This window comes from Pinus tabuliformis, chromosome 5_1 (genome assembly GCF_031772625.1).
Source record: "Pinus tabuliformis cultivar Carrire ecotype Pingquan chromosome 5_1, CPIR1, whole genome shotgun sequence".
NCBI classification, from domain to species: Eukaryota; Viridiplantae; Streptophyta; class Pinopsida; order Pinales; family Pinaceae; genus Pinus; species Pinus tabuliformis.
In genome coordinates this window covers 224572963-224645051 of record NC_142305.1, presented here as the reverse complement: position 1 = coordinate 224645051, position 72089 = coordinate 224572963, and positions in this window count along the sequence as shown.

The window sequence follows — 72089 nt, the reverse complement described above, 5'->3', positions numbered from 1 at the left end:
AAGATCTGCAAAAGATGTTCTTCAAGAAGAACAAAGACTTATACATCATAGAAGACCTTCCTATCACCAAAAGACTCAACATACATTCATCACCCAACCTAGTGGGGATATACCAATATTGACTCATCCACCTAACCATGTGAAGATACATGATAATACATGAACATTTCATCATTCATCCCAGGCATAGTGGGGAAACCAACATAGGCCGTTACATGACCTTGACATCATAAAAGAGATACATGACATAGTGATGAAATATCTAGACCAAGACTTTATCAACAACTTCTAACCATAATGCCAACAATGCATTATTTGAAGAATATTCTCCCCCTGAGTGTGAGCCAACCATGTCTGAACCATTTCCTGAGTCTGTTCTGCTCCCCCTGAGCCTGAGCCAACCATGACTGAACCTGGGTCTGTTCTGCTGCCCTTTCTCCATATACGCGACTTTGCAGCCTGTAACTCGCGTATATACGCGACTTGGCTTCATTATATCAGCGTATGCAGGATGGAATACTGAATTTCATCACTTTCAGATTCCCCTGTGTCTGTTATGTCAGTTGACTGAGTTATCCCACACCTTTCTGTCTCTGTCTTCTTCAATTCCTGCAACTGTGATGATGTATGGTCCCCTTGTCTTGGATTTTGAAATCTGCTCCTGCATTCCCTTGCTTTATGCCCATAGTTGTTGCATGTATAACACCTTATATTTTTCATGTTCCTTCTATCACAATCAATTGCTTTGTGTCCATATGCATTGCAAGCAAAGCAATACCCTCTGAAATACCTGGGATGCGATGATCTTTCTTGAACCATTCTACTTCTGCATCTGGCTGCAACATGTCCAAGATTATGACATACATAACATTCAACATTATTTAGTGGAGGAAATAATCGTCTATCACGTCCATAGTTAGGAGTAAAGGATCTTCCTTGAGAAATTTCTTTCCTTGGTTGTTCCTTGAGTATTTCAGATTTCTCATTAGAGTTTCTTGCTTCACCTTGTGAACTAGATTCACCTTCAACATATTCATGAAAACCGAGACCAGTTTTGATAGCAGGAGATCTTTGACTATTAAGAATATCATCCAAGACTTTAGAACTATCTTGAAATCGTAAGAGCTTATCCTTTTCTTCTAGTTTACCTTTCAAGATATTTACCTCAACCTGATGTTGTTCTTCCTTTTTCAGATACTGCTTCCTTAGGTCTTCTTCAACTTTTCTCCCTTCTTCCACTTGTCGCTTTAGTTTGATCACTTCATGTTCTTGATCTTCAAGATCTTCTTTTAGAGAGAGGATCTTTGATTCAAGTCTCTGAATAGTTGTGCTCTGATCTTTTGCTATATCCTGCAATCTCTCCCTTACCCTGGTTTCTGTTTCCAATAGTTCTTTTAATTTGGCAGCTTCTTCAGTTTCTGCATTCTTCTCTTCATGTGCCATGAGACTTTTAATATCCTCGCTATTATTGGATGAAGCATTCTTCTTCTTGTGCGCCATGAGACTTCTAATATCTTCACTATCATTTAATGAACTTTTAATATGGGAATAATAGCTTCTACCATCTTCTTCATATATCCTTTCTTTGTTATGAGGACATCTAGCAGCATAGTGACCAACTCTACCACATAGAAAACATTTGAAAGGTAGCTTATCTTTGAACCGTCCAGTTCCCCGTTCAAGATTCTTGACAAAATTTACCTCATCTTCTTCCTCTGACACTTCGAATGCGGCCTCTGGTGGTACCTCTTGTCGCATTTCAAAAGCAGTTAAGATCCCGTGAAGCTGTGACATGGTAATTTTCCGCACATTCTCCTTTTCTTCTATGGCAGATACTTTAGAATCAAATTTAGTAGACAGAGATCTCAAAACCTTTTGAACTAAGACAACTTCCTCAAATTCTTCACCCAGATCCCTCATACAATTCACAATCTCATCCATACGCAGGAAATAATTAGCTACGCTTTCATTACTTCGCATCTTAAGAGTTTCATACTGGATTCTGAGAGTTTGAAGCTTCGCTATTTTTACCTGATCATCTCCTTCGTAGCTTATAACGATTTTGTCCCATATTTCCTTAGCTGATTTGAGATGCATGATCTTCATAAATTCTGATTGAGTCAAAGTACTCAATAGGACATTAACTACTTTGGCATTGAGCTCATATTGCTTTTTCTCTGCTGGATCTGTAGGAGTTGCTGATGGGAATTTGTATCCTCCTTCTACGATTCCCCAAACTTCTGCTCCAAGAGACTGTAGATATGCAGTGGTTCTTATCTTCCAGTGAGTAAAATTGTTCCCGTCAAAGACTGGTGGCCTGATGTGTGCCTCTCTTTCTTGATTAGCCATTTTGATGGATCTTTTCCTTCAAGCGATCAAGCTTCCTCTGAAGGACCTGCTCTGATACCAATTGTTGAGAATAATACTGAGAGGGGGGGTGAATCAGTATTATCAGATCAATCAAACTTTTTCAATTTCATACTCAGAAACATATACGCTACTTCAATTAAGTGAACCCGCGTGTACACGCGACTGTGTCTAAAGCAACTAGCGTATATGCAGATATCTTATGATTCAGTTAATCTTATCTTCAGTAAATGCATCAGAACATTATTAAGCAATTTAACAGGTGCAGTATAACAGAACAGAACATCACACAAGAGCCACACACATGAACACCATGATATAAGGTGGAAACCCAATGTGGGTGAAAACCACCTGCTGCAATTCGTCTCTTTCTTCTTTAATGAGAAACTTCTTTTACAATATACTGGTGCAGTCCTTTACCAGTATGCAGGCTACAACCTGCAGAGGGCTACAACCCTCTCTTTCGTTTTCCAACTACTTCTGGAAGGGAGCTACAACCCCCTCAGCTCTTGTACTAGCTGATCCATTTACTAGTACGTAGGTGCTGACCCTACAACCTTCAGGGACCACGTTTCATCAATTTTCAGACTGGATCCAAGAGTACAAAGCAAACATTACCGCAATACAATCATCAACTTATACTTGCATCATAATTCATTAAACAACCCAATACCGAATCACTGAAACCCTGTCATTAAGAACACAGAACCCAAACCAGAATCTAGAACTCTGCAACAACCACCAGAATCAGCAACAACCTGAAATATCAACCCTTATCATGCATACGCTACTTCACTGTACCAAAACCGCGTGTATACGCTCTTTCTCCAAAGGCAACCCGCGTGCAGATCTAGAAATGATTACTTCTGCCTTTGCTGTCAGATCCGACCCTTGCCAAGCGTCCCGAACAGATAACCAGCAATCCCAGATCCTCTTACTGCGTCAGACACCCACAATCCATACCCCTTTGCCTAGTGATCTTCTCCTTATATAGCCTTAGGCCTTGTTCAATACCAAGAGCCAAAACCATAGAAACACAATACCATCAACCTCGAAACTAGGGATCAACACGTCCGTCGAGACATAATGGTCCGAAACCATAGGCACAACTTCCAAGGACTAACCGCCATGGACCAAAGGTACTTTTCCACATACACGTGCTTTTTCTGAAGCCAACCTGCGTGTACACGCGACTTGGTCTTAACAAACCTGCGTGTATGAACTTCCTTGGCAAGCTGTACTAGGATCTGTCTTCTGATTAAGTTGCCATCTCCTGTACCAACTTCTGAGCATCTGTACCAACCTCTGAGTGAGTTGCCATCAAGGACAACACTTGAATCATAATGCCAACAGATCACAGCAGGAGTTACCATAGCAGGGATGATCACAGCAGGAGTGACCACTGCAGAAGTGATCACAGCAAGAGTGATCAAAGTCTATTTTTAGACTGGTTGTCCAAAATAGAAAAGTCAAATATTATTGTCTCATAATAATATTTGGACTATAAACTTGATCTTATTCTCTTGGAGCACTTCAGTTTGAGCTACAGATGTGGCCCATGCAGCTATCAGAAAGAAGTATGCTTTTCTTATGAGTCAGTTGTGTTATTACATGCATGACTTCAGTTAGAACTCAATCAGTTGAGTTTGGTGGAGTTGATTGTGGAGTTGATGGAGTTGTGTTCAGTTTGACTTGGTTAAACTAGTTGTAATTAGTATAACTACAAATTGACTAATGATGAGTCGTTAAACTAATTATTAACTCATAATTCAACTATAGAATACATCAGTTAACTCAGTTGCATGTTAGTGCATGTTCAGTTCAACAGGGACAGGTGTTAGAGGATCAGATTGCTATCAGTTGTGACTATAGTTGTGCATGAGGATTTGCACAATCAAGGGATTAAGTATGCTAATGAGTTTGCCCAAGTATTTGCCCAATATTATAGCCTATTCTCACGTCTTTCACAGTGTGAGTGATTCTTTGGAGGTAAATACGAGTTTGGTTAATCCATTCTCATTCATTCTTGAGCAGGTATTGAGCAGTGGAGGCAGGCAAGCAGTGGAATAGATTTGGAGATCAGATCTTAGTTGTATTGTGTGTAACAGGTGGAGTTGGTACTGGATTTCTTGTGATAAGCATTGTACTTTGTAATGTTACATGGTCTCAATCATTAATATACAGATATTTGGGGTTTTTAGCGAGATGCTTTCCCCGGGTTACATACTGTGTTAATGTGTGAATACTCTTGATGTTTTATTGTTATTGATGTTGCTAAATTGATGATCAACATAGAGGAGCTTATGTATTGTGTATGTATTCCACAATAGTACATGATCAGGATAATATCCATTGAATATGTGTTAAATTATTCAAAATTTCTACAGTTAGCTCGCGGATCTTTTCAGGATTTTAACTCATTGGCTATGGAATTTTTAACTCATTTTCAGTTGCCGATTCGATATGAAACGGGCACACACCTCTTGACATCCTTGAAACAAACAACGGCTACACATATCTCTGATCATATTCATGAATGGAGATGGAGTCACCGTCTGATTAAGTTTTGAATTCCCGATCAGCTCCTGACCAACTGGTTCACGACCTCATTTGTCGGTCCGATAGCACGGGACATTGCTATGGGGGCATGTGTAACTGAGGAGCAGGCTATTGCACATGCTCAGTACCTTGACTTGGTTTACTCCCAGTCCGGTATGCTATATGATTATTTTCCTGATGCCCCAAGACTCGGAACTTCCAAAGCCCCGCCAACGCCATCTATTGATGGTGTCATTGGTTCTGTTAATCCACCTTCCAAGAAATCTTCCGCGAACCCTGGGAAGACAAATTCGAATGCTCCGAATGAAAATACTTCTCAGCCTCTATCCAATTCTGGTAATACTTCCGAGGTTAACGTCGTCCAGTCCACCATGGCAGACAAAGCCTCGAAAGGAAAGAAGAATGGAAAAGGAAAGAATAAAGCTGATCAACCTAAGCAAGATTCCCCTAAACCTCGACCCGCAGAAGGTGCCAAACGCAAGCCCAAGTATCCTTGCCTTATCTGCAATGAGGATCACTATACCAAAGACTACCCGAGGCAGTTTGAAGTTAGTCGTTTGTTGAAAGGTGCTCCCAGGACTCCTGTTGTGCTCAAAGAGCCTTTTCCCTCACAACAAACGCAAATGGTGGTTGATCCATCTCAATCCTCTTCTCCCTTCAGTTCTCAAGTGTTTATGGCTGGGATGATTCCCATCCACAATAGTACTCAGGCAAAATAGTATCCGTCGCCTACCGGGAAAGAGCCTAAGGTTACCTCTAGTGCTCCTCCGTCTAGTTCTAGTCCACTCCATATCGAGAGACCTAGTACTAAGACGCCCATCCGACCCCCTCCTAAAGGTGTAATCTGGAAATCTTCTTACAACCCTATTGCTCATACTGCTCAGCATTATAGCATCATTGAGGACTTAGCCCAGGCTCCGTCAGCTATGTTCACTCTAGAAGTTCTCTAGAGCTGCCCCTCTCAGAGGACGTCCTTGCTATCGGCCATCGGTGGCATCGACCCGGCCGACTCGAATTTGATCACCTTTGACCTAGAGTGCCATATACCGAGACTGCCTCAACAAATTGCTTTCCTTATCCAGGTCATCATCAATTCTAAAATGATTCATCGTACCATCATTGATGAAGGCGATTCAACTTGCATAATGTCTGTTGCTTGTTGGAACGCTATTGGTTCTCCGACTCTGAGCCAGTCTCCTACAACCTTGGAAGCCTTTGATGGGAGAGAGTCTCGCCCTTATGTTATACTCCAATGTTTGCCTATTACTTTGGAAGGGAAGACATTCAAAGTGGAGGTTGAAGTCATTGATGCTAATCTAACTTACAACCTCCTTTTGGGACAAAGCTGGACATATGCCATGTGAGCCGTGGCTTCATCTCTATTTCGTGTCATTCGTTTCCCTCATCAGGGGAAGATCGTCACAGTAGACCAACTGTCTTTCTTTGCCTCCTCTTTTGAAGGCAACATGCCTTTTGTGGAGCATACCTCCATCCCATGTGAGAGTGTGGGAGCTAGACTTTTTAAAGATCCCGCCCTTATGGGTGTTTTTTCACTCCCACCTCCTAACGTCGCTTCTATTAATATAATTTCTGTTCACTCTGATCCTTGGGTTCTTCCCCCCACCGATTAGACAGACTCATGGGGTGATGAGATGTCATTGAATCCTGCCAAGCTCAACTACGTCGAAATCGTTACTGCATCGGCTCCATCCTCTGAATCTGCTCCTTTGAGCAGAGCTGTCGACTCGTACGCTCATTCCCCTTGGCTTGGAGACGACGCTTCTTTAGACCCTTTAAAGGAAATATTTCCTTCTGATGAAGCCATTATCGAGACCATGTCTCTCGGGGGACCCCCTTGGTCCAATCATCACCATCGTTCCTCATTTCTCCCTGCCCACCGGGAAATGCTTACCTGTCTCGAGTGGTTTGCTCCTTGTCTCCCATCCCAACCCCTTCAGACACTCATTCAAGTCTATCAAGTGTCTTCTGAAGGGAACATGGGAAACATCATGCAAACCTAGCCAATCAACATCTCTGTTAAACCAAGGATTGTCGAGCATATCCATGTCAGAGTAACTTGTACTCTGGAGGAGATTCAACTCTATACTAATCTTTTTCATGAATTCCGTGATGTGTTTGCCTAGTCTTACGAAGAGATGCCCGGCATCGATCCTAGTATCGTGGTGCATGAGATACCTACGTGTCCAGGTGCTAAGCCTATCCGGCAGCGTCTATGCCTCGTGCACCCCCGAAAGGTTGCAGCTATTAAAGCGGAAGTTGAAAAGCTTCTTAAGGCTGGTTTTATTTACCCCATCCCACTCACAGATTGGGTCTCCAATATCATCCCTGTGACTAAAAAATAGGGCACTATCAGAGTCTGTGCTGATTACCATGATATTAACTGGGCCTGTCCCAAAGATAACTTCCCCACACCCTTCATTGACCAGCTCATTGACGAGTGTGCTGGGAGTGAAATGTATTCATTCATGGACGGTTTTTCTGGTTATAACCAGATTAATATTGTGCCCGTTGATCAGCACAAGACCACCTTTATCTGTCCGTGGGGCACTTTCGCCTACAAAAGCCTCCCTTTTGGTTTGAAAAACGTCGGTGCTACCTTCCAACGCGCGATGTCTTATGCATTCCATGATATTCGACACATTGTGCAACTGTACCTGGATGATCTACCAGCTCATTCAATTAAACGCCAAGACCATCCCGTTGATCTTCGCGAAATCTTTCTCCGCTATTGACACTACCGCATCAAGCTCAATCCTCATAAGTGTGTCTTCTGCGTTGAGTCTGGCAGACTTCTTGGGTTTATCGTCTCCCGAGAGGGCATCCATTTGGATTCCCTTAAATTCGAGGCCATTCTAAATCTTCCTCCCCTTGCTTCTTTGTAGCAATTGCAGAGTTTGCAGGGCAAAGCGAATTTTTTACGACAATTCATTCCGAACTATGCCAAAGTGGCCGAAGGTTTTACACGGCTATTGAAGCGGGATACACCTTTTCTTTGGGATGCCACTGCTTTAGAGTCCTTCGAGCGTCTCAAGGTTCTCCTTGTTTCTGCTCCATTGTTGCGTCCTCCGAATTATCATCGTGACTACACTCTGTATTTGGCCGATGTCAATACCACTATTGGCATGGTTCTATTTCAAGATGATGATGATGACACTGAGCATGTCATTTATTATCTCAGCTGCAATCTACTAGATACAGAAATTCGATACGCTTATGTCGAGAAGTTGGCATTGGCCATTGTCTGTTCCTTCCAATGTTTCTGCCATTATATCTTATTGCGTACTACGACAGTGGTTTCTGATTGCAACCCGATGACGTACATCTTGTCACGTCAGTTGCTGGGGGGCAAGTACTCGAAGTGGATTGTTATCCTCCAAGAGTTCGACTTGGAATTCACCACTGCCAAGTCTAAGAAATCCCTTGTCTTTGCTGAATTGCTTTACTCTCTGCCATCTCTTACCGCGCCCTCTCGGTTAGAGGACCATATTCCGGACAAAACTCTATTCTTAATTAGCACCCTCGATCCCTGGTATGGAGATATCATTGTCTACCTGCAGACGTCCTCTTTTCGTCCCGATGTATCTAAGGATGCTCACCAATGGATTTGTCATTAGTATCAGCCCTATCGTATTATTGGGGACACCCTGTACCGTCTCAGCACTGAATTTGTTCTTCGTCGATGCTTAACATTCGAGGAAGCTGAGCGAGTTTTAAATGACTGCCACTCTAGTGCCTATGGTGGTCACATGTTCGGATATGCTACTGCTCAAAAGATCCTCTGTGCCGATTACTTTTGGCCCTCCATCTTTAAGGATTGCATTCTTGCCATCCACTCCTGTCACGAGTGCCAAATCTACCAGCGGAAGATGCACCCCCCCCCCGCTCCATTGCACCCTATTGTTACCGTCGGCCCTTTTGCAAAATGGGGCATTGATTATATGACTTGTAACCCTTGCTCGGCCAGGGGGCATGGGTATATCATCGTTGCCATTGATTACTTCACAAAATGGGCTGAGGTGATGCCCACACTATCTGAAGACGGTCACACAGGGGTGGAATTTTTGTTTAATCATGTTATTTCACGGTTTGGAGTCCCTCAAGATATCGTCACTGATCATAGTAAGCATTTCCGTAATCATATGATGACTGAGCTAACAACCCAGCTAGGCTTGCAGCATGATAGCTCGACTCCATACTATCCTCAGGCCAATGGCCAAATAGAAGCCATCAACAAGGTTCTAGTTATGATGCTTCAACGTACCATTGGCATGCACAAGTCTAACTGGCACTTGATGTTGTTCTCTACCTTATGGGCCTACCTAACTTCTGTGAAGGATGCCACCAGTTTCACTCCGTTCCAATTAGTTTACGGACTGGAGGCTGCTCTTCCCATCAAGTGCGAGATCCCTTCTTTGAAATTAGCCGTTGAATTACTCCCCAACATTACTCTGATAGAAGAATGCCTTCTCTACCTAAGCGGCTGGATGAGACCCGTCGACTAACCTCTCTCACTATTGAAGCACAGAAGAAGAGAGTGAAAACTCACTTCGATCATACTGTCCATCCTCATTCTTTTGTTGAAGGAGATTTAGTCCTACTCTACGATCAAGCTAATGATAAGCTAGGGGCAGGAAAATTCAAGCCCATGTGGCACCGACCTTATATTGTAAAGTGATTTTTGCAAAAAGGGGCCTACGAGCTGATTGATTATGAAGGGAGTCCTCTAGATAATCCCCGAAATGGGCTTTACTTGAAAAAGTATTATGCGTGTGTTACACTAAAATTTGTCACCATGACTATTTGCAGTTAGTATGGCTCCATCAACTGTCATACTATCCTCCTTGGCAAGTCTCATACCTCTGCTCTCCATGTCAAACTCCAAGAAAGAGAGAAAGTCATTAAAAATCTATATATCTCTGGGTACGTAGTTTCTCTTAACCTTACCTGCGTGTACGCACCCCAAGTTCACAATACCTGCGTAGTTGTACGCTTTTTCTGTAAAGGGGAGGGTGCGTACTCCTGTAAAGGTCAAAAGGCGCAAGTTTCACTCCAAAAAAGTTACTTGTGGTCATTTCTAGAGCATTCTAGAAGCTTGTTTGACGTGTATGGAGCGCCTCCAGATGGTTCATGTATCCCTATCAAAGAGGAACTTATCCCAAAAAGAGGGGAGCTATCCCATCCAAAGAGGGGCTTATCCCATTGATGGTGGACCTGAATAACTTCCTCTAGAGCACTATAAATACAGGCATTGGGCCAGAGGGAGGGGAGGTTGAAAGCTGAACATTCCTAAGGGTAGATGCTGCTGGAATTAGGACTCCCTTGTAAAGCTTGAGAGGAGAGATTCCCATCCTTTCCTAGCCTTATTTGAGAGTGGGTGAGCTGATCAAAGTAAAGGAAAACTCTTGCTGGACCCTAGGAGGGACCTGCACAACACCAAGGCTCAGGTTGTAATGGTTTCTTTTGTTTCCACTTAATACAAATGAACTCATTTTTCTCAACAGATTGTTATTCATGATTTGTTTCATATACTCCTTGGTCTGTATGATGGATATGTATTGTTTTATGAGTTTATCAGGTGCTATTTAATCTTTTGGCTTGTTAGTGAATGCAGGTTTCGAAGAGAACGAGGAGCTCATCCGGATCGGCGAGGCTGGACTACTACAAAGCGTTGGACTAAAGGTATGTTAAAATCACCTGATTACTTGTATTCTCAATGCATGTTTAGAGAAAGGTAGTGTTTATTTGTCTTGTTTGTCACTAGAAAGCCTTTGCTTCTAGGGAGGTCAGTTTTGTCCGCATTATCGACTCTTTCCGCATGACAAAATGGCGACTCCGCTGGGGACTCCATTGATGTGAATGTTTTTTTCCTTTGTATGAAATTTTGATCTGAGAAAAGTCGTTTGTTTTCTGGTTTTTGGCTGTCTGACTGTGTTTTTGGGTGGGCTAGCTTAGGGTTAAATTAGATTTTAGTTTTTCTTTGTTTTGCTAGAAGTACGCATCCTCTGCGTTGAGCACAGGGCGTACCTGTACGCACTGCAGCTTTGTGCACAGAGCGTACCCGCACCTGTGCAAACAGGTCACCTGCGTACCCTGTCAAAATTAAGAAAATTTCAATTTTCTTCTTTTTGCCTTTTAGATTTTGTTTTTAATTTCTTTTTTCTGCCCAGATCCACTGGTTATCTGCCATCAATCTTCACCTAAGCTTGTTTCGTCAGTGTCAAGAGTTTTAGTGAAATTCATAGAGATTTTGCCCTAGGGTTTGATTTTTGCACTAGTCCTGTAGTGACTTTGGCATTAGAGGTTGTCAAACTTTGGATCTCCCTGGTTTTGTTCAGTCCTCTTAGGAGTCAGACCTTTCATAGAATCCACCCTTGTGAGAAACCTACCTTTGTGTTCTCTCTTTGCCAAATCTCGAAAAAGTTTATTGATTGAACTTTGAATTTTATTCTTGAGAAAAAGAACAAAAGATTTTGATTTTTGTTTTTGACTGGTTTTTGGTTCTGCATCAACTAGTCCTTAGTTACATTTTGACTGAGTAAAACATCCAGGAATCATCTTTAGTAGGCTTTTGCCTCGTTAGATTTACTTTTAGGTGCTTTTCTCTTAGATTTGCTTTTGAGTAAAATTGAATTGATTTGATTGCCATAGATTTTTTTAACTTTGATTTTTGTTAAAGTAAGTTTTACATGCTTTATTAATTAGGAAAAATACAAAAAATATCTTTTGAAGGAAAGTTTGCTTTGGTAGCATTTGAGTCTTTGAAAGGAAAAGGAATTTTCGTGAAGTGATTAGTGGTCATGTGTTGTATGTTTTGTTAGGGTCCCACCCTAACCCCCTTATTTATGTCATGGGATCACGTCATAGTCAAGAGTCAATAAAGCCCATATTAATAATTGTAAGTGGTTAACCCGCAATTAATGACAGGACCACAGTTAGTTGCAAATGGGCGGTAGTATTAGTTAGATGGTAAATGGGCGGTAGTATTAGATAGATGGTATTAATAAAATCCACGATATTGGCTCGTGGTATTGCATGTATGAGTCATATATAAAGGATAGAGACTCCCTGCGAGGAGTATTGTGTCTTGTTTTGTAATCGAGCTCTGCTCTGTTGGAGGTTTCCCCCTCGAAGAGGCCTGTGAACATTTCTCTCTGGATAATAAAATCATTGCTATTCTGTGCTCTGGGTATATTTTCTTCGCATATTTTGTGTTCTCGGTATCTTTTCTTTGCAAATTCTATGTTTGGGTATCGCTTTGCAGGTTAAGAGCATAACAAGTGGTATCAGAGCACTTTCCAGGGCTCGGTGGGATCTCCAAATTTTAGCAAAATTTTTTTTAGGCTAGAGACGTGTTCCGGCGTCTTTAAACCATGGGATCTGTCGTTAAGCGCATAAACCTGCGGATTTGGGGAGGCATGCACGTAGGAAATACAAGAGGTGGTCACGTCTGTTGGACTCCCTTGTAACCCCTGTGGGTACCCCTTCGAGTAGTAGCGCATTAGACAGAACCGCGCACGGACTATCTTCCACGTACCCTCTGGGTATATAGGAAGCCCCCTAGCTCCCTTGAAACCTCGCCATAGATAAAACTTCGGTCGTCTTGTGGCTACAGTACACCGAGAACAGCACTCGGAGAGATTACTCGCCCGTACGATAGGGTAGTCGGGTTGTACGGCTAAGGGTACGGTCGATCCTCCTTAGTTAGAGCCCTGAAACATTGGGCCGAGTACTACTATCAGACCCTTATGTATATTGCGATCTGTAGCACCTGACACTCCCCAAGACCATAGTTCCCTTTCTCTCGAGGGATCACATTTTTTCGGCGGTCCCAAATTTTCGTCAGACGGGTGTATGGTAGAAACTCGCGCTCAAGCAATGGCTAATGAAAGGATAGAAAAAATAGAAGAAGATGTGCACTCCCTCCACTCTGCGGTGGAAAGGATCGAAAATCATCTTAAAGGATTAGATTGCCTACTACAGGACAAGGGCAAGGAGCCAGCCCACGAGGAGGCGTATAAGGGTCATGAATACCATGAGGGGGAGTCTAGCCACTCTCCTCACGTCTGGCACACCCATCCACCACCCAATCAGAGACCTCCCAAGTTGGATATGCATAAATTTGACGGTTCTCACACGTCCGCATGGCTAGCCCAAATGGAGCAGTATTTTCAATTGAATCATATCATAGATGAGGGGACTAAGCTTATGGTGGGCACCATGTACTTGGACAGTGAACGATGGCAATGGAAGGAATGGTATCAGCGTTGCAATGGACAATTTCAGAATTGGGGCCAATTTACCAAAGCTCTTCGAAATCGCTTTGAACAGGAAGACTCTTTTTTGGGGCGTCTCACTAAGCTCCGACAGACGGGTACAGTGGATGAATATATTACCGCTTTTGAAGCCTTAGCCTTCCGCACTAAGGGTCTCACAGATGAATTCTACATGGAATGCTTTATCAGCGGTCTTAAAGAAGCCATCAAAGCTCAGGTTCTACTCCACCACCCCCCCACATGGAACGAGGCTTGCCAGGTAGCCCGTAAGGTGGAACGGGCATTAACAGCTCAATCCAACCGCCCCAACTTTCCCGCTAAAGGTCGTCCCTCACAGGCTCCCAATATGACCCAAACACTTAAGATTCAAAAGGTGTCACCTGCAGAAATGGCCGGAAGAAGGAAGCAAGGACTATGTTACTACTGTGATGAAAAATATTCCCCTGGTCATAAATGCAAAGAGCAAAAGTTTTTTCAAATAGATGCCACTGACTACAGCTCCACCGAGGAAGATCCACCACTTGAGGAATCAGAGGCGACCGAAGAAGATAACCAACAGGAGATGGTATCTGATGAACCAATGATTTCGCTACATGCATTGGCAGGAATTTCTTCACCTCAAACTCTCAAAATCAGGGGTTTTCTTAAACATCGGCCAGTAATAGTTTTGATTGATAGTGGAAGTACCCATAATTTCATCCACCAAAAGATCGCTGAAGCAGCACATTGTTATGTCCGAGCAGTTTCTAACTTCCAAGTCCAGATTGCAGATGGAGGCACAATGAAATGTGAAGGTCGCTGTGAAAATGTCAAAATTCAAATGGGGGATTATCAATTGAAAACCCACATGTTTGCAATACACATGGGGGGTTGCGACATTGTCTTAGGTGCGGAATGGCTCCGCACTCTTCGACCAATCACAATGGATTTCCAGGAGTTATATATGAGTTTTAAGCAGAACGACTACACACATACCCTCCGTGGTCTACAAGCGGGAGCCCCTTCTATCATAAGCTCGCATCGTATGGAAAAATTGTTAAAAAAGGGCCATCATGGAGTAGTAGCTCAATTTAATGCCATCCAGGTAGTAGATACCATGTCTTCGCCAATTCATCCTGAGATGCAACAGATTTTGAATAAACATCGGACGGTCTTTGACAAACCTCATGAACTTCCACCTTCGCGAGGGGAACATGATCATAGCATCACATTGGTCCCAGGGGCCCAACCCCCAAATGTGCGGCCATACAGACATCCGTTCACCCAAAAGAATGAAATAGAAAAAATCCTCAAGGAATTGTTGGAAGCAGGTGTCATTCGTCCTAGTATTAGTCCTTACTCATCTCCAGTCGTCATGGTCCTCAAGAAATATGGAGAGTGGCGGATGTGTCCAGACTTCAGGGCCCTCAATAAGTTAACAGTCAAAGATAAATTTCCCATCCCAGTGGTTGACGATTTGCTGGACGAACTCAATGGGGCTCAATTCTTCACTAAATTGGATCTTCGCTCAGGCTACCACCAAATTCGCATGAAGGAAGTTGACATTCCCAAGACAGCTTTCAGAACTCATGAAGGCCATTATGAGTTCTTGGTCATGCCATTTGGTCTCTGTAATGCCCCCTCTACTTTTCAGAGCCTTATGAATCACCTCCTCAGACCATATCTCAGAAAATTTGTCCTGGTCTTCTTCGATGACATCCTCATCTATAGTGGCACTTGGGCGGCACATCTTAAGCATGTAGATATCCTCTTGCAACTGCTCCGCAAGCATAAACTATTTGTCAAAATGTCTAAGTGTGCGTTTGGCATGGAAGAAGTTGAGTATTTAGGCCACATTGTGGGCCGTGAAGGTTTCAAGGTTGATCCCAAAAAGATCCAGGCAGTGCAAGAATGGCCTCAACCTAAGACCTTGAAAAGCTTGAGAGGATTTTTGGGTCTCACAGGCTATTATCGTAAATTTGTCCGCAACTATGGCCGCATAGCGAAGCCCCTGACGCAACTTCTCAAGAAAAATTCCTTCTTCTGGAACGAAGAAGCACAACAGGCATTTACCGCTCTCAAAACCGCCATGTGTTCCACTCCGGTATTAGCACTACCGGACTTCACCAAAACATTTGTCATTGAATCTGATGCTTCAGGAACAGGTATTGGAGCAGTCTTAATGCAGGAAGGGCGACCATTGGCCTTCACCAGCCAACAACTAAGTGGGAAGAACTTGGGCCAATCTACCTATGAGAAGGAAATGATGGCCATCTTACATGCAGTTGAGACCTGGCGACCTTACTTGCTGGGGCGACGTTTCCAAATCCGCACAGATCATCACAGTCTTAAATATTTTTTGGAGCAACGCCTATCTTCCCCCCAACAAAATAAATGGTTAGCCAAAATGCTGGGTTATGATTATGAGATCATTTACAAGAAAGGGAAATACAACAGGGTAGCAGATGCATTGTCACGCCAATTTGAGGAGGAAATTACTCTGCTCGCAATATCCCTCCCCATTCCAGACTGGATTGAAGAGGCTCGCGGGGAATGGTTTTCACATCCTGAGCTCTCCCAACTCATTTCTCAATTACAGGCAAATCCTAATTCCAGCAAGGGCTACTCGTGGCAGAATGATATTCTTCGCTACAAGGACAGAGTCGTCATATCACCAACATCCACCCTCAAAAGTCGCATTTTGGCAGAATTGCACTCCTCTCCCATTGCAGGACATTTGGGCTTTCAGAAGACATACGCTCGCACCAGAAGATCATTTTTTTGGACCGGCATGAAACAGGACATCCTTACTTTTGTAGCAGAATGTGACGTCTGTCAACGCCACAAGGGGGAAACCGTCAACACACCAGGCACATTACAACCATTGCCCATTCCAGCGTCAATTTGGATGGAGGTCTCCATGGATTTCATTACAGGTCTTCCAAAGTCTGGGAACAAATCAGTCATCATGGTGGTTGTGGACTGACTATCGAAGTATGCTCATTTCTGCACTCTACCCCAACCATTCACACCTACTTTGGTTGCTCAAACTTTCATGGATCAAATCTTCAAATTGCATGGCATGCCCACTTCGATTGTGTCCGACCGCGACCCAATCTTCACCAGTAATTTTTGGCAGGAGCTCTTCAGAATACAAGGCACTCAACTCAAACTCAGTACTTCATATCATCCGCAAACAGATGGTCAAACCGAAGCCGTCAACAAATGTCTAGAAACCTACCTTAGGTGTTTCACTTCAGAAAAACAACACCTTTGGGCACAGTGGTTACCTCTGGCAGAATGGTGGTATAACACCAACTATCATGCCACCACCAAAATGACTCCCTATGAAGCAGTCTATGGACAACTTCCGCCGTCCCCTACTTCTTATCTCATGGGGTGCTCCAAAGTCCAAGCAGTGGATCAACTCTTACAACACCGTGCAACCATGCTGGCCCACTTGCGCGAGAATCTTCATCAAGCTCAGAACCATATGAAGCAACAGGCTGACCAACATCGCTCAGAGCGCCAATTTCAAGAAGGGGGTTAGGTCTTTTTGAAGCTGCAACCATATAAGCAAACATAACTCAAAGACAAGGGCTGTCAAAAGCTCTCTCCAAAATTCTACGGACCATATCAAGTACTTCAGCGCATTGGAGAAGTGGCTTACAAGCTGGCTTTGCCACCTACAGCAAAAATCCACCCAGTCTTCCATGTATCATGCCTCAAGAAAGTGATTGGGAACAATTGCCGAGTTCAAACCAGTCTACCTGAATTGGATGAAGAAGGATCAATCTGGCTTCAACCTGAACAGGTTCTAGACACACGAGACAAGTACCTGCGTGGCCGCGTGATTAAGGAGGTCCTAGTCAAGTGGAAAGACACCTCGCCAGAAGATGCAACTTGGGAACCAGCCGCTATTCTTCAGCAGTTTCCGCAGCTTCAGCCTTGAGGACAAGGATAGTCTTAAGGGGGAGGGCATGTTAGGGTCCCACCCTAACCCCCTTATTTATGTCATGGGATCACGTCATAGTCAAGAGTCAATAAAGCCCATATTAATAATTGTAAGTGGTTAACCCGCAATTAATGACGGGACCACAGTTAGTTGCAAATGGGCGGTAGTATTAGTTAGATGGTAAATGGGCGGTAGTATTAGATAGATGGTATTAATAAAATCCACGATATTGGCTCGTGGTATTGCATGTATGAGTCATATATAAAGGATAGAGACTCCCTGCGAGGAGTATTGTGTCTTGTTTTGTAATCGAGCTCTGCTCTGTTGGAGGTTGCCCCCTCGAAGAGGCCTGTGAACATTTCTCTCTGGATAATAAAATCATTGCTATTCTGTGCTCTGGGTATATTTTCTTCGCATATTTTGTGTTCTCGGTATCTTTTCTTCACAAATTCTATGTTTGGGTATCGCTTTGCAGGTTAAGAGCATAACATGTTTTGAAAAGATAAAGAGTTTGTTTCTTTGATTTTCATTGCCAAGAAAGTTGTTTTATATCAATTTTGCATTTTCTAACTCTCTTAGCTAGGGAATTCATTGAAAAAGAAAAAATTAGTTTAAATCATCCTAAGTGCATCTTTTTAGTGGATTTCGGTCGAGTCTACACACCATCAGTTTCATCTCCACTACCTTTTGTCTTAAAGAAAAGCCATAAAATTAACGCTTAAAGTAAAATCAACTTAGTAACTTTTTATTTACTAGGGCTCTGAAACACCAATATAGATCAGGCTAGTGTCTTGGAGTAGGAGAGTAATTAACTCTCCAAGACAGTAAAACCAAACAAGTAGCTCATCTTGTGGTAGGATAAATCCAATTGTTTCATTTGTACTCTGGGAAAGCTCCTCTTAAAGGAGAAGCACGAGACCGTGTCCGAACCAGTGAGGGGATCAATCCTCCTTCATTGGGAAAGACGCCAGATACGCACGTACTACAAACGGTAAACCTCGGATTATTGTCGAGGAGCCTGGGGTCACTTTTCGGTAAACCTTGGATTATTGTCAAGGAGCCGGCAAGGGGATTGAGCTTGTTACTCTGCCCTTGCGTGCTATCGGGTCGTAGACTGTTCCCCCAGGTATATTTGTTGCTGTTGGTAACCTTAGTGACCATTATCTTTAGGATTCTACCGAGGTGACGGTGGAGGGAAGATCCCACTGTACCTGGAGCAGACGTCGGCTAGACTCACTTGGATTTTCCGGGGGTTCACTTCACTCGAGACGGTTAAAGTGGAGGAACTTGTGCCGGTCTATTTATTAAGCAGGTTGCCGGGGTAACTGTTCCGCCCACCACTTCTGTACTGAATTCGGCGATGTTGGGTTTCATCTCCAACTAGCGTTTTCGGTCCGGAAGGCTACTGTTTGTGTATGGTTTGACGCCCTAGATTCTTTAGGCGTGTGATTCAAATTTGTTTGGTTCTTTAGAGACTTTAGGTGGTTTGCTTTGAGATTTTACTTTGTTTGCGTGTGTAGTAGTTAAAAGTTTTTAGCTGTGGCTGAATTACCGAGACAGTCCTGTAGACTTCGGGGCAAGTCTCCTGAGATTGTTACCGTGGCCGATTTGTTGAGGAAGTCTCGTAGACTTCGGGGAGAACCTCCTGAAGAGGTTCCGGGTCATTACGAAGGTTTGAAAGTCCTTGTAACTCCTAGTGGCAGTAAAGTAGGTTCACCTGAAGAAGGAGAATCGTCGTTGGTAGTCCATCCAGATTACCAAGGTCTAGAAACAGGTTATAATCCCGAAGTTGTTGCAGTTTCCGAGCTTGCTGGTAGTTTTTCGTCTACTAGTGATATAGGCAAAGAACCTGAAATATCTAAACCTGTTACTCCAACTTCTAGTGCACCTGATTCACCTAGGGTAGAAAGAGTTATCACTGAAAATCTTCCTGCTGGTTTGATAGCTATTGAAGAACTTGCTCCAGAGGAAGAATTTGGCGTTTCTATCCTTGAAGATCAACCTACCATTGATCTAAGGGAGCGTGAATCCATCTTTTACAGTCCTCCTAGAAGTACTACTTGGTACCTTTCGTTAACCAATTATTTAGACAACTCAGGGATAAGTTTTTCTCCACCTCGTACTCCTTTTCCACTTGGAGGTATTTATACTCCTGTAAATATGTCTGGTCAGTCGTCCGTGTTCACTCAGTCTCCTGAATCTTTTTTGTACGGTGGTCCTTCTGTTCCCTCTGGGTATCAGTCACTTTCTGGTACTTTTGCGGGAGCATCTCCTCAACCCATTGAACATGGTGTTACACAGTAATTTGTCACTATCTCCCTGTCAGTCACCCTACTGTGTCAGGAATTCACAATAATCAAGTTCATGCCTTCTGAACTGGTCAAAAAACCCACTTTTCCAAAGTTTTCCTCATCAGCGCGTCTGTTTCTAAAATATCCGCGATGACTGGCGCTTTATAATAGACCGCATGCGCTGCCAGCGCAGAAGCACACGCCTTTCCCGCACTGATCGAAATTTCATGACCAGCGCAGCCCTTCTGTGTACCTACCCGCGCCGATATGACCCTTTCCATTATGTCTCTGCGACGTCAGCGCGACAGACCAGTTATGCACCCGCGCTGATCCAGTTTTGGCGAATTTGTTCCAACAGCCAGCCTTCCAGATAACTCCAGACTTGGTTGTTGGCCTTGTGAGTATCGACTCCCTTCTATGGCATGTCTGTTCGACCCTTTGCAACTACTTCCCTTAAGGATAAGCTCATCCTTCCACCCTTTTAGGAGGCTCCTTCTCCTATATAAACTTCCACCATTACCATGAGCAGCTAGTTTTGGAATAGCTTGGATTGTGTAGAGCTTATAGTGCTCAGATTGCTGCTACTATAGGTATTTGGTGTGCTAGGTGTGGAAGTGCATGATAGCTTAGGGAAGGTTTTGTTTTGTTGCTTGTGTGAGAGAGAGAGCTTCTTGTCTTGGTAGAATCATTTCCAAAGGTGAATGCTTGAGACACTTGCTGACTGGCCCCTCCTGAGAAGGTTACCGACGTCAGAACATTTGGTTTTACTCTTCTCTGTTTGGTTAATAATAGATGACTGCTATTATTGTTCCATTCTCATTTGTCTATGCAATGGTTTATGTGAATTACATCTTTTCTGACTGATGTATGGTTGCTTTTATTAGATTTCACGCTTGTGTTTGTTTCTTCTTCGAGTGTGCAGGTGTCTGTTCGCGGGGATCGCGGAGGATCGTGACCAGCCAAAGCGAAGGAGTGAAGGTGGCATCTCTTCATCAAACGACAGCGCTGGAATCCAAGTAGGTGTTCTCTACCTCTTGTTTAATTGCAATTAGGAACATGCATAGTAGCATTGACTGATTGTTGCTAGACCCTTGCTGGGCTAGTAGGGATCGCCTCTATCCGTAGAGGGGATTTACCTCTCCAACACATGGGTTATTAGCTGGAAACAATGGTAATAAACCATTGGGTGTAGGGGACATTTACATGATGTCAGGTTCAGTTCCCGGTTCTCAACCTCAAGGTGGCCAATTACTGCCTGGGGGGCAGCCTCAATTAACGCCTGGGGGGCAACCTCAAGGTACACAAATTGCGTCTGGGGGGCAACCTCAAGGACAGTATGTACCCATTATACAATACATTCCTCAAGGCCAACCCCAGCCTCAATATGTACCCCAAGGTCAACCTCAGTATCAATTCATAGCTCAAGGTCAACCCCAGTATCAGTATTTACCTCAAGGGTATCAACCTCAAGGTCAATACTCGAGTCAAGGTTATCAACCACCTCAAGGTCAATCATATGTTCAAGGTACGGGAACTGTGCCTTTCAGCTATCAATCCTACCCTCAATCCGGTTATGGATCTCAATATCCTCAACCTGTCATGGGTCAATACCCCGGAATGAACATAGTGTGGGATCCATCACAAGTTCAACAGGTATTGCAGCCAAGCGTACAGTTGTCGTCTCAATCTGGACAACCCTTAGTTGCTGGTTCATCCCAGCAACCAGTCCAGTCTAATGTTCAAACTTCTGTACCTTCAGTAGTTACTCAGTCGCCAATTGCACCTAGTACTCCATCTCAAACGACTGCTGCAACTACCACAACATCTATTCCTTCCACCACACTTGCTTCTGGAGTATCGACAGCTCCGGTTTCTACTGTCTCTACAACTACTCCTCAGACATCTTTACCATTGTCTGGATCTACGATTCAAACTATGGTTCAGATGCCTATAGGAAAACCTGGTTTAAGTACGGTTGTCACTAGTCAACCACAATTCACTTATCAACCGTACCAGGGACAGTACCAATACGGGCCTGCTGTCCAATAGTCGGTTTACCAGTATCAACCGTATCCTGGGTACACTTATCAACAACCTCAACAACCCCAATACGGTCCGGTTAATCCTGGTTTTCCAGGAGGATATAATATCCCGAATGCGATTCCTATTCCAAGTTATCCTGGATATCCTCCTCCTGGGACTAGTCTTGTGACCCAGAGTTTTAGGGATCCTAATCGGCAGTTACCGTTTATCGCAACTTTGGATTTACCGGACTTGCCGCACCTAACGAACGATCCAATAAATTATCTTCCGTTCTGGCCGCCAATGCCAAATAAGTTGCCCAGTGACATACCCAAGTTCGAAGGTAAGTCTGGAGAGGATCCATCAAATCATGTGATGACTTACCACCTCTAGTGTGCTTCAAATTTCATCTCGGATGATTCAATCCGCTTACGTCTTTTCCAGCGTACGCTCATTGGTCTCGCGGCCAAGTGGTACATTGAGTTACCACGGGCCTCTTTTTACAATTTTAGTCAGTTAGCTACCTCGTTCCTAACTCATTTTCAGTTGCTGGTCAGATATGATAATGGCACGGAGCTACTAACTTCACTAAAACAGTCGACGTCCACTTATATTTCTGATCATATACATGAATGGAGACGTCGATGGCGATTAGTGAAAGTTTTTATCGCGGACCAAATCTTAGCTGAATGGTTTGTTAAATCATTATTACTGAAGATTACTAAAGACGTAGCTAAGGCCGGAGTAGTTACTGAGGAGCAAGTAATTGCTCAAGCGCAGTACCTTGACTTAGTTTACACTCAGTCAGGTACGTTACACGAAAAGATCCCAGATCTTCCAAAGTCAAATCAAATCGCTGCTGCTCCTTCGGGATCTCATGCTGCTGATGGCATGATTGGTACGGTAAATACTAAAAGCAAGAAGAAGTCTTCAAAGAATTCTTTGCCCATTATAACCTTACCAGATTCCCCGACAGGAGAGTCTTCTCCTGAAATTTCCGCTGATATTCATGCTGTAGAGTCATCTACGGCTAAATCAAAAAACGGTGGAAAGAAGAAAGGTAAGAAGAAGAGTAAAGCAGACAAGACTCCAAAGGAGAAAACAAAAAAGTCGGAAACCAATGACGAAAAGCGCAAACCTCGATATCCTTGTCTTATTTTTGAAAAGGATCATTTTACAAGAGATTGCCCTCATCGGGCCGAGGTTGTGAAAAACGTCAAAGGTTCCTCAACTCCTGCTGTTTTGAAAGATCCATTTCCAAAGCAGGAGAGTAAGATGATAGGTTCTTCCTCGGGTGCCACTGAAGAACCCATATTGATGATGTCTCATGTAAGGATTGCGACTCGATCACAAGATTATGGTAGTAAAAGTCCTGTTGATGGATCGAAAGAAGCAGAATCTTCTCATTCAAATCCATCAACCTCAGCTCCCGGTTCCGATCCACTACAGATCGAGAAACCTAACCCTGACTTAGTAATAAAACCACCTGCCAAGGGTGTACTTCGAAGGTCTGCTTTCAATCCACATGCGAGAGCGGCCCAGAATTACAACATTGTTGAGGATTTAGCTATTTCACCCTCAGCAATGTCAGCTTTACAAGTGCTGCAATCATGCCCAGCACAGCGAAAATTACTTTTGTCGACTATAGGAGCTGTTGATGTTCAGGACCCGAACCTAATAATCTTTGATCTAGAAAATAGTACACCATGTTTGCCTCATCAGATGGCTTTCCAAATCCCAGTGATAGTCAAAAACAGGCCTATTCATCGAACTGTAATTGATGAGGGAGCTTCCACGTGTATTATGTCGATACAGTGTTGGAGATCGCTTGGTTCTCCTTCACTAAACCAATCCCCGACAATTCTTAAGGCCTTTGATGGCCGTGGGTTCCATCCGTTTGGCATTATACAGGATTTTCCTATAGGGGTTGAAGGAAAAACCGTTAGTCTAGATGTGGAGGTGGTTGATGCCCCTCTAGACTACAACCTTCTTTTGGGTCGAAGTTGGTCTTACGCTATGACAGCGGTCGTTTCATCGGTCTTCAGAGTAATAAAGTTTCCACAGAATGGCAAGATCGTAACCATAGACCAGCTGGCTTAATTTTCATCTGACCCAACCTCTTCAGAGAGTATCCAGCATGTCGGTAAAACGACTATCCCTTACAAGGATGTTGGCGTAGGATTAGTTAAAGATGCTGGTTTACTGGGAACTTTTCCTTTTCCTCCAATCAACGCCGTGTCTTCGTTTGCATCTATTCATATGATTACTTCAGACACTATTATTTATGACGATCCTTGGATCGTTCCTTCTGAATCTGAGATAGACTCATTTGGTGATGCAATGCCTTTGAGTCCATATGAAATAGCCTATGAAGCCGTGCAGTCTTTTACCGACCCAAGTTCAACCAAAATCGACCAAATGAATGTGGTCCGTGAGGAATCCCTTTTCGCGTCAACCTCGGAGTTAATAACATTTCCCGAAGTTGTGTCATCTGACGAACAACTTTGTGAAGTCCTGTGTGTAGAAGATTTACCATGGGAAGATCTCCATCATAGATCTTCGATTTTACCTGAGGATGATCGTTTTGAAAACGATTTCTCATCAATATTTACAGCTGAATATGTCAAAGACGCTCAGATTCCAATGAAACATCCTGATTCACAGCTGAATTTGGGAAACATTTCTCGCACTATTCCCATTGACATTTCAATGAAGCCCGGAATTGTTGAACACATTCATATAGGTGCCTCGTGTTTAGATGACGAAATTCAAACATACAAGGCCCTATTTCAAGAATTCCGCGACGTGTTTGCCTGGTCTTACGAGGAAATGCCAGGAATTGATCCCGCCATTGTTGTCCATGAAATCAAGACTTACCCGGACACTAAACCCATCCAGCAAGGTTTGCGTCAGATTCACCCACGAAAAGCGGCTGCAATTAAAGCAGAAGTTGAGAAGCTGTTGAAAGCAGGTTTCATTTATCTGATCCCGTTAACGGATTGGGTATTGAATATTGTTCCCGTTAACAAAAAACAGGGAACAATAAGAATATGTATTGACTATAGGGATATCAATCATGCTTGTCCCAAGGACAACTATCCAACACCCTATATCGATCAAATAATTGATGATTGTGCCGGCAGTGAAATATTTTCCTTTATGGACGGTTTTTCCGGTTACAACCAAATCAATATTCTACCTGCCGATCAACCAAAAACAGCTTTCATTTGTCCATGGGGGACATTTGCTTATTGCAAATTACCTTTTGGGCTTAAGAATGCCGGAGCCACTTTTCAAAGGGCGATGTCTTACGCATTTCATGACATCAAGCACATTGTGCAACCATATCTCGATGATTTACCCGCTCACTCCTTACATCGAGCTGATCACCTTGTCCATTTATGAGCAATTTTTATGAGGTGTAGGCATTATCGTATACGGTTGAACCCACACAAATTTGTCTTCTGCATAGAAGTGGGACGATTGCTGGGATTTGTAGTTTCAAAAGCCGGCATTCGCGTCGATCCCTCGAAGGTAGAAGCTATCATCAAATTGCCTCCTCCTTCGAGTCTGCGCCAACTCCAAAGTTTGCAGGGGAAAGCAAACTTTTTATTCCAATTCATTCCTAACTACACCGAGATTACCAAGGGTTTTACCCGGTTGTTGAAACAAAATGCTCAATTCTCTTGGGATGAGATCGCTCAGAAATCTTTTGATGCACTAAAGCACGCGTTGACCCATGCACCGTTGCTGCATCCTCCCAACTACAACCAAGATTACTTTTTGTACCTCGCCGCCGCTCATTCCACCATTGGAATGGTCTTAGTCCAGGAAGACGAATTCGGAACGGAACATGTGATCTATTATCTTAGTCGGACGTTAAATCCCACTAAGCTCAAATATTCACATGTGGAGAAATTGGCCTTGGCAGCCGTTCAAGCTGTCCAACGTTTTCGTCACTACATTCTTCTCCGTAAAACTACAGTCATTTCGGATTGCAACCCTATGATCTATATTTTGACTAAACAATTGCTAGGGGGCAAGTACTCTAAATGGATCGTTATCCTGCAGGAGTTCGACTTGGAATTTGAAAAGTCTAAGTCTAAGAAATCTTTAGTTTTTGCGGAATTGATGTGTGATTTCCCGCGTGCTGACACGGAAACTGTGGCAGAGGAACCCCTTGCGGATGAATCTTTGTTTCTCATCAGCACTTTAGATCTGTGGTATGGGGATATAATTGTCTATCTCCAAACCCAATCCTTTTGGCCCGAACTTTCAAAGTCGGAACGTCGGAAAATTCGATTCCAGTCCCAAAAGTACAAAAATATTGGAGATACTCTTTATCGCCGTGGGGCAGACTTGGTTTTTCGTCATTGCTTAACTCATGAGGAAGCTGAAAGGGTTTTGAATGACTGTCACTCTGGAGCGTGTGGCGGTCATATGTCTGGGTATGCCACAACCCAAAAGATATTGCGCGCTGGCTACTTCTGGCCGTCTTTATTTAAAGACTGTATTATTGCGATCCAGAAATGCCACAACTGTCAAGTGTTTGATCGCAAGATGCGCACACCACCTGCTCCTCTCCACCCTATAATTGCCGTTGGTCCTTTTGATAAATGGGGTATCGATTTTATTACATGTAACCCTCACTCGGCCGGGGGGCATGCGTATATCACCCTTGCGGTTGATTATTTTACTAAGTGGGCCGAGGCGATGCCTACATCTGAGGCAGACGGCAAGATAGCTGCGATTTTCATATTCAATCATATTATTGCTAGGTTTGGTGTCCCACAAGCGATAATCACTGACCATGGGCGCCATTTTCGAAACGTTATGATGACAGAACTTACAGGCCAGCTTGGTTTGCATCACGATAGCTCAACTCCTTATTATCCACAAGCCAATGGCCTGGTTGAGTCTATCAACAAAGTTTTAGTTATCATGATCTGACGAATCATTGGTATTCATCGGTCGAATTGGCACAACATGTTATTTTCCGTGCTTTGGGCGTACCGAACCTCAGTGAAAACATCAATAGGGTTCACTCCTTTCCAACTAGTTTATGGTTTGGAAGCAGTGCTGCCCATTGAATGCGAAATCCCGTCACTTCAAATGGCTGTCGAATTACTTCCAGCTACTTCCGAAGAGGAGAAGTGTCTATTATACTTAGCTCAATTAGATGAGACTCAACGTGACGCTGCATTGGCAATCGAGACTCACGCAAAACGGATGAAAGCTCAGTATGATCACAACGTGACCCCTAGTAATTTTTCGGAAGGAGACCTAGTGCTATTATATGATCAAGCTAACGATAAATTAGGTGTTGGAAAATTCGTTCCTATGTGGCATGGGCCCTACATTGTCAAGCGAAAGCTAGCAAAAGGGGCCTATGAGCTGGCAGATTTTGATGGGGACTCTTTGGGTAAGCCCAGAAATGGAATTTACTTAAAGAGGTATTATGCTTAAATGATGGGTATGGAGATTTAGTTAGGTTATTTTTTCTTTCTAGCAGGTGTGTTTGTTAGTATAGACAGTGTTCTTAGCTTAGAGAGTGTGTTTTTCGTCGTTATTCTGGCTTATCTTGGTTTTACTTTTGATATTGCAGATGTCGACGCCTCTCCAAACGTACATTGGATTCGCTGATGGTGCTTGTCGTAGTACACGGAATATCTCTTCTGCAGCTTGGGTTATCTATTCGCCCTCTGACGAGTTAGTTTCTATGCATGGGGTGAGCCTCGGTCAAACAACAAACAACATTGCAGAATACAGTGCAGTGATTGAGTTATTGTCTAAATCTATTTCATTTGGGATTCGGAGTTTGATAGTGAGGTTAGATTCTGAATTCGTTGTATTACAGCTTAATAGAGTTTATGCCATTAGAAATCCAGTGTTATTAAGGTTATTTTTGAGAGTGCGCCTCTTGGAACGTGAATTTGATTACATTGAATATCAGCATATTCCAAGGTCGTTAAATACATTAGCAGATGCAATTGCTTCTCAAATGTTAGACAGACATTTGCGATAATCATACATGTAAATTTAAAAACATTTCATCACACATGTTTAACAAGATAAGCCGGTAATAATGATATATATAGATAGGAGTGTGTCAAAATATACATCATCTTCGATCATAGGTTGAAAAACACCTTATGATCGGCAAAAATGATAAGTACAAAAAATCAAAATGTCACATGTGTCTACAAAAAGTGACTAGCCAATCACTGGTGGTGCTCTCTATACGACACCACTGCACGCGCTACCCTACACAAGAACCTCCTAAAAGGTCCTGGGACTGTGACCACATAGCGCTGAAGTTGGATAGGAATATCGTCTATAGTCGTCTCTGGTATGTCCGTCGTAAGACGCTCTAGGTCCTGTTCCAGCTCGGCTAAGGTCTCTGCGGCCGCGTCCTGCGGGACCGGTACCTGTGCAACTGGTTGTCTCCTCTCGAAAGGCCGGAGATTGGCCAGATGCTGTGGACCTACATCTGCATTTTGAAAATTGTCACTATCATTTTTGAGACGATATAAAAACAAAAAAATATAGATAATTTAAAAACTTGTGAAAAATGAAGTACCTCTATCGTCCCATTGTTCTCCCTGTGGAAGAACCATGTCCGGATCACCGTGAAAATCCACTCCGGCATAAGGAAAATCCTGGATCGCAAAGACCTGGTCCTCCAACCAGTGAAAGTAACCCGCAGGAAATCGGACAACTCCCGCTCCCTCATCAGGATGCCGGGCCATCACCGCAACCCATCGCATCAACTTTGGCTCCCGAGGAGGCCCAACCTCAACAGTGAGATGCTGCGGGATCAGCATCAGAACTCTCTCTAAGGCAAAGCTCACAACTAAAGGCCCATACCCAAAGGTCTTTAATTGCCCGTTCTTTGCCCTAGTCAGTTGGCCCTTCATATTGGCCAACACAGCGTCGCACCAGTTGAAAATGGTGCCTCGGAATCAATCAATCGCCATCCGCATTTGGGACCCGGTGGCAATGTGCAAAGCGGCTGTGCCGCAGAGTCTGGTAACTGTAAAGGCAATTACCATAAGTTCAGGTAGGGATATGTATTTGATTTCTATCCCCTTCTCCTGGTGCTGATTATTGCACCACTCTAGCCGGAGACTAGCAAGGGATTGGCCACCCGACCTAGTCCCGAACAGAGACAGTTGCTCGCCCATATTAGGCAAACCAGTGAGAAAATATATGTCTGAGGGCTCTATCTCGAGCTGGTGCCCTCCGATGTAAAAACATTGATCATGAACATTCCACCTTTCAACCAGCCACTCTAAGAATCGCACCTGGGCCCTCATGCCAGGTATGGCCCAGTATTTGTAGAGACCGCATGCCTTCAAAGCATCAATGGAAGGTTGATGATCTATTGCGGCCAAATCGACATCTTCATGTTCTCTTTCGTGCCAATCAAGCATGGTGGGCAATCTACACACCAGAAAACATCCATTAGAATTCACTAAATCAAAAATTAATGGTTCAAATTTGAGATTTGAGGGTTAAAAAATGCTTTGCGCGGAGTACGCACCCCGCATTCAGAAACAGAGCATGGGTACGCAACTGCTCTGAAGGTAGGTTGCGTACACCTGCCATTTTCCCAATGGAGAAAATGTTGGGGTACGCAGGTCACCCCTGGGGCACCTGCGTACCCCGAAAAGCGGATCTTGAAACCCTAAAGCCCCCAAAAAATCAAACTAGGGCCTAAAATGAAATTCTAAATGGATGAAAACAAAGAGGAGGATGTTGTTAAATACCTGAAAGAGACGGCGCTCGATTCTGACGGTCGGATTCTCCGCAAAGTCCACGGGAAGTTTCTTGCCAAAAGCCCTTTTCTCTCCCTCAACAGTAACATGGTAAAAGGTCTTTTTATAGGTTTTTTGGATAAATGAATGCCAAGTTTGTTTATTTTTCACCATGAAAGGATATTTTTCAATGTATTTTTGCCTATCTTAAACAGGTATGAGTAATGTGTCGTTTTTGTGCAGGACAAAAGGACTTTCAGGGAAAATTATCATTTTTCACGAACCAAAATATCAGAGTCATCTTTTAAGCCCTTTTCTGACTCCTAAAACATGAAAAGATTTCCGAGCGTTTCTTTTACACTCATTAAAACGGAATTAAAAGACGGTCCCCTTATAGCCCTTTTCTGACCGTAAAAACAGGAAAAGATTGCCGGATTTTTGTCGTTTCAAATTCGATACTGGAAATAAAACGACGTGTCCTTGATCGCTTTTTACTTTTCAGGTCAAAGACACTAATCATGAAAGTACTCCTTGGTTGCAAGATCAAGCGGTTCTCTCAAGTATTATTTTATACTTTTTCGGGCTTGGGAGACACAACTTTACGAAAAAGTTCAACCTAGAGTCTTCTTAAGTTTTTTCAGACTCTCTAAAATTGAAAAACGCCGAGTTTCTCCTATACTGGACTCGTTAAAATTTCACAGTAAAGGACCTGTTCGATTACAAACAGGAACGGACCACTCCTTCTTAGGGTTCGAATCAAAACTAAGTTGGACTCATCCGAAGGATGAGCTTATAATCAAGCATATGTTATCCTCCTCAAGCTTGTAAAAAATAAAGAGGTACTTGCCAGAAATATGGGGGAAAAGAGGGAAAAATGAGCCTATTTTTTATCCTTTGTCTCAGAAGAAGCCTTATTACCACTCTTGAACACGACACTTTGCATTCACCTGGGTTGGGAAATCCTTTGCCTCACAGTTGATCAAACCACATTGAAAGTCTTCAGCCGGGTATTAACTTTGGGTCAAATGTCACCAAACCGTCTGTTATGTCGTTATGTGTTCAAGAGGTCTCTGCAAATAAACCATTCATCTGCAAAATACCCGTCATCCATCTTGACCATCCCTGAGTCGGTCCTTACAGCTACATTTCTTCAACTTGATCTATGATTTCGTGTTGTGGGCTTGCCTGCAACGGGTCACTTTCTATCGACATCAGCACATTATCTAGAAAGATGACCTAGAAATCGTCAGTACCTTGAAGTCTGCATGCATCAATGGCAGGTTTCTCGCCTTTGACGACGGTTTACATCATTGACTTTCGATCGAAGGATTCCGTGAAATGTTCGACGTCAACTCATTCATTCACATCTTATGGATTGTACTGGGTACTTTGAGAACCATTGACATCACTGGTGGTCTCTCTCACGCTTGTTAACAGTTTATATCATTGACTGGTAATCAAGTGGTTTCTACCATGTTCGACATCAACTCATTTATTCGCATGGATAGAATCGTACCTTTTTGGGAAGTAGAAATGAAGACCCTGGATCTAGTTTCCACCATCCAGGCTGCGAGGAGTTTTGTATTCATTATACAGTAGACTAATAATAAACAGATGGCTACGTCCATACTGTGTCTACAAAAGTCTATGATTATGATGTACTGCAAAATCATTCTTGTATCAGAGCAGTGTTGGCATTATGATTCAAGTGTTGTCCTTGATGGCAACTCACTCAGAGGTTGGTACAGATGCTCAGAAGTTGGTACAGGAGATGGCAACTTAATCAGAAGACAGATCCTAGTACAGCTTGCCAAGGAAGTTCATACACGCAGGTTTGTTAAGCCCAAGTCACGTGTACACGCAGGTTGGCTTCAGAAAAAGCGCGTGTATGTGGAAAAGTACCTTTGGTCCATGGCGGTTAGTCCTTGGAAGTTGTGCCTATGGTTTCGGACCATTGTGTCTCGACGGGCGTGTCGATCCCTAGTTTTGAAGTTGATGGTATTGTGTTTCTATGGTTTTGGCTCTTGGTATTGAACAAGGCCTAAGGCTATATAAGGAGAAGATCACTAGGCAAAGAGAGTGTGTGTGGGTGTCTGACGCAGTGAGAGGATCTGGTATTGCTGGTTATCTGTTCGGGACGCTTGGCAAGGGTCGGATCTGACAGCAAAGGCAGAAGTAATCATTTCTAGATCTGCACACGGGTTGCCTTTGGAGAAAGCGCGTATACACACGGTTTTGGTACAGTGAAGTAGCGTATGCATGATAAGGGTTGATATTTCAGGTTGTTGCTGATTCTGGTGGTTGTTGCAGAGTTCTAGATTCTGGTTTGGGTTCTGTGTTCTTGATGACAGGGTTTCAGTGATTCGGTATTGGGTTGTTTAATGAATTATAATGCAAGTATAAGTTGATGATTGTATTGCGGTAATGTTTGCTTTGTACTCTTGGATCCAGTCTGAAAATTGATGAAACGTGGTCCCTGAAGGTTGTAGGGTCAGCACCTACGTACTAGTAAATGGATCAGCTAGTACAAGAGCTGAGGGGGTTGTAGCTCCCTTCCAGAAGTGGTTGGAAAACGAAAGAGAGGGTTGTAGCCCTCTGCAGGTTGTAGCCTGCATACTGGTAAAGGACTGCACCAGTATATTGTAAAAGAAGTTTCTCATTAAAGAAGAAAGAGACGAATTGCAGCAGGTGGTTTTCACCCACATTGGGTTTCCACCTTATATCATGGTGTTCATGTGTATGGCTCTTGTGTGATGTTCTGTTCTGTTATACTGCACCTGTTTACTGTTAAATTGCTTAATAATGTTCTGATGCATTTACTGAAGATAAGATTAACTGAATCATAAGATATCTGCATATACGCTAGTTTCTTTAGACACAGTCGCGTGTACACGCGGATTCACTTAACTGAAGTCGCGTATATGTTTCTGAGTATGAAATTGAAAAGGTTTTATTGATCTGATAATACTGATTCACCCCCCCTCTCAGTATTATTTCCAACAATTGGTATCGGAGCAGGTCCTTCAGAGGAAGCTTGATCGCTTGAAGGAAAAGATCCATCAAAATGGCTAATCCAGAAAGAGAGGCACACATCAGGCCACCAGTCTTTGACGGGAACAATTTTACTCACTGGAAGATAAGAACCACTGCATATCTACAGTCTCTTGGAGCAGAAGTTTGGGGACTCATAGAAGGAGGATACAAATTCCCATCAGCAACTCCTACAGATCCAGCAGAGAAAAAGCAATATGAGCTCAATGCCAAAGTAGTTAATGTCCTATTGAGTACTTTGACTCAATCAGAATTTATGAAGATCATGCATCTCAAATCAGCTAAGGAAATATGGGACAAAATCGTTACAAGCTACGAAGGAGATGATCAGGTAAAAATAGCGAAGCTTCAAACTCTCAGAATCCGGTATGAAACTCTTAAGATGCGAAGTAATGAAAGCGTAGCTAATTATTTCCTGCGTATGGATGAGATTGTGAATTGTATGAGGGATCTGGGTGAAGAATTTGAGGAAGTTGTCTTAGTTCAAAAGGTTTTGAGATCTCTGTCTACTAAATTTGATTCTAAAGTATCTGCCATAGAAGAAAAGGAGAATGTGCGGAAAATTACCATGTCACAGCTTCACGGGATCTTAACTGCTTTTGAAATGCGACAAGAGGTACCACCAGAGGCCGCATTCGAAGTGTCGGAGGAAGAAGATGAGGTAAATTTTGTCAAGAATCTTGAACGGGGAACTGGACGGTTCAAAGATAAGCTACCTTTCAAATGTTTTCTATGTGGTAGAGTTGGTCACTATGCTGCTAGATGTCCTCATAACAAAGAAAGGATATATGAAGAAGATGGTAGAAGCTATTATTCCCATATTAAAAGTTCATTAAATGATAGTGAAGATATTAGAAGTCTCATGGCGCACAAGAAGAAGAATGCTTCATCCAATAATAGCGAGGATATTAAAAGTCTCATGGCACATGAAGAGAAGAATGCAGAAACTGAAGAAGCTGCCAAATTAAAAGAACTATTGGAAACAGAAACCAGAGTAAGGGAGAGATTGCAGGATATAGCAAAAGATCAGAGCACAACTATTTAGAGACTTGAATCAAAGATCCTCTCTCTAAAAGAAGATCTTGAAGATCAAGAACATGAAGTGATCAAACTAAAGCGACAAGTGGAAGAAGGGAGAAAAGTAAAGAAGACCTAAGGAAGCAGTATCTGAAAAAGGAAGAACAACATCAGGTTGAGGTAAATATCTTGAAAGGTAAACTAGAAGAAAAGGATAAGCTCTTACGATTTCAAGATAGTTCTAAAGTCTTGGATGATATTCTTAATAGTCAAAGATCTCCTGCTATCAAGACTGGTCTTGGTTTTCATGAATATGTTGAAGGTGAATCTAGTTCACAAGGTGAGACAAGAAACTCTAATGAGAAATCTGAAATGCTCAAGGAACAACCAAGGAAAGAAATTCCTCAAGGAAGATCCTTTACTCCTAACTATGGACGTGATAGACGATTATTTCCTCCACTGAATAATGTTGAATGTTATGTATGTCATAATCTTGGACATGTTGCAGCCAGATGCAGAAGTAGAATGGTTCAAGAAAGATCATCGCATCCCAGGTACTTCAGAGGGTATTGCTTTGCCTGCAATGCATATGGACACAAAGCAATTGATTGTGATAGAAGGAACATGAAAAATATAAGGTGCTATACATGCAACAACTATGGGCATAAAGCAAGGGAATGCAGGAGCAGATTTCAAAATTCAAGACAAAAGGACCATACATCATCACAGTTGCAGGAATTGAAGAAGACAGAGACAGAAAGGTGTGGGATAGCTCAGTCAGCTGACATAACAGACACAGGGGAATCTGAAAGTGAAATTCAGTATTCCATCCTGCATACGCTTATATAATGAAGACAAGTCGCGTATATACGCGAGTTACAGGCTGCAAAGTCGCGTATATGGAGAAAGGGCAGCAGAACAGAGGGTAGTCATGGTTGGCTCAGGCTCAGGGGGAGCAGAACAGACTCAGGAAATGGTTCAGACATGGTTGGCTTACACTCAGGGGGAGAATATTCTTCAAATAATGCATTGTTGGCATTATGGTTAGAAGGTGTTGATAAAGTCTATGAAGCTAAATGATACATCTTACTGTTTAGGAATGGTATTGCAGGCTGATGCTTATGGTACAGATCATGATGCTGTTGGTGGCGTTCATAAGTCTTGGTCTAGATATTTCATCACTATGTCATGTATCTCTTTTATGATGTCAAGGTCATGTAACGGCCTATGTTGGTTTCCCCACTATGCCTGGGATGAATGATGAAATGTTCATGTATTATCATCTTCACATGGTTAGGTAGATGAGTCAATATTGGTATATCCCCACTAGGGTGGGTGATGAATGTATGTTGAGTCTTTTGGTGATAGGAAGGTCTTCTATGATGTATAAGACTTTGTTCTTCTTGAAGAACATCTTTTGCAGATCTTGCCTACAGTCAAGGGGAGCATGAACAGCACAATTCAGCAAGAGCAGATTGGTACACCTTGGCATACACAAAGGGGGAGCACATTTGGAGATTTCAGCATGTACTCAGGGGAGTATGGACAGCAGTATGGACAGGAGAGGGTATACCAAAGAAGAGAATATCTTGGTCCACCCTTTGCCCTTGATGTCAAAGGGGGAGAGTGACTTGGTGTGGTGGTTGCCATCAAGTCCAAAGGGGGAGATTGTTGGCATTATGATTCAAGTGTTGTCCTTGATGGCAACTCACTCAGAGGTTGGTACAGATGCTCAGAAGTTGGTACAGGAGATGGCAACTTAATCAGAAGACAGATCCTAGTACAGCTTGCCAAGGAAGTTCATACACGCAGGTTTGTTAAGCCCAAGTCGCGTGTACACGCAGGTTGGCTTCAGAAAAAGCGCGTGTATGTGGAAAAGTACCTTTGGTCCATGGCGGTTAGTCCTTGGAAGTTGTGCCTATGGTTTCGGACCATTGTGTCTCGACGGGCGTGTCGATCCCTAGTTTTGAAGTTGATGGTATTGTGTTTCTATGGTTTTGGCTCTTGGTATTGAACAAGGCCTAAGGCTATATAAGGAGAAGATCACTAGGCAAAGAGAGTGTGTGTGGGTGTCTGACGCAGTGAGAGGATCTGGTATTGCTGGTTATCTGTTCGGGACGCTTGGCAAGGGTCGGATCTGACAGCAAAGGCAGAAGTAATCATTTCTAGATCTGCACGCGGGTTGCCTTTGGAGAAAGCGCGTATACACGCGGTTTTGGTACAGTGAAGTAGCGTATGCATGATAAGGGTTGATATTTCAGGTTGTTGCTGATTCTGGTGGTTGTTGCAGAGTTCTAGATTCTGGTTTGGGTTCTGTGTTCTTGATGACAGGGTTTCAGTGATTCGGTATTGGGTTGTTTAATGAATTATAATGCAAGTATAAGTTGATGATTGTATTGCGGTAATGTTTTCTTTGTACTCTTGGATCCAGTCTGAAAATTGATGAAACGTGGTCCCTGAAGGTTGTAGGGTCAGCACCTACGTACTAGTAAATGGATCAGCTAGTACAAGAGCTGAGGGGGTTGTAGCTCCCTTCCAGAAGTGGTTGGAAAACGAAAGAGAGGGTTGTAGCCCTCTGCAGGTTGTAGCCTGCATACTGGTAAAGGACTGCACCAGTATATTGTAAAAGAAGTTTCTCATTAAAGAAGAAAGAGACGAACTGCAGCAGGTGGTTTTCACCCACATTGGGTTTCCACCTTATATCATGGTGTTCATGTGTATGGCTCTTGTGTGATGTTCTGTTCTGTTATACTGCACCTGTTTACTGTTAAATTGCTTAATAATGTTCTGATGCATTTACTGAAGATAAGATTAACTGAATCATAAGATATCTGCATATACGCTAGTTTCTTTAGACACAGTCGCGTGTACACGCGGATTCACTTAACTGAAGTCGCGTATATGTTTCTGAGTATGAAATTGAAAAGGTTTTATTGATCTGATAATACTGATTCACCCCCCCTCTCAGTATTATTTCCAACAAGCAGTAGATAGTTAATTAGTTAAAGTTTTCAATCTGAGTATGGGAATGCCTACCTCAATGATGATATGATCTTATATATGTATTTTGTGTTGAATACTTGTAGGTTCCAACTGGGATCTCCACAAGATAATCCTTGAAATGATAAAGTACTTCACCCTTCCTAGATGATATGAAACCCTTATCTACTACAGGCTTCGCACTTTAGGGGGCAATCTGTTACACTAAAATTTTTCACCATGACTATTTGCAGTTAGTATGGCTCCATCAACTGTCACACTATCCTCCTTGGCAAGTCTCATACCTCTGCTCTCCATGTCAAACTCCAAGAAAGAGAGAAAGTCATTAAAAATCTATATATCTATGGGTACGCAGTTTCTCTTAGCCTTACCTGCGTGTACGCACCCCAAGTTCACAATACCTGCGTACTTGTACGCTCTGTCTGTAAAGGGGAGGGTGCGTACTACTGTAAAGGTCAAAAGGTGCAAGTTTCACTCCAAAAAAATTACTTGTGGTCATTTCTAGAGCATTCTAGAAGCTTGTTTGATGTGTATGGAGCGCCTCCAGATGGTTCATGTATCCCTATCAAAGAGGAACTTATCCCACCAAGAGGGGAGCTATCCCATCCAAAGAGGGGCTTATCCCATTGATGGTGGACCTGAATAACTTCCTCTAGAGCACTATAAATACAGGCATTGGGCCAGAGGGAGGGGAGGTTGAAAGCTGAACATTCCTAAGGGTAGATGCTGCTGGAATTAGGACTCCCTTGTAAAGCTTGAGAGGAGAGATTCCCATCCTTTCCTAGCCTTATTTGAGAGTGGGTGAGATGATCAAAGTAAAGGAAAACTCTTGCTGGACCCTAGGAGGGACCTGCACAACACCAAGGCTCAGGTTGTAATGGTTTCTTTTGTTTCCACTTAATACAAATGAACTCATTTTTCTCAACAAATTGTTATTCATGATTTGTTTCATATACTCCTTGGTCTGTATGATGGATATGTATTGTTTTATGAGTTTATCAGGTGCTATTTAATCTTTTGGATTGTTAGTGAATGCAGGTTTCGAAGAGAAGGAGGAGCTCATCCGGATCGGCGAGGCTGGACTACTACAAAGCGTTGGACTAAAGGTATGTTAAAATCACCTGATTACTTGTATTCTCAATGCATGTTTAGAGAAAGGTAGTGTTTATTTGTCTTGTTTGTCACTAGAAAGCCTTTGCTTCTAGGGAGGTCGGTTTTGTCCGCATTATCGACTCTTTCCGCATGACAGCGTGAATTTCATGCACTTTGATTTGTACATACGTGTGGTTTTAGCAGGTGTGTCATGTGTGTGTGTTCATGTTTTGGCTTGGTGTGTAAGCATGATTGCCTCTTATTGTGTCTTTTGCTTCTTGTGCAGATTTCTAGTGCACCTTACGTTGGTTTCGTGGATAGTGCCTGCCGCAGTACTCACAACCTGTCTTCTGCGGCATGGGTGATCTACGATCCTCATGGTGAGTTGATAGACCTCCAAGGTGTTTTTCTAGGTTGTACCATGAACAATGTCACTGAATATAGTGTTGTTATTGAGTTACTGGCTGAGGCAATCAATCTCGGTATCTGTACATTGGTTGTGAATCTGGACTCTCAGCTTGTCGTCCACCAGCTCAATGGGCAATATTCCGTCAAAGACCATCAGATTTTAAGGTTGTATTTACGTGTTAAATTGTTAGAAAGGAATTCTGATTTCATCACATATCAGCATATTCCACGAAGATTAAACACGTTAACTGATGCATTGGCTAATCATGTATTAGACAGACATTTGCGTAACATGTAATGAAAACAACGTACAAGAAGCATGTAAAACACAATAATGAACCATAGGAATATATATATATATATATATATATATATATATATACCTCGTGTAGCGCACCGAGGCACTCAAAAAATAAGTGTACATGTCCAAATAGAGTTTGTGCTCTCCATACATCCGAGACACATGTCTCTCAAAAAATCACCAGCAGGAAATAAAACCTAGGTGTATACTATGGCGGGTTATGCTCCCTATAGCATACCACCGCTCGTACCACTCGCCTCAATAGGCAGTGTACCCTGGGTTCCACTCCTACTGTGTGGATCTAGAACGCTATGGGGACCTCCTCGATCCTCATGTAATATGGAATCCTTACTGTTAGGCCCTCAAGGTTCCGAGCCACTGTCTCCACAGTATCATCAGCTGGGGGAGCCAAGGCTAGTGCTGCAATACCCTACACATCCCTCTACACCTCTGGAGCTAGCCCGACGGGTCTCACTGGTCCTACATCTGCATACCATAGCGTTCGTTATTAGGACATATACATGCAAAATCAAAAAACATCGTAAAAAATAAAGTAAAAAATGTGATCAAGTGTCTTATCACCATCATCCCACTACTCTCCAGCGGGCAGCTGCATGTCAGGATCTCCGTGGAAATCCATGCCAACATATGGCCAATCCTCAATGAAGATTTTCTGGTGCTCCAGCCACTCTCGAAACAGTGTCCCCCATGACACTGGTCGTCCGCCACCTCCTCGTGGCATGACATGTGCCCACTATGTGGCCCTAGGCTCACGTGGTTTGGGCAAATCCAAATCCATGTCCTGTAACTGCAATGTCGGCACCCGCTCCAGCATGAGTGGGACTAAGATGGATGCATAACCAAACTGCTTTGTCTCTCCTCGACGGCAGTTGGTAAATTGCCTCTTCATGTTCGTTGTCACTATTTCTGTTGGCATTATGAGACAAGTGTTGTCCTTGATGGCAAATCACACTGACAACAAATCATAGTGCAGAAGGATAGCAGCAAGGAATTGATGATCAGTCTACAAGTATGAAGAAAAATATATACACGTCGGTTCACTATATACCAAGTCGCGTATACAAGCAGGTTCACTATATACCAAGTCACGTATACGCAGGTTCGCTATATACCAAGTCGCGTGTACACGCTGGTTGGCTTCAGTAAAAGCGCGTGTATGTGGAAAACTTATCTTTGGTCCACGACGGTTATTCCTTGGAAGTTGTGCCTATGGTTCTGGACCTTGGTGTCTCGACGGACGTGTTGATCCCTAGTTTTGAAGATGATGGTATTGGATTTCTATGGTTTTGGCTCTTGGTATTGAACAAGGCCTAAGGCTATATAAGGAGAAGGAAATCATTAGGCAAGTGTGTCCAAAAAAAAAAAAGTCTTGAATATCTGATGAAGTATTAGATCCAGTATGCAGGTTATTGGTTGATGATGTATTGCTTTATCTGAGCTAAGGAGAGATCTCATCGGTTGATGGAGAACAAGATCTAAGGAGAGATCGGGATCAAATGGTTTGAAATGAACTATCTTTATATGGTTGATTATGCGTATTTCTAGATCTACATACTGACGCAATGTTATGTTCTGGGTATAACTGAAATCTGGTACAACTGCAAGTTATGAAAAATTATTTTTAGATCTATACGCAGGTTGTCTTCGGTAAAACCGCGTGTATACGCAGGTTGCCTTCATTGTAGTAGCGTATATCTTTTGGAGCTTGATTTTTGGGTTGCAGCTGGATCTAACTGTTATTGCAGAGTTCTGTAGTCTGCTCTGTGTTCTGGTGTCTGGGTTCGACAGGGTTTCAGTGGTTCAGTGATTCAAAGATTGATGATGCTAGTATTGGTTGTTTTATGCTTCAATGATTTGTGAATGAATCATGGTCTTCAGATTGTAATGTTGTGCTTCAGGAGTATCCAGACTGAAAATTGATGAAAAGTGGTACCTGAAGGAAAAGAAGATTGTAGGCCAGCACCTACGTACTAGTATCTTAGCTAGTACAAGAGCAAAGGGGGTTGGAGCTCCCTTCCAAGGAAGTTTGGAGAACGAGAGAAGGTTAAAGCCTTCTGCAGGTTGTAGCCTGCGTACTGGTATAAGGCTGCACCAGTACAAAAGATTGTAAACTGAAGTTCTTATTAAAGAAAGATAGAGACGACTTGCAGCAGGTGGTTTTCACCCACATTGGGTTTCCACCTTATATCATGGTGTTCATGTGTGTGGCTTTTGTGTGATGATCTGTTCTGCTATACTGCATCTGTTTACTCTTATTATGATGAATAATGTCCTGATGCATTTAACTGAAGATAGATAAACTAACTGAATTATAAGATTTATGGTTATACGCTGGTTTCTTTAGACACAGTAGCATGTACATGCTGGTTCACTTAACTGAAGTAGCGTATATGTTTCTGAGCATTGAAAAGTTTTATTGATCTGATAATACTGATTCACCCCCCCTCTTAGTATTATTTCCAACAATTGGTATCAGAGCCAAGTTCTTCAAAGAAGCTTGATCGCTTGAAGGTAGATCATTCATCATGAGCAACTACGAGAGAGAAGCATCAATCAGACCACCGGTTTTTGATGGGACAAACTTCAATTATTGGAAGGTAAGAGTTACTACCTATCTTCAATCTCTTGGTACAGAAGTTTGGGACATCATAGAAACAGGCTACGCTTTTCCTTCAGCTACTCCTACAGATGCAGCTGAGAAAAAGAAGTATGAAACAAATGCGAAAGCAGACAGTACCCTATTAGGATGTATATCCCAAACGGAATTCATGAAGGTAATGCACTACAAATCCGCAAAAGAGATATGGGACAAAATTGTCACGAGCTATGAAGGAGATGAACAGGTAAAGCGTGCTAAACTTCAAACTCTCAGGATTCAGTATGAGACTCTCAAGATGTATAATGATGAAAGTGTGGCTAACTACTTTCTTCGGGTAGATGAGATTGTTAATTGTATGAAAAATTTGGGTGAAGAAATAAAAGAGGCTATAGTGGTTGAAAAGGTTCTAAGATCATTGTCCCCCAAGTTTGAATCTAAAGTATCAGCAATAGAAGAAAAGGAAAATCTACGAATTCTTACTATGTCTCAGCTACATGGAATTCTAACTGCTTATGAAATGAGAAAGGGAGGTCCATCAGACAGAAGAGAAGCTGCTTTCAAGGCATCAGGCAAAGAAGATTATTATGAAGCAAGCCACGTCCCAGAAGAAGAGGAAGAAGAATCAAATTTTGTCAGAAATCTTCAAAGGGGTTCTGGAAGGTTCAGAGGTAAGTTACCTTTTAAATGCTTTGCTTGTGGAAGAGTAGGTCATTATGCTGCAAAATGTCCTTATAAGGATAAAGGAAAGGAACTTGCTAGATGGAACAAGAAACAAAGTGCAAATAAGAAAAGCTACTACACTCATGAAGATAGTGATGGTCTATCGAATAGTGATGAAGATGAACGAGGTAATGAATATAAGTTGTTAATGGCATTTGAAGATGATGATTATATGGATGCTATAGATGTGGATAATCTTTATGATGAAATTACTAGACTCAAGAGATGTATAGAAGAAAAGAATATGATCATTGATACTCTACAATTTCAAATTGATGAAAAGGAAAAACATATTGAAAAACTAGAAGGTGAAATTGTTGGTCTTAGAAAAGAGATTGAGAAAACAAAAGCTATTAATCTTAAATTTTTTAAAGGATCTGAAACCTTGGATGAGATTATCAATGTGCAGCGATCTCCTCTGATCAAGACAGGTCTTGGATATCATGGAGAAACATCTCAAGCCTCTACCTCTAAAAGTTATCTTGATGCAGCAAGGAAAAGCGAGCAAAGGCCAAATAAAAGTAATCAGGTGAATCAGGGACAATTTACCTCAAGAACAAATAAAGACCATCAAGAAATTTGGGGACAAACTGCCTTAAGGACAAACAGAAGCTACAATCAGCCACAGGTAAAATCTTCCCAATTTGCTCCAAGAATAAATAGAAGCTACAATCGGTTGGATGATAGATCTGATTATCGCAGAATTTTCTTTAATGGCCAATGCTTTTCTTGCCATAACTTCGGTCACAAAGCAGCTCAATGTGTTGCATACAAGACAATCATGACTAGAGAAGCTCAAAAGCAAGGGAGAATGACTGAAACCATGAAAAGGACTTATAACAACTTCTCGGTTCTTGAAAATGAAGTTGAATGCTCTATTTGTAATAACTTTGGTCATGAAGACTCTGAATGCAGGAGCAGGTTCCGGAAGACAATTCAGAAGGAGCAAAACTCAAATGTCAGAACATGGAGAATAAAGGAACCACAACCAGAAAGATGTGGGATAGCCTTTTATGCAGAAGGTCAAGAAAGTCTATGGTACATTGACAGCGGATGTTCGAAGCATATGACAGGGGACAAAGAAAAGCTTGAGTCATATACCGCATTAGAAAAGGGGAAGAAAGTTTCTTTTGGAAACGATATCTCTGCAGCCATAAAAGGAAAAGGTGTGGCTCCATTGAAAGAGAAGGTCAAAGCTGGAAATGTTTTGTATGTTGATGGATTGAAGCATAATCTTTTGAGTGTCAGTCAGATGTGCGATCAAGGAACAGAGGTAATATTTAGATCAAATGGATGTCGTGTTCGTGATCTTGATACAGGTAAAACAGTGATCAAAGGAAGAAGGACTCCAAATAATCTATACATATTTGAAGAAGGACCACAACAATGCTATTTGAGCAAGGATGATGAACACTGGCTATGGCATCGAAGGTTGGGGCATCTAAGCTTTTCACAAATACGGAAAGCATGCAAATATCAGGCAGTTCGTGGTCTTCCAGATATCAAAATTCCAGACAACACTATATGAAAATCTTGTCAGTTTGGAAAGCAAACCAGAACTAACTTTCCAAAGAAGGTGTTATCACTAGAAATTATAGTCCATGTATATGATAATTGTCTATAAGTTTTTGAAGAGTCTTGAAGTCTTGTAAATAGGTTTGTTAACTTATGTCAATTTCAAATTTTGAAATTCAAGAGTTATGAATGAAATTCGTGTAAAGGCAAGGGCATTAGTCATCTTCCATCATGGTTAGTTATGTCATGTCATGTCATTGGTACTTGCGCAGTTTCGCAGCGCGGGTATGATCTCTTAGGTACTTGCGCAGTTTCGTAGCGCGAGTGTGATTGGTCAGTTCTGCTGCTAAATAATGTTTGCGTGTTTTCGTAGCGGCCCGTTTGTCAGCGATTTCGTAGCGCATTCCTTTAAATTTGAACTGCCCGCGCTACGAAATCGGGGTTTCGGGCTGTTGTGCAGCATTTTTCCTTGAATGTCTAATCCGAGAAGTAGTGAGTCACGAGTCCGGTTATGATTGTTTCCTCACACCATTTATGTGTCATGATTAGCCATTACTTTGCCATCAGGTCTGATTTCATTGAGTTAGGTGTCAGTTTGGAGGACGTTATAGGAAGTGGTCATTCCATAATGTGTTTTTCGTAACATATGAATGTCTTCTGCTCTATGAAAAGCGTGAGCTTTATTCTAAACAGACTACTGCAAGCGAGCCTGATTTCTACAGCCAAAGAGTGTTTTCGTGCTGCAAACCACCGTCATTTCCTTGTGTAGAATTGTGCAAAGAAACATGGAAAGAAAGGAGCACCGTTCGGGTAGATGTGTGAGAACAGAGCCGGAGGGATTAGATGTAACCCTCAGGGATGAGGAAGTAGCAAAGGCGTTCAGAGGTGCTGGTTGTTGGCGGTTTTGTGAAAAACTCAAAGGTGGACATGCAGAAGTGACCAAGGCATTTGCAGTGAACTTCACGGGATTAAATTCAAAAGTGGCCATGCTGGAGTTTCCGGTTTCCCCTGAAGTCATTTCTACAGTCACAGAAATCCCAAGAGGTGGCCAAGAATGGTTCAAGAATTTCAAGTTTGATATGGGTCCGTGTAAGGAGTTCTTAAAGGCACCATATGTAGACGAAGATCTTACTAAAGTTGTCCCAAGGAGCTATCTTAAGGAGAATTATGCTACATTATTGACATGCATCTAGAAGTACTTGACATGTGAAGGTCGATACAACAAAGTCTACTCATATCATTTCAAGCTGCTACTACACTTCACTGGTAAGAGCTCAATAGACATCCCTTTTTACTTATTCAGGAGTATTACTAAGATGTGTGACAAGATTCAGTTGAAGAAGGAAGCTTATGAAACATCTCTTTTTCATCATGGTCTGGTTAAATTATTGGTGTTGGATAGCCTACATAAAATTGGTAAGGACTGGGATTCGTTTGTATTCATGGCCGGTTTCCCTAGTAAAACGGGCCTCACTCCATTACCTGTAAGAGAAAGAGAAGATAGGAGTGAGGATACTACTTTGGCTGAGATTAGGAAAGAAATAACAGACCATAAGAAGCCCAAAGCTAAAACAAAGAAGCCAGAGAGGTCTGTAACAGTCAAAGAAACACCTGAAGCATCAACAAAGAAGACTCCTAAGTTAGCAGTTAAAGAAACTCCTGAAGCATCAGTAGTCAAAACTTCAAAATCATCTAAAGTATCTGAAAAAGAAGCTTCTAAGTTGCCTCTTAAAGAAACACCAGAATCATCTAAACAGAAGACTCACAAAAGAAAAGATGAAATTAAGTCTAGTGAAGTTGAAAGAGTTTCAAGAGTAAGAACTAGAGGCCAGCTGAACAAAGAAAAAGGAAAATCAGCTCATGTGGAAGAGAGTCCTGTTTCTAAGGGTAGTCTAAATGATTTGTTGGAAGCCATTGAATTAGAACAAGAACATCCAATTCAAGTTGAACCACTTGAAATAGAACAAGATCAATTGGTATCACCTATGCATATTGATCTAACACAATCTTCACCTGAGAGTTCTAAGAAGTCAAAGGCTTCCAAAAGGTTAAAGTTTGAAGAACCAGGTGAAGAGTATGCCTTTAAACCTCGCAGACCAATGACTAGGAGGCAAATGAAGGAAGCAGAAAAGGCTCAAAAAGAGAAAGTCCCTTCAGACATGCCTAGGACAGAGGCACTTGAAATCTTCTCTAAAATAGTCCAAGCAGCTAAAAACAAGAATAAGGACAATAAGGTGGTTATTAGTCAAAGTGGAAATGTGATTGCCATTAAAAAACAAGCTGGAGCAAGTAAGGAGATACCTCAGGTTCATAATATTTTTAAAGAGAAGGCAGTGAGATATACTAGTTATAAGAAAGCTGTGATGAAAGGTAAAACAAGTTTGATCAGTCAAGCTAGTTCGGTATCTGATGCCTATGTATGGACAGTACCAGCTCTAAAACAGGCAAAAACTATGAAACAAATGAATGCAAGTCTAAGAGCAGAGAACAAGAAGTTGAAGGAGGAAGTCATCAGCCTGAAAGAAAAGCTAGACAAGCTAGCTAAATGATTCAAGGAGGAATGTGTTTTCTCAAATTTTGATATATTTTGGGCCATTGTCTTTTTAAAAGTTTTTGAGACTTTTTTGTGTCTTCACACCTATATGGAATGACTAAAGGAATCATAGATTTGAAATATTGCTGTTTTGAGGTTCATATATTTAATTTTGATGACCTACAGCAGTTTCGTAGCGCGCTACGAAACTACTGTAGATGACTGGTTAGGTTTAAAGCTTGAGTTGGAATGCTGAGGTCAGCATATATTTAAAGAGATGGTTTAATATCAGCATGGAGATTATAGAAGATCAGTCAGATATTTTGAAAAGGAGGCCAGGTGTAAATATTCAAAGAAAAGCCGAAGTTTTGTCTTTTGCCTAAAAGTCACTTTATCTCCGAAATTTTAGGGTTTGGATAGAGCTGCTGAGGTGTTAAATGATACACTTGTCCAGTTGTGGGATGGCTGGGTCATGAGTTCTCTTCAGTCACACGGGACTATCCAAGGTTTAAATGGCTTAAAGATGGATCATTAATATATGAACACCGAGGGGAGGCAGCAACCAAGAATATAGGCTTCATTTTCTTTTCGGTTGTTGAATCATCTATGCATCAAGTATCCGGAGCTGTATATACATTGAATCTATTTTAAGTTTGGATATGGTTATTATTGCAATACTACAGGTGGCAAGCTCCAAGGACACAGCAGGGTATACAAGGAAGAAGACTTAAAGTGCCAATATGATGGAATCCTCTGTTTTCGTAGCATCATATCTCTTGTAATCAATTAGTTTGTTTATGTTATTGTTAAGGTCATTTATGTCAAAAGCCCGAGCTCCCTTCATGCTTGATGAGGAGTCTCGTACAGCAGTGTTTTGATAGGCTATATATAGGAATAACTTAGATGTAAAAAAGGTTGGATACTTAATAGAAAAAGTGTGTTGTTTTGGGCCACTGTAAGACCTTTTTTGACAGTAATAGTAAAACAGAGTTATTCTCTTCTCAAGATTCTCGAAGGATTGTCATGGTCAAATGAAGTGATGATGTGTTATACCTTATGTTATTTTATGGTTTTGTTGTATGCAATCACTCAGAATTCATAATTATATGCTCTGACTTCCTGTGTATACAGCAAGCTATGTGTGGTGGAATATGTTTGACTTGTAATGCTAAGAGCCTTGATTTCTATGAGATCACTGTGGTTTTCTTGTCTACTTGATATTATAGACTCCATAGCCCAATGAGATATCTTTTGGTGTGTTTCCAACCAGTTATGTTTTCATAAGTAAATAAAGAGTTAGCCATCTAGTGTGTGAAGGATTTTATCAAGAGTTTTGAGAGAGCCCTCTCTGATCAAAGAGGCTAATCTTTGGTCTAAAGATAGGTTGAAATAGTTACATGAGACCATGCTTAGTTGCAGCCCTCAGTACTGGTTTTGTGATAACAGAAGGAAGGATCAGCTAGCATGCCTCTTGAGCTAGTACATACAGATACATGTGGTCCATTCAGAAAAAGAACACCTCGAGGAGAAGAATACTTGATATTATTCATTGACGATTTCTCCAGGTTTGTCTGGTTAGGACTTATGAAGCACAAAGATGAAGCATTCGAAAAATTCAAATCCTTCAAAGCCTTGGTTGAAAATGAATCAGGACACAAAATTAAGTGCCTCAGATCTAACAGAGGTGGGGAGTTTACCTCAAATGAATTTTTCGATTTCTGTGAAGAACATGGGATAAGAAGAGAATTCTCTACAGCTAGAACTCCTCAGCAAAATGGGGTGGTGGAAAGAATGAACAGAACAATCCAACAAATGGCTCGTGCTATGCTTGATGAATCAGGTACTCCTGCAACTTTCTGGGGTGAAGTTGCACATGCTGCGGTTATTATTCTTAACAAAACAAATGTCCGAGTAAACAGCACTCAAACACCTCATGAGCTCTGGAGTGGTGAGACTCCTTCGGTGAAGCACTTCAAAATATTTGGGAGAAAATGTTATATTAAGAATACTGATGAGCAACTTGGCAAACTTGAACCAAGAGCAAATGAAGGCATTCTTCTTGGTTATTCTCCATATAGCAAAGCATACAAGTGCTACAATAAAAGACTTGGCAGAATTGTTGACAGCATTGATGTAGTGGTTGATGAGAAGGGATATATTCCTAGGCAAGTTCATTATGAAGACATTGAAGAAGATGAAGGCTACACTCAAAGGCAGAATGATGAAGAAGAAGAACCTCAAGAAGAACCAGAGGAGCAGGCAAGAATAGAAGAGAAGACTCCATCCAGATATGTTCAAAAGAATCATCCAGAATCTCAGATTGTGGGGCAGAATGAAGCAGGAATACAAACAAGAAGAAGAATTGCAGAAGCTTCAAGCTATTTGGCATTACTCTCTTCCACTGAACCACAAAATGTGAAAGAGGCATGCAAAGATGAATGTTGGGTCAAAGCAATGGATGAAGAACTTGAGCAGATCGAAAAGAACAACACTTGGGAACTGGTTCCTAGACCAAAAGATAAGAATGTCATAGGGACAAAATGGGTCTTCAAGAATAAATTGAATGAAAATGGAGAAGTAATTAGAAACAAGGCCAGACTTGTTTGTAAAGGGTATGCGCAGCAAGAAGGGATAGATTTTGAAGAGACCTTTGCTCCTGTAGCAAGACTTGAGGCCATCCGAATGTTCCTTGCTCTCTCAATCTTTCAAAACTTCAAGGTATTTCAAATGGACGTGAAATCAGCCTTTCTGAATGGAGACTTAGAAGAAGAAGTATATATTGAGCAGCCAAATGGTTTCATTCTTGGGAATGATCCAAACCTTGTATGCAAATTAAAAAAGGCTCTCTATGGTCTCAAACAAGCTCCAAGGGCTTGGTACTATCGATTGGACAAATATCTTCACCAACAAGGCTTTTCAAAAGGATCAGCAGATAGCAATCTCTATATAAAAATTGAAAATAACAAATTTCTAATACTTGTTGTTTATGTAGATGATATTATCTTTGGCAGCAATGAAGAGACTATGAGTCAAAACTTTGCCTTGGTTATGCAGAAAGAATTCGAAATGTCACTACTTGGAGAATTGACATACTTTCTTGGATTGCAAATCCAACAAAATGAAGGAGGCATCTTCTTGTCTCAAACCAAGTACCTCAAGCAGATCTTGAAGAAGTATGGCATGGAAGATTCAAAGCCAGTATGTACACCCATGGTTACAGGATGCAGCCTCAGTGCAAATGATGAATCAGCAGCAGTTCATCAACCAACTTATAGATCCATGATTGGGAGTTTGCTTTATTTGACAGGTACCCGACCAGACATCATGCATGCAGTCGGAATAGTTGGGAGGTTTCAGGCAAATCCAAAGGAGACTCATCTTCAGGCAGTGAAGAGAATCTTCAAATATCTTCAAGGGACACAAAATTATGGATTATGGTATCCTAGAGATACAGATCTCATACTTCATGCTTATACAGATGCAAATTGGGCCGGAAGCGTGGATGACAGGAAGAGCACAAGTGGTGGTGCATTCTTTATGGGATCCAGATTAGTATCTTGGTTCAGCAAGAAACAGAGTTCAATTGCCTTATCTACAGTTGAAGCAGAATATGTGGCTGCGGCATCTTGTTGCACACAACTTCTTTGGATGATGCAGACCTTGCAGGATTTTCAAATCACTTTCACTTCACCAGTCTCTATCTTATGTGATAATACAAGTGCAATCAGCATTTCAAAGAATCCAGTCATGCACTCAAAGACCAAGCACATACCAATCAAGTACCATTTTCTTTGGGAACAAGTGCTTGAGCAGAAGGTCAAGTTGGAGTATGTTTCTTCTAAGGAACAAGTTGCTGATATTCTCACAAAACCATTGCCCAGGGAAACCTTTGAATATCTCAGACAAAAGCTGGGAGTAGTTGATGCTTCATCCTGCTGTTGAAGCTTGTCTGTTCTACAGAAAATTTGGTATACGCAAGTTACGTAAGGGATATCCGCGTATATACGCCGATTTATGCTGGGAAAATCGCGTGTATGGTGTACGCGTGTTGCAGAAAGCATATCCGCGTGCATACGCAGTTTTCTGCAGGAGAAGTCGTGTATATGGAGTTCTGAACAGCAAGGGCAGACTCCGGTCGGAGAAGGTCTGAGATGGGTATGCCAGAACTCTTCAGGCACAGGTTCAGGGGGAGCAGCAGGCACAGGTTCAGGGGGAGCAGATTAAAGTCTCACAAAGCATTGTTGGCATTTAGATGCTTTTGGTTCTAGTACACAACTGTTGTTGGTTTCAAGAGAAGGAGCTCAGAAGGAAATCTTGGTTGCTGATCTAAAAAATGTGTATCAGATGCTGCTTGTAAGTCTTGGTCTAGATTTGTTGTCTCTATGTCATGTATCTCTTCTGTGATATCTCTTTTATGGTGTCAAGGTCATGTAATGGCCTATGTTGGTTTCCCCACTATGCCTGGGATGAATAATGTAATATAATTGGTTGTTTCTGATGTATCCCCTCTTGGTTGGGAGTATGGATGTATGTATTGAGTCTTTTGGTAATAGGAAGGTCCCTTATGGTGTATAAGTCTTGGTTCCTTTGAAGAACATCTTTTGCAGATCTTGCCTACAGTCAGAGGAAGCATGTTTCAGCACAGCCAAGCAAAGATATCAGCATATACTCAGGGGGAGCACAACGCTTTGCCCTTGATGACAAAGGGGGAGAGTGATTTGATTTGGTTTGGTATTGTTGCCATCAAGTCCAAAGGGGGAGATTGTTGGCATTATGAGACAAGTGTTGTCCTTGATGGCAAATCACACTGACAACAAATGATAGTGCAGAAGGATAGCAGCAAGGAATTGATGATCAGTCTACAAGTATGAAGAAAAATATATACACGCCGGTTCACTATATACCAAGTCGCGTATACAAGCAGGTTCACTATATACCAAGTCGCGTATACGCAGGTTCGCTATATACCAAGTCACGTGTACACGCTGGTTGGCTTCAGTAAAAGCGCGTGTATGTGGAAAACTTATCTTTGGTCCACGACGGTTATTCCTTGGAAGTTGTGCCTATGGTTTTGGACCTTGGTGTCTCGACGGACGTGTTGATCCCTAGTTTTGAAGATGATGGTATTGGATTTCTATGGTTTTGGCTCTTGGTATTGAACAAGGCCTAAGGCTATATAAGGAGAAGGAAATCATTAGGCAAGTGTATCCAAAAAAAAAAGTCTTGAATATCTGATGAAGTATTAGATCCAGTATGCAGGTTATTGGTTGATGATGTATTGCTTGATCTGAGCTAAGGAGAGATCTCATCGGTTGATGGAGAACAAGATCTAAGGAGAGATCGGGATCAAATGGTTTGAAATGAACTATATTTATATGGTTGATTATGTGTATTTCTAGATCTGCATACTGACGCAATGTTATGTTCTGGGTATAACTGAAATTTGGTACAGCTGCAAGTTATGAAAAATTATTTTTATATCTGTACGCAGGTTGTCTTCGGTAAAACCGCGTGTATACGCGGGTTGCCTTCATTGTAGTAGCGTATATCTTTTGGAGCTTGATTTTTGGGTTGCAGCTGGATCTGACTGTTATTGCAGAGTTCTGTAGTCTGCTCTGTGTTCTGGTGACTGGGTTCGACAGGGTTTCAGTGGTTCAGTGATTCAAAGATTGATGATGCTAGTATTGGTTGTTTTATGCTTCAATGATTTGTGAATGAATCATGGTCTTCAGATTGTAATGTTGTGCTTCAGGAGTATCCAGACTGAAAATTGATGAAAAGTGGTACCTGAAGGAAAAGAAGATTGTAGGCCAGTACCTACGTACTAGTATCTTAGCTAGTACAAGAGAAAAGGGGGTTGGAGCTCCCTTCCAAGGAAGTTTGGAGAACGAGAGAAGGTTGAAGCCTTCTGCAGGTTGTAGCCTGCATACTGGTATAAGGTTGCACCAGTACAAAAGATTGTAAACTGAAGTTCTTATTAAAGAAAGATAGAGACGACTTGCAGCAGGAGGTTTTCACCCACATTGGGTTTCCACCTTATATCATGGTGTTCATGTGTGTGGCTTTTGTGTGATGATCTGTTCTGCTATACTGCATCTGTTTACTCTTAATATGATGAATAATGTCCTGATGCATTTAACTGAAGATAGATAAACTAACTGAATTATAAGATTTATGGTTATACGCTAGTTTCTTTAGACACAGTAGCGTGTACACGCTGGTTCACTTAACTGAAGTAGCGTATATGTTTCTGAGCATTGAAAAGTTTTATTGATCTGATAATACTGATTCACCCCCCCTCTCAGTATTATTTCCAACAGTTTCTACCCAGTTAAACATGGTTGGATTGAGACATTCAAGAGCCAACCGAAGATGGGTCTTCGAAGCCTCGTGTTGGGCTTGGGAGCCCACTACCCATGTCACCATGAAAAGCATAGCATGAAGTACCACGTCATCCACTGTTGAGATTGCCACCTTCTCGCTCCTCGTCTTGCATGCCCATGGGCACACTTGAGCCATCAACATCTCTAAGGAATCGCCCCCAGGTCGTTGCCCCTCCAGAATGGGCCTCTCACCACTATGGGACAGCCTAGTCAAAAAATATATGTCTATAGCATCAAACTTGATATCCCGGCCTTGGATGATGAATTTCCCATCTGTGGGATTCCAGGCCCGGATCAGTAGCTCTAGTAAATCAGGTTGTGACCGAAGGTGCGGAGTTAGGAAGAATTTGAGCAATCCGCATGCTCGTAATGCATTTCGGCACCCCACATCAGCAAAAGCTTCCACGTCAGTGTCATCATGTGTTCGTTCTTGCCAGACAAATGCCATTATGGCCTGCATAATGAGAAAAAATGAATTAGCACTTCATTTTCAAAATTCAACACATAATTTGCATAAAAATATAAGTTCGTGACGTCATCGCGTCTATTTTTAAAATAGACGCGATGATGCAAGGTCGCTAGTTCTATTTTTTCGTGGTCATCATGGAAGTACATCACTTTCCCACAATGATCGGAGTGTGTTATGTGTAAATCTTTTCGGTCATCGCAGACCCAAGGAGTATACCCGCAATGACTGAGCGGCGGAGCCCGGTCTAAAATTCCTCCTAAACTAACACATTTAACGTTCAAAATGCATGAAAAAGGTATTGAATTGAAGCACAGGACGAGGTCTGTTTACCTAGAACTAGTTTCAGGGTGAATGGTGGACGAACAAGGCTGAAATTAGCTCGCCAAATTTGGTGCTCCAGAATGCTCCACAGTGGAATGAACAGTAACAATGGTAAAAATGGATGGATTAACCCATTTTTATAGTAATTTTTGAGAATCAAAAAATTATATTTTATAAATGTAGGTTTTTCTCATTTTTTGTCACATAGTTAGTCAAAATTTGGCTTTTTAACTATGTTTCTATGTATATTGTTCATTTTATATCAAATGGGTTTACGTTTGATGTGCTTTGAGCAGAACTACAGGTACTGGAATTATGTCAGCTTCGTGTACACTTGATCTGAAAAGTCATCTTTAACACTCTTTTTCGACTTGAAAAAATGAAAATATTGCCGAGTTTTCCTTTTTTGACTCGTTAAACGGAATTAAAAAGGCAGTCCACTTTAAGCTCTTTTCTGACCATGTAAACACGAAAAGATTGCCCGACTTTTGTCGTTTCGGGTTCGATATTGGTTACGAAATGACGTGTCTTCGATCGCTTTACTACTTTTTCAGGTCGATGTCACTAATCGCGAAAAGTACTCCTTGATCGTAATGGTCAAGTGGTTCCTTTGAGTATCATTTTATACTTTTTCGGGCTCGAGAGACACAAATCTACGAAAAAGGACCCCCCTTGGAGTTTTCTTTTCTGTATCTTTTTCAAACTCTCTAAACATGAAAAAGACTCTGAGTTTTACCTATGTCGAACTTGTTAAACCCTGACGACATTGAACTCGTCACCATGACGAGACTCGAGCTTCTCCTCCCTAGGGCTTGTTAAATTATTACTAGGTTGGACTCAACAACAGGTTTATCATTGATTGTCTATGGCAGCTAGTCACTCTTGAACATCGACACTTTTGCTTCTTGTTGGGTTGGGACATCCACACATCGTCATTTGGCCTTCCGTGGGTTTGGGTTACCATTCAGCCTCATTCCATCTGATTCATGCCATCTCCATCGAGCCTCTGATCCCTTGGTACCTGAATGCTGCCACCCTCCGGAGTCGTGTCGCTGACATGTTCAAGAGTATAATCCTTCTGCAGTTTACACCCTCGCCTTCTCCTCTGATACTCTGTTTCACCATCTACCACTTGTTCCTTATCTCATGTCATTGATGGGGGAAACACTGTGGCCCTCATGTGACGATTCGTCTCCTGTCGACATCAGCTCATTATCCAGGAGATTGATCTAGATATCCCCTTTGGTACCTTAGAGATTGCATGCCTCAATGGCAAGTTCTTCGCACCTGATGGTCAAATTTCATCATTGGTTGTCGATTGGGTGATTCCATGAGTGTTCTACTTCAGCTCCTTTTTCACACTTCGTGGATTGTGCTAGACAGTACCTTGGGAACCATTGGCATTATTGGTGGTTTCTCTCGCGCTTGTTAACGATTTTCATCACTCACCGGTAATCAAGCGATTTTCTATCATGCTCGACCTCAACACATCTATTCGCATGCTAGAATTTGTACTATGATCGGATGGGTTCAAGACCCCGAACTCAGATTACACATGTTCAGGCTGCGTGGATTGGTTTATGATTACATGACTCATTGATGAATGGTTGCGACGATACCTGAGTCCTCATGGATGGCTGCGATTATACCTTTATCATTATCATGGTCTCATTAGCTGGATGGCTACTTCCATACCACAAACCTATTTCGTATGTCTTTTGGATGGCTACGTCCATGCCTAGACTACATGTACTTCATTATCAGAGATATCAGTTGTACTTGTGTGCAGGTTCTTCTAGATGGTGTTCCAGAGTAGTCAGTTTTGTAAAGCATTTCACCCATCCCACTCTCTCGGGCTTCATACTTTAGGGGGCATCTGTTACACATTAATTTGTCACTGTCTTCACTCCAGTCCTTCTACTGTGTCATGTGTCCAAGTCAAACATGCTCATATTAGACAAATGCTCTTTGATGTTGCCAAATGACCCACTTTTCCTAAGTTATCTACCTTATCACAGCTATGGACTAAATATACACGCTGAAGGGCGCTCATAAACAGCCTAGAAGCACTACCATCACAAAAGTACACCTGATTCCCGCGATGGTCCGATTGTATGTCCTAGTGCGAGGTTACTTGTAATCTTTAACGATGACCTGAATGGCTGCATTACTTAATAGCAATGTCAGCGCTATAGATCAGTTATGCCCCTGCGATGATCCAGATTGGGTGAATTTGTTCCAACAGTCGGCCTTCCAGATGACTCCAAACCTGGTTGTTGGCATAGTTTGTATCGCCCTCCTTTCTCTGGCATGGCTGTTCTGTCATTTGTGCTACCTTCCTTGGAGATAAGCTCACTCTTCCACCTTTCATGGAGACTCCTTCTCCTATTTAAACTCTCACCATTGTTATGCATTGCTAGTTTCTGATAGTTGGCTAGTTGAGCAGTGCTGTTAGTGTTTGTGAGTTTGCTAGATAGTTGGTGTGAGTGTGACAAGTGTGGGATTGTTGATAGCTTGTGGAAGGTTGTGAAGTGCCCTTAATCTTGTGTAAAACTTATGAGTGAGAGAGACTTGTATGTTGGGAGATCCATCTTCAAAGAGTGAATGCTTGAGGAACATGCTGGCTGGATCCCTTTGAGAAGGCTTGTGACGTCAAGACTTTGGTTGTAAGCTTACTCTTATTTCATTATTAATACAATCAATGATGTTTTCCTATGTCTTGTATGTAATGTACTTGATAGCTCATGACTTCTTAACTTTGTGAGTAAATAGATCATTGTTGTTCTGGTTACGTGCTTTATTGTATTTCCTTTGCATTGTTTCAGGTTGATTACTCATTAGGAGAAGGAAGTTGAAGATGGAGCAGCGCCACAGAACTCCATCGACCACCAATTGAGGTAGGCCTCCAACTATGACTGTTTAAGGAAAGTTATTGTTGATCTGTCCTTGTTTGTGACTAGACCCACTCTAGGGCTAAAGGGGTTGCCTCTGTCCACAGAGGGAACACTTTCCTGCATCACAGAAGCAATAGAGTGTGCCATACAGGATTGCACAAGCTTGTTAGATCAGTCACTCTTCACCCTCAATTCACTGCAGGAAGATGCAACGCTACAACGTTTAGAGATAGAAGCACGGGAATTACCTCAGGCCTATGACAATGTCCGAGGGATCGTGCAAATGGTCGCCCTTACTCAGCGACTGGCCAAGATGAGGGAGGTGCAAGCTCTAAATGAACAGGTGGACGCCACGCATCAGAAAGAAGTAGTGCTTAAAGCACGCATCCAGCCTTGGCTCGACGAAGCATTCATAGTCACCACCATGATCGAGGGAAAGTTGGCCCAGATGTAGGGTACGTATGTGCTAAGACAAGAAGGTGCCCCTGACAGTGATGCATCAGAGATTTGCACACAACTGATACGGCGAACAGTGTAAGAATATGTTGCAGACGTAAGTGAAGCGCAGAAGTTGCTAGATGGACTCCACGCGAAGATCACCGCACCAGCCGAGTGACTTGGGACGAGTCACGATGATTGTGTTGGGGGCTTGTTGGGCAGCAGATCCCCCCATAGCAGGTTTTGGGGCTTAAAGCACGGATTTTGGTCAATGTAATGTAAAGACCCCACAAAATGTGGGCGCGGAGCGCGAGAGTCTAGGGTTTTCCACCCTAAAATAATGTAATTTCATATGGACTGTGTTGGCCTACCCATGTTTCACGGACCATGGGAATGTATAAATAGAGCGAGGCTTTAAGTGTAAAAGGCAGTTTTTTGGTCTAAATTAATATGGGTTTTTGAATGAGGAATTTGCTTTGAGTCTGTAAGTCTGAGTCTTGGGTCGTAGTAGTAGTGAGAGGCTCTGCAGCTGAGTGCGCAGAGGCCTGGTAGAGTCTGTAGCTGTGTGCACAGACCCCTGCAGTTGAGTGCATAGGGCGAAGTTGGGATTGTATCTAAACAGAGGATTAATAAAAGATAAGTTAATTGTGGAATATTTTGTGTTCTATGTTTCTATATTTATGCATCTCTTTACTGTTTATGATTACACGCACTTGTTATGAATGTTGAATGGTTAATTGGGCCCACATAATTAAGTTAAGATCTATAATAAATGCATAGTCAGGATTAAGGATCTATATAGTGCCTCTTCACACTCTGTACAGAGCTATGTGGAAGCGGTTGCACAAGTTGCGAAGGACAGACGGCTGCGTGGAGCAGCGCAAGCACGCAGGTTCAGTTCATGAACTTCCCAGACTTCATCAAGACAACCCTAGGGTGCGAAAACCTAGTTCCAACACCCTCCCATACTACCTCAGATGAGACCTCAGTCCATGCACCGCGGACTGTTGCCAAAAGGGCCGATAGTTTTGGGATTTGTTTGGCTAAATCACTTCTGAACCTGGGTCAGGCCCCAACAAGCCAACATCTAATCACCTATGTCACTAATTTGATTCTCATTGCTTCTGCCTTTACTGCTCGGATCATTCACTCTTTAAAACTAGGAACGGTCAACTATCAGTTTAATGCCACAATACAAAAGTAGAGGTCACCTGGATGGTACTTCATCTTCTCTCTATGTGGAGCACCATGCTGGATCATCAAGTCCTCCTGAGCTTCCATATCTTCATTTACTTTGTATTCATTGACCCTAGTTTCGTGTCACAATGGCCCTTTTAGGGTTAGCCCATGACGATTTTGAATGTTGCACCTCCTTTCTTAAATGCCTCAGCTACCGACCCACCACACCTTTAAAGTTTTGCGTTACTTCATCGCAGAGCTATCACATCTGGGTTTTCCATTAAAGTTTCTTATGTGACGGGACATTCTGGTCTACTTTAGCCGCTTTTACTTCATGTGACTGGGGGCTATGACCAAGATTTTAGTCCTTGGGTGCTAGGACCTTTGGGCTCATGTCTGTGAGGCTTGGCCCATTGTTAAACAGAATCCCACATATTAGTGATTCTTAATGCTCGCCTTCGGTGCCTACCTTTCACAATTGTGATTGTCGATATGCGGGGGTTGGGCCCACCCGGGATATCGCAATCAACCATTACATATTATTACCTTTGTTTTCTCTATTTGATGACCATGCTACAGGATATATGCCAAAAAACACCCTCGTCATCCCACTGAGTGAAAGAGAAATAGACATTTTATTGCCATTTGATATTGGTTGTTGATCCGGGCTGATTTAATCTAGGTCATTGACCTAGGCCTGATGGTATCGTAATCAAAATGTAGGAGAGGGAATTTTACCACATTTCATGGTGCTTGCTGATTTTCTAGATGCGAAACTTCCATAAAGCATGATACATAAAATATCGCATCCGGAATGAGGACTCGCATATCTCCACCGGAAAGGGAAAAGGGGCTTTAACACTGATTTATGGTGATTTCAAATGTTACAAACGTGATGGTTTATAGAATGTATCTCATAAAATATCATATCTCGGAGGGTTCTCGCACATCACAATCATAAGTTGGAAGGGAATTTAACGAAGGAGGGACTTTGACTTGTGTGATCCCTGATTGCGATATCGCAATCAACGGGGGAAGGAAATATCGCGATTGGAAAAAAATATTTTATTACAATCGGCGAGCAGAGGAAATATCGCAATTGGTGACGCTGAGGAGGGACTTACGATATGATACGTAATGGGGAAATTTGCGATATGTGATATCGATAGAGGAGGTATTTTATCGAAATCGGCAAGAAGGAGGGGTGACAGATGGATATGTATCACAAAAAGGGAAGGGGGCTATAGAGATTATCATTTTATGGGTCCTGATGCTTAAAAAGGGTTTCGATATGGTTTCTGAATGTTTTAAAACATTTCAAAGGGGAATGGGAAACACAGCTAGAGTTGGGTATGCAAAGGGATTTCAGCTAGAGCTAAAAATGGGTAACTGTGGCCAGAGTTTTTTAAAAAACAAAGGAAAAATGAGGTTAGTGAAAGAAATGGTTTTAAGAGAATATGGAAATTTCTCCAAAAGAATTTAAACTAGACCTTATCTTCCTCCTCTCTGTTCTTTTTCCCTCTTTGTACAGCTGGAACTCTCTTTTCAGAAGGTGACAACATTGGCTCCACCTAGAGACAGGGCATTGGATTGCAATGCATCGAGAACCTGCAAACTGTGGACTTCTATTTTGAGCATGGATTCCATTCTAAAAAAATGATAAATTTGTGAAAGTGGAATTTTCAACAGAAGCTAGAAATTTCATATAATAATTACAATGCACACACCATTGTTTACAATGGGTGCAAGACAGAAACCTCTAATTCTGGAAATAGATTTTGAGGAACTGACCATTTACTTGCGGCTAGGTAGGTATTATTTCCATCCAGATTTTTTTGCAGGTAGGTATTATTTCCTTTTTCTTCTAAAATTCTGAAAGGACCAAACCAACGTGGATCAAATTTTCCGTGTTTGCCTTTTTCTTCCCATCGGACATCCCATTGGAGAACTAAATCTCCTAGTTGGAGAGTTCGATCCTTGGCCTTCTTGTCAAATAGGGATTTCATCTTCTGTTGGTAATTTCCCAATTTAGCCCCCACCTATTCTTTGTTGTCATGAAGTTCGATCAGTTGGTTTATCCTTTGTGTCAAGGCACTTGGCTCTTCCCCATCTTCCCGTAGTAACTTTTCCATTGGAATTTCCAATTGGATTGGGAAGACTGTGTTGATGCCCCGAAAATCGGGTCTACAACAAGGGGGACACCCACCTGGTCCGGACCTTGAAAGTAGCTCCTTTTTTGTTTGGGATGGTGGGTCCAACTGGGGATAATGGGACCAATTTCCCAATTTGTTTGTGATGATGCTAAGGGTTGATGTTTCCTTTTCTAAAAGTTTCTGCTTTTAATATAATCCTAATCTAAAACATGTAGTTTTATTCTAATAAACAGAAACATATAATTCTAAACTATCCCAAGACTAACTCTTCACTTATGTGATCTAAAATAGTTTCTAACAGCAATTGGTAATAAAGATCATTCAATTGATACAAGAAAATAATTCATTAAAAGTGAATTGTCTCGTATAAGAAATTAGCCGAAACAATTGTGAGAAACATATCGCATAATAAGTTATTCATACATTAAGCATAAATAGAATAGTCACCACTGTACAAAAGTGCCAAATGATAACTTAAACATTCAAGCTTTCATATATAAACAACTAAACATAACATACTACTTGACACATAATCAGAAATCATTAAGAGATAAAAGTACCATTGATAACAATTCCTACTCATGAGCTTCAGCAATATAGATTTATCTTCTCATAATTCAATATCTACTAAGAGTATAGAAGTCCATTTCAGTAGCAGACATTAAACACAGATATCAATAAATCTCGTTCCATTCATTCATCAAAACCTCCTTAGAGGGTGTAGAAGTGCATGTTCTGAAGAAATTTTTTTGACAAATTTCTGGGCCCCTCTCTAAATGCATGAGAGGGGCTTAAGTACTACTAACTAAAGACTAAAAATAGTTTATTACAATAATATAGGAGGCAGTTTAAATGACCGTCCTCATCTAAGGCAAAAATAAATCAAAAATAAAACTAAAACTATATCTAAAAATTAACTATGCATCTGTTCTCTGAGATCGCAAGCATTCAGCATCAGCTTTAGGAGCATCAGTTGGCCGACCTCTGATTTTAGTTGTCCTGTGAAAATAGAATCAGCAAGCACTGGTGCTATCTTTTCAGCGGAATTTGTAAGGCATTTCAGAGTCATACATTGACTATGCAGTTTAACCAAGTATTGCCAGTAAGAGTCCCAATTCAACTTATTTAACTTCTTAATTGACTCTGCCCTTTCTTCAACTCTCTATCTCCAACTTGTCTACAGTTGTTGTGCTTTTGGGAGAAATCTTGGATTAGTTTCTGATATAAGGTTTGCTCTATGCAGATTTTCACTGACACAGTCAATGACATTGCTCGTTGTTGTCGTTGCTTCTTCTGCTGCCTGTTTTGCCTTTTTTATCTATGCATCCCACTTATTGAACAACATTTCTTTATGTGATTCATTGATCCTGATTAACCCTGCTTTCTTGCCTTCCTCTAATTCCTGCCATTTCAAATAATCAAAAATCTTCTTATCAATTAAATCATAATCGAGTTGCAAATCCACGACTTGATTAGTAATTTTGTCGCTCATCTCGCAATGGGAACTCCATTGCGATATTCTTTGGCAGAGTGCCTCTTGTTGTTGCAAGACTTGGTCATTCAAGGAAAGGGCTTCTAAGACAAATTCTGTGACTTTGGGGTCATCTTTATGCATTTCTAACATGGCCTGTAATTTATGTTCAACCAAATTGATTTGATACCCTAGTTGCATCTATTGAAAGTCCTGTTGTAATTTTTCCAATTTTTCTTCCGCTTCCCGATTAGTACTGGCCTGCTGTAACTATTGCTGCAAAAATAGGATTTTTTCTTCTTTATCCTTAAGCAATAGCTATACTTCAAACACTTTATCAATAGTAGCAGAAGCATAGGCTCCTGCGATCTGGGATAACTTAGTCAAATTTTCTATAGGATCAGTGGTAGGGTCTCGCCAAAGGACATCTAACTGCTCTGCCTCAGGTGAGAGCACGCTGTCTAATTTTCATTTCTTTCTCTGTCTTCTTACCACTGCTTTGTGCTGTAGACTATAAAATACATCTAGAGGAGGGATCTCCTCTATCTTCAGCATGATTTCAGATGATGGGGCTATGGGAATATGCTCCTTTTCTGGAGCATTGACGACTGTTTCAATGACCATTCCTATCATTGTTTGTGCTGTATTCTTAGGTGTCTTCATGTTTTCTCCTCAGTATTGATTAATTCATTGAATGTTTCCCAATCTTTCTCCAGCTCAGTTCTTATTGGCTTTGTTGGCTGGATGAGAGGAGCGGGAACCTTCACTTGTGTTGGCAACAAAACTTGTTGTTCTAGGTTCTCTTTAGATTGGGCAGTATCCCTGACTGACCCTTCACTTTTATTATGGTCACTCTCTGACCATTTAGACCATTCTGGTGATTCTTTTCTAGACTTAGATTTGGACTTGTCTGTCCCCGAGCTTCCACTTATACTGATGCTGGGAGTGGGCTCCCTTATTGGTTCTAAGCGCAACTTGTCTAAGGGGAGGTTTGCCAATCTCCGTTCTCTATAGAGTTTGAACTCTTGGAATTCCGTTGGGCCAAACTGGATTTGGGCCATGCACAAAATGTCTTTAAGTGTGCTCTTCTTCTGGAAGATGTCGTCAAAGAGATCATCTTCTTTAGTGAATACCTTTATTTTAACAGTCGTAGTAATGTTTTTTATTACATCAAAGGGATGGAACTATCTCCCTAGAAATTTAAACAGTCATAGACTTAGCATGTTGTCTACCTCTCTAAAAGCATGACCTAAATCAAACAGTGAAAAGGTCCCACAGGCCACAAGGAATTGCGACCAGATGGCATTTTTCTTATCTTTTAACTCTTTGCTCATTCCTCCAACCCTACAAGTTTGGTAGGCTATTTCACGGGCCATTAACTTATCAGGAACATATAATGGAAGTACACGAGGGGAAGCAATGCTTCCAAATACTCTGATATAAGTAAAAAACTATTCTCCAAACCATCTTCTGACAGGGAGAATATCAATTTCAGCTTCGGGGGAAAACCTCGGGGCTTATTTATTATACAACATTCTGTGAAGGGGTAACATAACTCCATGGAAAATTCTATAAAAATATTGAGTAAACTTAGAATACCAAAATTCCTTATGGTAGACGTGAATGGGCAAGGGATTCTGTATAATCCACTTCCAACCTATGAGAGGAAATCTAGAAACAGAACAAATTGCATCCATGACATAAGCAGCTAAAAAGAAAGGAGGATAAATCCTCTGAGAGGGAGTTCTTTTAGACCGGTAATTCCAAATAGCAGAGGCTAAGTTATCAGACAATATCTGGGCCCAATCCATAATAGTGGTGTTAGTGGCTGCATCTAATAGGGGTAGCCACTCGGATGAAAACTTGTTGATATCAGGCCTTCCAAATAGCCTACATAGCATTGCAGCAGCAAAACAATACAGAGAGGAGAGGGAACCAGTACTGTACATACCATGTTTGTCCCTTTTTAATGGTTCTTCCTTTGCTGACCAGATTTTGGTACATTCCGCCAAATCTTCATTTTCTTTGGTGAATTTCTCCACGAACTGCTTGTTGTAGCTAGCTTGCGGCTCTAGTAAATGATACATAAGTCTTAAATCTTGTGGGGTAAATGACCCAATAAGCTCCTGGTCCTGAGACTTGAATTGCCTATCTGTTATATCAGCATTTTCTAATACCCACTTGACCATGTCTGTATAGGGAAGTATCTTAGGCCTTGCTGCTATGCGGTGCAGGAATGAGCATGCAAGTTCAGTAAGTGATGCTTCGGATGACCCGTGTGCATCGACTGTAACTGTAACTTCCATAACTCTAGGGTTTTCTTCTTCTAGCAGACTGTACATGCCTTCCCAAGTGGATACATTGGCTTCTTTGGTACATGTGGTGTCTGCGAATAAGGACGTCATCTCTATTTTCTCAGCAACCGGAGTTTTTCCCTTCTTTCCCATTACATTCTGCACACTGGTTTGTATATTATTTCACTTGCCACTCCTGCAAGTTCACAAGTAAGGAACGAATAATGGTAAGTGATAAGGTGATGGGAAATCTCTTTAATTTTGAAATCATATCAAATATATCACCCTACGTGAAACAACCTTTCGATCAGATGTAAATCTTTTCTCATAAATGACCATCAATAAACCACTAAGTTGACATTAATGCCCATAACTCGGTATCGGATTACGAGAAATATTTCATTGAACGATGAGCCCTGTTGATCTGCGATAAAGTGATTTTGCGATTTGCTTCGCAATATTGCAGATCACAATATCACTAATCCTTTTCGTTATCAATCATTTATTTCTTTATGCGATTTGCGAGATGCTTTATCGCATATCGCAAGGTCGGGATATTTTATCTTAAGTGGTGGTGTGACATATGAAATCTGCATCATGCGATGAGTCTTGTAAGGAGCGTGATCTCACATCATCGTGTTTTCACAATTTCAAAAGTTTCTTTATGTGTTATCATCCTTTACCCTTTTGTGATGCGATGTTTATTGTTAAGAGAACGATTTTATTTGAAACTTATCATAATACTTAAGATTTTAGGTTTGCAAATGTTTTTCCTAAGCTTATGATAGTGTGTTTTATTCCAAGGGAAATATAGGTGCTAGTTTTTTTATTTTTAGAAGGGTCCCCATTTATTTAGTGTTATTACTAATACTAAAATAAAAAGGGGGGTTGTTGTTGGCCACAACAATTGGCAATTCACTAGGAAGAACCAGTTATCTCTGTTTATCTTTTGAATTTTATAAAACTTCCAAAACAGAAAAGTTTTCTGGAAAATCAAACTTTATTATAGAAATATAAAGTGCATCATGCTCGTAGCCATTAACAATAGTTTGTTTCTTCCGTGCAAATTCTGATTATTTTCTTCCCAAAGCTAGTCATTGTATTAACATCAGTCACTACTTGGTTTATAAATATAAAAACAAAGACATCTCTGTAGATCAGTTTTAAGTATGCTCATTTGTCATAGGTAGAGCCTCTGCTGCCAGCAGGCGTTCGTAGCCTCGACAGGGCTGCTAGTTACGCATCAATGATCCTGTATCCTACTTTGAGAAGTGTACAATTTTCAAAGGTAAATCCATATTCACACTTATTGATTTCATTTTTCATTTAATTCTTAAAGAACATTTTCTTGGTTTGGTCGCCAAATTTTGACAGTGCCATTCACTTGATTTATAACTTTGCTGAACAAGTTGGCTCGTGATGAGACCCCTTGTCTTTTGATTGCAACAATCTTGAGTCATTGCCTTGTTTTGGTATGGAGTTTTGGCAATGTCAGCTAGTTATAATCTCTATGATCATGATAAGTCGGCTCTTGATGAGACCTCTTATTCTTCAAGTCTATAGTGCATCATTGGATTACTTTTTGAAACATGTAATTCCCAAGGTGGGGAGGAAGTCATTGGTTCCTTAAGAATAGCTCTGGATGACAATTATAGAGTTTTTGAAGACAGTTTTTCTACAAAGAACCTTCATTTCGTTATTGGTGCTTTTCATGACTGATATAAAAAAAATTCCCACTAAAGGTTGTTTTTATCAAAATTCATAAGGCTAAAACTAGTGAAATTTTCAAGCTTATAGCATTTGACTATATCTTTCAATAATAATGATTAATTTTCCAAATCAGTTCTATTTATACAAGCGAAAAAAAAAATTTAAAAGAAACACTAATCTTTTTCGTGAAATCCAAAGGTAACCATTTACAACTTGTTTTATTATCAAAATAAAGCTATAAACAATAATTTACAAAAATAGAAGAGGTCATCTTCTATGGAAAGTATTTTTTAAGGATCTGCCCATTAACAGGTAAAGACTCTCTTTTCCCTGCTAAATCTTGCAACATGAAAGTCGATGGACCTATAATTTCAACAATTTGGAATGGTCCAAGCCACATTCGTTGGAATTTAGAATGTTTTCCTTTTTCTTCGTGAGCCTTATCCCATTTCAATACTAAATCTCCAATTTGAAAATCCTTCCTAGATACCATGTTTGAATCGAAGGAAGCCTTTACTAATGCTTGATGATGAGCATGTGTAATTTTAGCCTGTTCTCATTGCTCTTCTAGCTTAAGAATCTGTAGTTGTCTTAGTTGTAAAGATGAAGATGGTGTTTCCTCAATAAATTGAACTAAGGCCAAAGAAGGAATTGCTAGATGAGTTGGGAGAACTACTTCTTTCCCATAAACTAAATTAAAGGGAGAAGTGCCAATGGAAGCCTTTTGAGTTATTCGGTCTGCACAAAGAGCATACATCAAAGATTTGTGCCATTTTTTATGATTTAGATCAACAGTTCACTTAATGATTCTAATTAGGTTTTTATTTGTTGATTCGACCAACCCGTTCCCTTATGGGTAATAATTAGCAGAATATTTAAGCTTAAAACCTCTTTTAAGTGCAAATTCAGTGATAGTATTGCAAGAAAAATATGATGCATCATCAAACATTAAGGCAGAAGGTAAGCCAAACTTGGTAATTATGAACTGATCTATGAAATCGATGATATTTTCAGCATTAGCTGTCTTGAGAGGAACTGCTTCTACCCATTTAGTAAAATAATCTGTAGCTGTAAGGATGTACCTATGATGTTTAGAAGAGTGAGGAATGATCTCACTTATTATATCCAATCCCCATTGATCAAATGGTTAATCGATATTGACTATTTGCAATGGCAATGATGGTTTCTTCTGTCTTCCAGCAGCAGTTGACAAACATGACATTTCCTTACATAGCTATGTGCATCTTTAAATAGTGTAGGCTAGTAGTATCCTTCACGCAAAATTTTGTGATCCATCATGGAGTTCCTGCAACATTTTTTCAGCTTCAGATTTCTCAAGACATTGAAGAAGAACAGAATCATAGTTCATCCTAAAAAGTACATCGTTCACAAGTTGATATTGCTTGGCTTTGAATCATAGGGCTCTTTTCTTTGTATAATTCAGATTTGAAGGAGCAAAACCATTTTTTAAGTAAAACATGATATCAGCATATCTCGATTCAATATCATTTAGGCTTACCTCATATATTTGTACCTGTTGATTAGGATATGGTATTTCAGAAATAAGCGATGCTGCAGCAAACATCTTGCAAAACCCTTGAACTTTTATAATATTTGTTGGCTTGATCTCAGCGTCGTATTCTTGTAGGGAAGTAACCCAATTTTCTCTCTTTTCACCCACGTCTTTCTGCACCAAGAGATTCCTTACCGCTGGAAACGACACTATTATCTTTGTATGGGTTTTGAGAAGAAAGGGTCTAAAGTATTTGATCACTTTGAAAACAGCATAAGCTTGTTTCTCAACATCTGAATAATTTAATTCAGTCCCTTGCAAATTTGAACTAAAGAAGGCAATTGGGGCTTCTGCTTTATCTTGATTGGCTTGCGTGAGTATTGCAGCATATGACTTCTCAGAGGAAAATGTATACAAAATGAAAGGATCAGAGAAATTTGGAGTTGCTAGGGATGGGGCATTAATAATCGCTTGCTTAATCAGATTGAACGCTTCATATTCTGCCTGACCCCATTTGAAAAGTGAGTTTTTCTTGATCATTGCTTGTAATGGTGACACAATTCTTGAGAAGTCTGGGACAAATCTTTTAACAAAATTAATTTGGCCAAGGAAGGATTGCATTGCTTTCTTATTATGTGGTAAGGATATTTCAGAAATTTCCTTAATCCTATCTGGATCAATATGGATTCTAGATTTAGACACTATAAATCCAAGAAGTTTTCCTTCACTTAATGCAAAAAAGGACTTTTTTGGATTAAGTGAAATCCCATACCTTTGACAACGTTGAAATATCTGCTTTAAGTCTCTGAGGTGATTACCACGTTTCTTAGAATATACTGTTATGTCATCCAAGTAAATCACCACTGATTTGTTTACTAATCCTTTAAATGTGATATCCATGGCCCTTTGAAATGTGGTGCCAGCGTTAATAAGCCCAAAAGGCATATTTTGATATGCATAAGTACCCCATTTGGTTCTGAATGTGGTTTTTAGCTGATCGTCAGGATGAACCAAAACTTGGTTGTAGCCGGAGAAACCATCTAGAAAGGACATCAATTCTGATCCCGCAACTGCTTGCAATATTTGTTCCATAGGAGGCAGGGGAAAATTATCCTTTTGGCAGGCTTTGTTAAGATTTCGAAAGTCAATACAAATTCGAATGTCTCCATTTTTCTTTCTGACTGGAACCATGTTGGAAACCCACCTAGAATGTCGAACAGGAAAAATAATTTTGGCTTTCAACAATTTATTGAGCTCAGACTTAATCTGACTTTCTAAATTAGGATGGATTTTCCTCAGCTTTTGCTGGACTGGTTTTTCATCAGCTATCATCGGGATAGTATGTTGAATGATTGAAGTGTCGTAAGTCTTAAGGTCATCGTAATTCCAGGCAAAGACACTTTTATACTATTTCAGGAGCCGAACAAAGGCTAATTTTTCTTCTGGGGCTAGGCCAAGACCTAAGTTGATATTCTGTGGCTTAGTATCCATTCCTAGATTTACTAATTCATAGTTCAGAGTTGAACTCTGAAGGTTTGAATTGGTATACCTTTTGAATCTATCTTTCAAATTGTATAGGTCTTCCAACTTGACCACAGATTTTGGTATGGCATTGTTGGTGCTCATCAATTATCTGATTAGTGTAAGATCCTGTTGAGGGCTCCGAAATCGGGTCAACAACAAGGGGGATACCCACTCGGTCTGGAACCTGGTTGTCGGCTCCTTGCCCGTTTGGAGTAGCGGGTCCGACTAGGGGTAATGGGACCAGTTTCCCAATGTGAGGGGTGTGTGTGTGTGTAGAGTTTGATGGTATTGATCTAGGGGTATTTTAAGCTAATTTAATTCTAACTTCTAAACTAACTCTATGCTATTGTAATCTAATGAAAAACAATACATCTAATCTACGCTAACCCGGGGTATTTTTCTTCTATTATGCGATCTAAAAAGATTTCAAACAATAGCTGGTAATAAAGATCATTCAGCTATCATAAGAATAGAAATCCATTAAGATAAACCATTCTGCATAAAAAGTTAGGCAAAACAGTTGTGAACAGCATATCGCATAATTAGTTATTCATATGTCAAGCAAAAATAAATGACTCCACTGTACAGAAGTGCCAAATGGTAATACACACATTCATACATTAACATATAAAGAACTCAGCTGCATATCACTTTAGGAATATAAGCAGAAATTAGTCAAGAGATAAAAGTATCATTTATGACTGATTTCACTAATAAACTTCAAGCAATAACGATTTATTTCTACTTGTTCTAATATCTGCTAAGAGTACAGAAGTGCAACATCAGTAACAGACATTAAAATGCAAACATAAATAAATCTCGATCCATCCATTCATCAAAAACCCCCTCCGAGGGTGCAAAAGTGCATGTTCCGAGGAAAATTTTTTTGACAGATTTCCGGACCCTTCTCCAAATGCCATGAGAAGGGTTAAATACTACTAACTAATTAATCTTAATTACACAAATTTAGGGAACAGCTTCAAATGACCGCCCTTTTACTAAAAGCAAATTTATTTCTAAAAATCAAATCTAATTTCTAACCGTTTCTGTATCTGCTCCTTAGTGCTGTAAGCAATGCAACGTTTGCCTGGGAAGAGTCGGCTGGCTGTCTTCTTCTTTCGTTTGAGTGATAAAAGTGGAAACAACAAGAGCTGGCACCTCTTTCTGACAGACTAGAAGATATTTTCGAAAACCTTTCTCTAGCTGGGTGTATTCGCTGTGCGTATACTTAGTACAACCCAGGTTCCTTTCGAACTGATTTTGCTGTTGCTATTTCGGTTTCCGGTCGTGCGAATGACTCAATAAGTTAGGAGTCACGTTGTCTGGACAATCCCCTGTATCGAGAATTGCTTCCGTTCTTTGTTCCGGGCTTTTCTGGAGCGTCCTCCTTCTTTTGCGTTTCTCTTTTTGCTTTACCCAGTCTGAGCTTCAAGATCTTTTGCAAACACGCTGCTTTTGTGCGCCTTTGACTCTGAGTCTTAGATAGTCTATTTTCATCAGCACCTGTTGGGTGATACTCTGGAATCCGCGGTCCTGCTGCATGCGGCATCCATTTGCGGAGGCATCTTCTCTCTGTTACCCCATTGGTGCTTTCCTCTTTTCCTTAGATGTTTCCTGCATATAGATTTATATCAGTTACATGTCTTGCAGTTTACGCAAAGAAGAAGAGAAATGACGAAAAGATTGACATGAAAGCATTAAGTTCTAATGAATGCGTAATTCGGACACTCATCATGATTTGACTCTTCGAAAAACGCGATACAATCATTCTTGGATACTCAAGCATGCGGTCATTAATTTCCCTTAAGGTGCGCGCTCAATTTTGGGTTTACCGTTTATGTCGGAGAATTGTTGCGATGAGTCCTTTCTGCGATTGGAATCGCAGTATCGAGGACTGCGACGTCATTAAGTGTTATCGCAAATTGCCAATATCGCAGATCGTAGATCGTTGATATCGCAGATCGCAGATTTTCATTCAGTTACTTATGCTGTTTCAAGCGACGTTGCGATATGCGACGTCGCATATCGGCGATCGGCGATTCCTTAAGATTTTCTTTTTTAAGAGCGCTTTGAATGTATGCGACACGATGAACTTCGCGTCGCTTCTTCGTAGCTTGTTTTTACGCTTAGGAAACGCTTCACTCTCTCTTTGCGATGCGATCAAGCCTTAGGGAGTCTAAAACACAAAAACTTTAACAAAAATATTTTTTGGATTTTTTATTTAGGGTCCCCCCTTTGCTTGGTGTTATTGCTAATATCAAACAAAAAAGGGGGGGTTGTTGGTGACCACAACAATGGCGATTCACTGTGAAGAACCAGTTATCTCTGCTTTTCTATTGCATTTTCACTTCCAAAACAGAAAAATTTTCGTATGTCTAAATTTTGTTATGGACAGATAGAGTATATTACCCCTTATCCTGTCAATGATATTTCGTCACAACCTTTTTATTCTGATTGTCTACTTCCTCTGGGTTAGTTCTTGCATTCATACCAGACATTACTCAGTCCTTTTTAAAGATAAAATAAGGTCTTCTCTGCGTACTGGCTTTCTAAAATATGCTCATTTGTCGTAGGTAGAGCCTCTGCTGCCCGCAAGCGTCCATAGCCTCGACAGGGTTACCATGTTATCCAGCAATGATCCTTTTTCCTGCTTGAGGTTATTTACAACATTTCAGAGAAAAATCCTTTTGACACTTTTTCTTTTTTTTTTTTTTATTCTCTAAAGAACAATGTCTTGGTTTGGTGGCCAAATTATGACACAGTCATTCACTTGATTTACACTTCTACTGAACAAGCTGGCTTGTGATGAGACCCCTTGTCTTTTGATTGCAACAATCTTGAGTCGTTGCCCTGTTTTGATAGACAGTATTGGCAAAGTCAGCAAGTTATAATATCTGTGATCATGATAAGTCGGCTCGTGATGAGACCTCTTATTCTTTGAGATATAGTGTTTTCTCGGATTGTTTCTCTGGATGCTGCGATTTCCCTCAGCAGGGAGGAAGTCCTTTTTTTTCCTTAAGAAAGCTCTGGATGACAATAATAGAGTTTGAAAACAACAGTTTTACAGAGAATATTTATTTTATTATTGATGATACCTTTCATTGTGTTGGCATAAAACAATATTTTACCAAAAGTTGCTTTCATCCAAGATTTTCGAAGTTGAAAATAACATCATATTCAGGTTAAAGTTAACTCTATTTGTCAATAATAAAAGTCAGATTTTTCGAAAAGTATTGCTATTTATACAAGTGAAAATAAAATCTGATAGAGAAATGGTGTGCTCTTTCATGAATGCTATTTATGATCATTCACAACCAGTCTTATTTATAAGAAAAGAAAAACAAAAATAAAACTAAAACTATCCTACAAAAAAAGAAGAAGAATGATCTTCTATGGAAAATACATTTTGAGAATTTGTCCATTCACAGGCAGAGAATCTCTCCTACCTGTTAAATCCTGCAACACAAAAGTCGATGGGCCTATGACCTCTACAATTTGAAAAGGACCAAGCCACAGCTTCTGGAATTTCGTATGTTTGCCCTTTTCTTCATGAGCCTTATCCCATTTTAAAACTAAATCTCCCATCTGAAAATTCTTTTTGGTCATTATGTTTGAGTCAAAAGAGGATTTTATTAGCGCTTGGTGGTGAGCATGGTTTTTCTTAGCTTGTTCTCGTCATTCTTCTAGTTTGGTTATTTCCATTTGTCTTAATTGTAAGGAGGAAGTAGGTACTTCATCGATGTATTGAACTAAGGACAAAGAGGGGATGACTAAGTGAGTAGGAAGAACCGCTTCTCTCCCATAAACTAAATTAAAGGGAGAAGTGCTGATAGAAGCTTTCTTTGTAATTCTATCTGCCCATAAGGCATTTACCAGCGCTTTGTGCCAATTCTTTTGGTTTTGGTCGACTGTCTTTTTAATAATCCTGATTAGGTTCTTGTTTGTTGATTCGGCCAACCCGTTACCTTGCGGATAGTAGTTGGCAGAATACTTCAGTTTGAACCCTCTTTTGAGCGCAAACTCAGTCATTGCATTTCCTGAAAAATATGATGCATTATCAAACATTAAGGCCGTTGGCAATCCAAACCTAGTGATGATAAACTGATCTATGAATTCAATAATGTTTTCAAAATTAGCTGTCTTGAGAGGAACTGCTTCTACCCATTTGGTAAAATAGTCAATTGTCGTGAGGATATACCTATGATGTTTAGAAGAGTGAGGAACGATCTCACCTATTATGTCTAGTCCCCATTGACTGA